At 38.3% G+C, this 72089-nt stretch overlaps 5 protein-coding genes across 5 annotated transcripts; 3 read left to right on the top strand and 2 right to left on the bottom strand.

Moving 5' to 3' along the window:
* Positions 1-5315: 5315 nt before the first annotated feature.
* LOC104432967 (KH domain-containing protein At2g38610) lies at positions 5316-10372 on the bottom strand. The gene is made up of 7 exons (XM_010045575.3): positions 10105-10372; positions 9829-9917; positions 8774-8919; positions 6548-6664; positions 6325-6441; positions 6038-6181; positions 5316-5878 (listed from the first exon to the last, which is right to left on the bottom strand). The coding sequence occupies exons 1-7, from the start codon at positions 10182-10184 to the stop codon at positions 5732-5734; spliced, it is 840 nt and encodes a 279-aa protein (XP_010043877.1). The 5' UTR covers positions 10185-10372; the 3' UTR covers positions 5316-5731.
* Positions 10373-20179: 9807 nt separating this feature from the next.
* On the bottom strand, positions 20180-22771 carry LOC104432978. The gene is made up of 2 exons (XM_010045585.3): positions 22103-22771; positions 20180-22015 (listed from the first exon to the last, which is right to left on the bottom strand). Exon 2 carries the CDS (start codon positions 21459-21461, stop codon positions 20508-20510), a length of 954 nt encoding a protein of 317 aa, XP_010043887.2. The 5' UTR covers positions 21462-22015; positions 22103-22771; the 3' UTR covers positions 20180-20507.
* A 5388-nt stretch (positions 22772-28159) lies between these two features.
* On the top strand, positions 28160-31458 carry LOC104433091 (pentatricopeptide repeat-containing protein At3g22470, mitochondrial). Its single transcript, XM_010045746.3, has 2 exons — positions 28160-30451; positions 30893-31458. The coding sequence occupies exon 1, from the start codon at positions 28350-28352 to the stop codon at positions 30375-30377; it is 2028 nt and encodes a 675-aa protein (XP_010044048.2). The 5' UTR covers positions 28160-28349; the 3' UTR covers positions 30378-30451; positions 30893-31458.
* LOC120295562 (pentatricopeptide repeat-containing protein At3g22470, mitochondrial-like) lies at positions 30906-35820 on the top strand. The gene is made up of 4 exons (XM_039316794.1): positions 30906-31094; positions 34371-34614; positions 34792-35024; positions 35374-35820. The coding sequence occupies exons 1-4, from the start codon at positions 30906-30908 to the stop codon at positions 35818-35820; spliced, it is 1113 nt and encodes a 370-aa protein (XP_039172728.1).
* A 17270-nt stretch (positions 35821-53090) lies between these two features.
* Positions 53091-62906, top strand: LOC104433083 (TMV resistance protein N). Its single transcript, XM_039314798.1, is given in 9 exon segments — positions 53091-53729; positions 54312-54870; positions 55007-55703; positions 55706-56110; positions 56197-56475; positions 59606-60436; positions 60614-61138; positions 61286-61444; positions 61789-62906. Coding segments are annotated over 8 exon segments (4047 nt in total). The 5' UTR covers positions 53091-53729; positions 54312-54397; the 3' UTR covers positions 62467-62906.
* The last annotated feature ends 9183 nt before the right edge of the window (positions 62907-72089 follow it).

The raw sequence follows: 72089 nt of genomic DNA, 5'->3' as shown, positions 1-72089 counted from the left end.
TACCATCCTGGTTCTATTTGGATGTCTCTAGGCTATGAACTAAAGGTCCGAGTAGTTTTCTATTAAAAGGTTGTCCCTGAATGTAGTTTTCTGCTAAAAGGCTATCCCTGAAGAGCTTGAACGTGAATTATTCGCCCGCTGTGGGAAGGCACACTTGCACGAAACTGACTCTGTCCTCTCTGGTTCTAAGTCTAGGTCCATTCAATGGTATCAAATTAACACGGAAGATCCCAAACTTGTACATATGTGACAAATTTATCCTCTATTAACTTCTATCAAATTTTACCATTAAATTTGTTGATGCGGATGACACCATGACATGGAAATCCATAGAGTTAATATCACTTTCCTAACTTTTTTTTTTATTGAACTTTTCACTTTCCTAACTCTTTTTTTTTCTGAACTTAGAGCGACATAAATGTTACATAGTTTTAGATATCATTCTTTTATAATACATGATTTTTTTGTCGCCGTAAGTTATGTGGATCCTATAATTTGAAAAATTCCACAAAAAAATAGTAATTTGCTTAAGTTAATAGTAAATTTCTTCTATCTTATTTTAGTTAATCACCTAATGGATCGTAACTAACCCTTCCAGCACAGAATCGTCCCCACAAATAGTAATTGCCAAGTAAAATACGTTTTCATAACTTTTCTTTGAATGACGATTTCTCTTTCGTGGTTGTAAGTGTAATAACCTCCTCTCTTGTCCCACGTCGCCTAGGGAGGAAAGTCTTGGTTAGCTTATAAGGTTTGGGTCCCTCTAACCTATGTAACGCGTTTTAAAGCCGTGAGGGAAAAGACCGTGGCTGGGATGGCGGTACGTCCGCACCAAGGCGGGTAACTCAAAGCGGACAATATTACACAGTAGGACCCGGGATGTTACAAGTGGTATCAGAGCCGACTCCCGATCGCGTGTGGGACCACAGCTCGAATGCTGTTCTGATGCCCGTGGGGATGGCGGTACGTCCGCACCAAGGCGGGTGACTCAAAGCGGACAATATTACACAGTGGGGACCCGGGATGTTACAAGTGGTATAAGAGCCGACTCCCGATCGCGTGTGGGACCACAGCTCGAATGCTGTTCTGATGCCCGTGGGGCCATAGCGAGGACGCTATTCTGTTAAGAGGTGGAGAATGTAATAACCTCCTCTCTTGTCCCACATCGCCTAGGGAGGAAGGTCTTGGTTAGCTTATAAGGTTTGGGTCCCTCTAACCTGTGTAACGCGTTTTAAAGCCGTGAGGGAAAAGACCGTGGCTGGGATGGCAGTACGTCCGCGCCAGGACGGGTGACCCAAAGCGGACAATATTATACAGTGGGGCCCGAGATGTTACAGTAAGTTTGTGATTTTATGGTTAATAATATCCTCCAAAGTCATAATCTGCCTGAGCTAATTGCAAATTTCTTATGTCCTATCGTTTATAAAATACCTAATTGATCCTAACTTTCCTTTACACTTCGTCATCTTTTGCAACCTATAATTTAATAATTTACCCTACTCATTCTTAACTTTTCTAAACCAAGTATGAATTTGACCACTTTGGCGTCCATAACTTTCCTTTAAAGTCAATAAGCTAGGACGGGAAATCGGTTATTGCAGGTAAATCAGGTTGCACTTTTTAAAAGCAGATCTAACGGATAATTTTCTCTGTGCTACTTTTTTATGCAATAACCCATTCTGGAGGAAAACCAGCCCCGTAAAAACCCTTAACTTGATCCCAGAATTTCCCCAAATCCTTATAAGTTATAACAGTGCCATCCAAATCATCCTAGAACTAACGAAATTAAAGAACAAATTAGTTGAATGATCCATCACCTTCCTGTATTATTAGTAACCAGAGAGTATCTAATTCTATCGATTTCTCAGTTCGATAGCACGCCCCGTTGAAAACGGCTTTGAAGATCACCAAACGTCTCGCATTCCCTCACCATAGCATTCCTGCCAAAATGGCTCCAAAACAAACAAAAAGAATCGTGCCGTAGTGACTAGGGATTGCTAGCGATATACCGGTTTGCCACACCACTTTTCGAATATGGATTTTTCATATGATGCATAGCATGCGTATTCAACTCGCCACACTCGCATGTCTTTAGATACACGGATGTTTATAGCATGAAAATTAGACTGACCATTAATATGATTTTCAAAAGAAAAAAGATAGGTCACTTCGGCTGTAGACACACACACAATTATTCCTTAAAAATATATATTTTCCCATGAAACATCTAAAAGATTTACATGCAAAGTATCATTTTTTTTATTAAAAAAAACTGTATTCATTACTCAAAAGAATATAGAAGTACATAGTCTTCATGACAAAACAAATTAAAACAAAGCATGAATACTAAAAAACAAAGCCAAATCTAGAACACAAGGAGGATTGATAGAACACTAGAAAATTTAGGCACAAACTCGTTCCACATGAACGGATTCGTCAAATAAAATCGACAGCCGATCACTAGATCTCGTATATTAATCAATGACAATCACACATTAGAAATTCGTTTTCAAATAATTACGACATTGTCAATTGGCCTTACACACCTAGATTCGGGTTCCTTTACACCGTCGTACAAACACAATCAGAACATGTTAAACAAATATAGATTTAACATGTGAAGGAGTAAACTTTCGTAATTCAACAAAACGTCAAAACCCCTACAATCATCTTCGTAAGTGTAATTTTCTTCATTGTCCAACAATCAATGAGGATTTGAAAGAGATGTCGACATTAAATTTGATAGAAGACAAGGTAAATTATATAAACATTCATTCAGATTAAATTCAAAAATGGATTAGACACTTCTTTGAATTCGAAGTAAACATCTTGTTAAAGATTTGACCGGAAAATTGAGAGAAAATTATCAAAAAGTCTTAAATATATTATACGGATACTAATTCAGTTTTAATTTTTTTTAATTTAATCAATTTAGTTTTAAACAGTGTAATGATTTGCCAACATAGTCATTAATTTTGGCCAAAAATCACAAAACATGAATATTAACCATCTTATGTGGTACAACCGACGCTAATATGAACAATTTATACATTTTTATTAAATTTTATTTTTTTAAAAATAAAATTAAAAAATCAGACTTCAAAAATAATCAAATTTTCCACATCAGAATCGGTTGACCTACTCTAGCCATGCATCATAAGATGGCCGACATTCACATCAGTGATTGTCAATCAAAATTCAATAGGATTACAGTGGCAAATCATCAAAATTGTTAAGAGTTGAATTAGCCATGTTGAAAATTTTAATACTAAACTGACATTTGTACAATAGATTTATGACTTTTTTTGATAAATACCTCTAATCAATTCTACACCAATTAATCGCAAGGGCAAATTAAGGGTTAATACCCTAAAAAACTATAAATTGCAAGTTCGGTACATACGTGACAAATTTACCAAAACTAATTTTTTAATAATGAAATACTCTAAATTAATACAATTTTGATAAATTTATTACAAACTAATTTTTTTCCCATGAAAAATCTCAAAATGATATATTTGCGATAAATTTATCATAAACTAATTTTTTGACCATAAAAAACTTAAAAATTATATATTTATAACAAATTTACCCTCTATTAGCTATAGTGAAATTTAATCATTAAATTTGTTGACCTAAATTACATATGGTGACATGTCAAGTTCACATGAAAATCCATAGGTTAATGCTATAAAGAATCTCAAATTTGTCACAGGCGTCTGTTAAATTTATCACATGAGTACTATTAAATTTATCATAGATATACCAATTTGAGAATTTTCGTGGTATTTATCATATAAATTTCCACGTGGATTTGCCACGTCACCATACCACGCCATTGTATGTCATCTAGGCCAGCAAATTTAATGATTAAATTTGACTAAAGCTAACGTACAGTAAATTTATCATAAATGTACTAATTTTAGATTTTTAGTGATCAAAAATTAATTTATGATAAATTTATCATAGACATACTAATTTGGAATTTGTCGTGATCAAAAAATTAATTTAAAATAAATTTATTACAAATGTATTAATTTAAGATTTTTCGTAGTCAAAAAATTAATAAGATTTTTAGGGTATTAATCTGCAAAATATAGATCACTCCTGACTTCACTATTTCCACCATAGGCAGGAATGCAATCGAAGTCCGCATTACCAAAAGTTAAGAGCGGGGTCTAAAGAAGCCAGGATTCGTGTATATAGAGAGACCGAAAATCGGCTCGGGTAACGGGCATCAGTAGCAAGATAGCAAAACTTACGGAAAATGCAAACGAGGGACACAATTCGAAAAATTCGAAAAGTTCAAGGCCTGAATCGAACAATTCACTCAAACATTCAATACTTTAAACTCTCTCTCTCTCGAACATTTTCAACCAAGCAGTGTCTTCTGCACGGGCTGCACGTGTGCATGATATTCTATCAAAAGTAATAGAGAATCACTGCAAAAGCTTTCCCACTCTCATGCAACTCACGAATCTTTATAATAAAACATGATGACCAAACTACATGCATAGTTTAATTAAGGAGCAGATCCCTTTTCTCTAGAAGACATGGAAATGCCAGCCTTTCCAACATTTTCTATCGTTCTCAAGATGCCTCAAAAGGAGCAATTACGAAATTTAGTGCAAGTTGGAGGCACACCAGATTAACAGAAGCTGACAAAAAGCCCATCAGATTCAGTGGCATATTAGCACCTGAATCAAAAGGGGCAGGCTGTTCCTGCCCAATTCCAGACAGAAATAGATCATAAGAAAACGCACTCTAATCAGCCGATTCACCGAATAATACTGTGCACCAAAAGTTTGCACATTATTACATGGTGACAGATATTGAATACTTTTGAATTTGTTTTCCTCAGGGAACAGCAGACAGTCAAAGCCAAGCATCCTACATAGGATTCCCCAGGACTTAAGATACTCTTGCATGTGCAGAACAATAAATGGAATATCTTTCTGTGGCCCTCGTGCATGCAGCAATGCAGGGCCCTTTTTCTTCTGCCTTTTTTTCTCCTTTTTATGTTGCGTCTTTTTTAGCGGCTTTATTGTTGTTTCTTGGGTAGTTGACAAAAGCTTCAGTGTTTTCAAGTGATTGAATAATGCCACCACCCAGAAACAGGTCAGAACCAAGAATCCCCTTGACAGTGAACTCTGGCCTCCCAAAGATCCAACATGCCAAAAGACCCGGATGCTTTTTTGTAGGGCCAAAAATATTTTAAATTTCTTTTAGACGGTCTTCACAAATCTTACAGCAACTCAGCCACTTTGTTCATCTCTACTCAAACACTATATCAGACCACATAGGAGTGCACAATGTTTAGAAGTGCACGACAAGCACTATCGTCGTTAGGACAACAATTTCAATACCATATATTAACCCACAATGTGCGATATCGGTGTCTAATACAAGAATAAATCCAATGAATGGGTTTACAAGGAAAAGAACTGACCTCAAGGAACCTACACTTAAGCCACAAACAATATAGACTATATACTTCTCCTTTTTATGTTTTTTTTTCTGTATTTATCGTTCACCTGTGGTTCAAATAATAAAAAACCCCCGGACCAAAACGAATAACTAAAATATTTTGGAGAACACCAGCAGCTCACCATAAAGAACCGTTAGCCTATGCTTTCGTAGTTGTGCTGAACTGTTATGTACCTTAGGAGTGTATTCAGCCACGAATCTTGTAAGCAGGTAGAAACCATCAGGAACGATCTTCTATGGATTCTCAGCGTCCTGTTTTTGCACGTTTCATGCCACTGGAATTGAAAGGAGAGATGCTACCACTCGGCCCAGGACTGTCTTCTCTGAAGTTTGAATTTAGCATCGCTAGCTCACGCAATTGTTGCCTCTTAATATAGTCCTGTGACTCATCCTGCAAGCGACAATTTCAAACTCACAAACAGCACCAAACAAATGTCCAGAGCTTGTCTACATGATGACATGTGATGCGAATGTGAAACTAGCTATAATAACACATTATTAAGAAACTAAAAGGCCACATGACACTAAATGGAAGAGATTGACACGCTACCACGGGTTTAAGCAGTTCCTCGATAATTTCCTGAGCCTGTCTCAATCTTAAGTCAACGATGTTGGCAGGTAGATCAGCTTCAATTAAAATGTGGAGTGGGTCATTAAGGTGCTCATAGCCTGGTCTTCCCCGTAGCTTCTCTTCCTTGAGGATATAAAAGCAACAAAGTAATCATAAAGAGAATTTTCTGATGTCAGAATCCACATCATATAATCTTTCTTCAGCTCTAGTGAAATCATACTGCGCTTTAGCACTTCATGAAGAGTCATGTCAATGAATAGCAGTACCTTGTCTGGATCCTTGATAGAACCCTTCCCTCTGATGTACACACGGCAGCCTGTTGTCGCTTCAACCCGCTTGAGCGAATTGCCTCTAGGGCCAAGAAGCCGCCCGACAAAATTAAACTGGAAGACCCAAGCAAACGAAAAGTCAGCAACTCGTTATCAATTTTAGAGTATTCGATCTTTAATACGTCAAAATATCTGTCCAGTTTTCATATATGAATCTTACATTTGGATAAAGATCCACTGGAATCTCCAGGCGCAAAATCCTCTTTACAGTGTACGAACTTGGGCTTGCAGGAGTGCCTTGCCAATCCATTGTCATTCCAGGGTGCCCACTCAATCTCTGTGACAAAGCAGGACATCTTGTGTCATGTCAAATCTAACTGGAAGTACAGAATTTGATGACCATTACAGGAACAATGGCAATCATGGGACGATCAGACCAGCAAACTCCCATGCCATAGGAAACTAAAGCTGAATCATAACCACTGTTGGGACTTAGAAGCATATGTCTAAAACACCTTCAACAACATGGTTCTATAAAGTGCCCAAAACGGAAAATTAAGGGCTCATATCAAATTTGGTGAGTGAAATGAAAGACCTTTCAGTATCTCAACTTTCGGTAATTATTTCTGAAAATTTTTCTCAAAAAGACTTAGTTCTCTTGTCCAAATCCTCCCAAAGTACCAAGAAAAACTATGCCTGAATCATTACTGGAGCACAAATATGCTCTAAGCTATACAAAACAAGAGAACTAAATATAGCTAGTTGTTTTCTTCTCAATTCCAAGGCAAGTTTTCACAATAACTTTTTGATAAAACCACATGTCATATTAGGAAATCAATTCATTTACAACCAAAGATTAATGGTATAATGTAATATCAGTATTGAGGCTCAACTTGAAACATATGAGCAACAAATTCATAGTAAGAAGAAAAGGAGACGGATAATACTTCATTTAGAACATTCACACTTGACAGGACTTTCTTGTACACATATCCTTCAATATCAGGAAAATCAAATTAGAAACCAAAAGCTGAATTAAGTGAACATTCTCATAAGCAATGCCTTTGAGTTGTTCAATCATGCAAGTGTCTCCTTTCACAAGTTCACTACACCAATACCACTATGGAGGTATGAGGATTAAAATTTCTGCAAACCAAGTACTCAAGTCACTGCAGTCAGAATAGATGATAGATTTTCTTCCCTTTCAAAATGGGCAACATCAAAATTTCACAACTCATACACTCGCTCAAGGAAAATCATGATGACAGTTGATATTAGACTATGCTATTAGCAGGCAAAAGAGCATCAGTTGATCCATGCAGCCACACCTCCCATTATGTAAAGACTTCTATACCTGCTTTTGTTGAATTGATATTAAATATAAATTACATGGAATATAAGCAGCCAAAAATCAATGCTCTGATAGGACGGGAGACACAGTAGAGTCACAGATTAAAGCATTTTCTGCAACTCACTAAAAAGATTCTGACAAATCTTCTTGGTAACGATTCACAGAGCACCATAGTATTTGCACGAATTCTTGGTCTGCATCAGCATCAGATTGATACATTGATGCTTGATAATAAGGTATAATACATTAATAATCGGCCCTTTCCTAACTATTCAGAAAAGGATGGATAGATTCTGTGTCCAATTTCAAGTTCCAATAACTATAGGTCTTCTTCAATCACAGGTAACAAGCTCTTCAAAATTTCAAGCAGCAAAGAACACTCTCCTAGTGGATTTCTTTAATTGGAGGGTGCAGACCAAACCCCAAAGGACTAAAGTACCATCCAACCACAAACATGAGACTCTCCGCAGGTATCAGAATCCTTCTTTAAGTCTTTATAACTTGTCAAAGTCTCAAAAATTATCTCTGGTACAAGTTAGTATGAGGCTTTGCATCTTAGAAATGGCAAGTCATAGGATATGCACAGATAAAAGGTGAAAACAAAATACATAGTCCAACAACTACATGATGGAAAGTAGGCTACTACCAGATTGATGTTTTGGTTTAAGTATGAAATCACAGAAAGTCGGACATTGATAGCGGCAAAAGAGTTTCAGTTCATTCTCTCATGGAACATAAGTAATTCACTGATGTAATTAGACATTCTCAGTGTTCAACGAAGTTTTGTCATCTGCCTCCACGGATTACAACTCTTACTTAGCCTTCTTTGGCCACATATAACATGTACACCTCGCCGATAGACATCAGAAAACATAGACCAAGTTTCCAACTCAAACAGAGAATTCACAGCGAAACTTTTAAACAATTAAGTGATGACGATTACTTATATTTCACGCTTCCAAGAAATCCACTTCCAAAAGAAGTGTGGACAGAAAAAGATAATCTTCACCACTTCAAAGTTGGCAAATCAGAAACGACAAGCGGGATAAATGCATCTTAATGACAATGTGAACCCAATCATTGTAGAATACATACCTCCTGGGTAATACTGTTCCAGCCACCTAATCCCGTCCCTCCAACACTCACGTTTGAAGATGCCATGGGACTGGGGCTTCTAAATCGTACTCTGTCAAAGTCATTGTAACCCTGGTTTGACATCATTCCAGATACCCGCAGTATCTCTGCATACAGAAGGCACTATGAGAAATGAAATGGCAATAAACAAATCCAAAGTGCAATGAACGAATTTGACTCCAAGGATAATAGAATGATTCATTTGTTTCAAGAGATCAGTGACTCATATGTAAGCCTTTTCTTGGCGAAATGAAGGGCAAAATATATCAGGTCAATTAGACAAAAGTGATCGCACAAAAATTCTAGGATGCAATGTCACTCAATAAGTTTTAAAAAGATAATTCAAAACGCCAGTCCAACCATGTCGATGCAAGAGGATTTCTTATAAACATTGGATAACATATCCCTCGAGGTGACATTCAATAACATATATTCTTAAGAGTTCAACGGTGCTAGTAGGACTTTTGCCATACACATCGGATAACATCACATGAGTCATTCGATCTAAAGAGTGCTAAGCTAATTTGAATTACCATGGTGGCGAATCAACCCGCTAAGATGTTGTCCCGCAGAAATTTAACCCAAACCCAGCTTCGTCATTGCCCCCTTCTCCTTCCAAATAGGCACACAAAGTCCAAATGCTGTACACTGCCAAGGCGGCTGTAAATGTATGACCTATCTATTCCTAGAATTATTATTATCATCATATGCCCATTACATCAGCAGTCAACCACAAGTGGTAGTACCACCACCACCACCGACAGAACTGCCAATAGCTCAAAACGATCCACAGAGAAAGATGGTCAAGAAAAGCGGACATAGATGCAAAAGTAATGTGAGAATCAATCTGTGGAGACGCAGAAACAACACCGACATATCAAAAACGCTAGAAGGAACAGATTCACACGCCCAGCGGCAAAAGGATTTGGCATCAAGAACAGAAAAAACAGACACCAAAACACATCGAGAACAGAAAACAAGATCCAACCCAGGGAGGGAGAGAGAGAGAAAGCAACCTTGATTCAGTAGCCGGCTACATATGGGGAGGACTTGTATGAAAGGTCCAAGCTTTTGGTGCTCTGCCAGCAGCTCCGCCAGGTACTGACTACACAGTTCATAAAAACCCGCCACAGATCAAGACCCAAGAAACCACCAAAGCCAAACAAAATTAACAACCGCAAGCAGCTGCGAGATGTTCAAGAACGTGGTCAAGATTGCATCTTTCCGCTGCCGGGCGGGCTAATCCCATCGATGAACCGATGGGTAAGTTCCACTTCCGGGAAAGGACTCACCTATCAACATCCGGGGTGCTTCTAATCTGCGGAGAAGCAGCTCTCGCGGGCGAGTAGCTGGGATTGTATAAGCCTGACATAGCCCTCTCTCTCTCTCTCTCTCTCTCTCTCTCAGGAAGAGGAAGAAGGAGGAGAAGATTCAGAGCCTCCAGAGAAGAAAAGGAAAAGGGTGGTGGTGGTGCTTGAAAAGGGTTTTAGTTGTTGCCGCAGCAGCAAAAGAGAAAAAGGAGACACAGCACCATCAATAAAGGAGGAGGACTGTCATCGTAAGGCAAAGGAAGCCCCGGAAATATAGAGGAAAATATAAATAAAACAAAATACCCAAAAAAAAAAAAAAAAAACCTAAACACAACAGTCGACAACAGGTCAGAGTATTTTCCCAGGATTAATTATATTTTCCAGGCCTGCCCGCCCCCCACCTTAAAAACTGTAAAAACTGGCCGACCAGAACCCATCAATCAACCTAACAAAACCGACGCTGTAAGATCCTCTCTTTTCCCTGCCTTTTTTCCTGTCCAAACCCATGTCGTAATTACAACCAAAAAAAAAAAAAACCCATGTCGTAATAACAACAAAAGGGCCAAAGGGTAAGGGTATGGATTTCTCAACGCAGCAAGACCCCTGAAAATGGTCTAGGAAAATTACACTGAAAAAATGAGAGGCAATAAATCATGTTTTTACAGAGGCGAACCGGGTCTGTGAAGTGCAGCAGTTTAATCTTTTTCCTGCCTTTTTTTTTCCTGCCCAAACCCATGTTGTAATAACAACTAAAGGGCCTGGATTTCTCAAGGCGGCAAGACCGTGAACTTCCCTGAAATTGGTCAAAGAAATTACTCTGAAAAATAAGAGAAAAAAGAATTATATTTTCTTTTTACAGAGGCTAACTTCGTCTGTGAAGTGCAGCAGTATAATTTTTTTTTTCTTGTCCTTTTCCCTTCTCCTTTGACTGTTGCAGAAGGGGTGACACGTGTTCGGCATGCATCGAATCAAGAGGTCCCCAAGAGAAGCAACGAGGCCCGTGGCCAATGATGTCCGCCAACCCTAACATAGCTGGAGCAAGAGCGGATCCTATACATTTCCTTTCCCCCCGCTCCCCGAAACCACGTCGTTTTGCTCACTCCCTCTTTGCTTCCTCTCCCAAATTCCATTATCTTTAGATACATATATATATATGTATACACACAGTAGCGGTAGTTTCTGATAGCAAAGTACTCGTATTTTCTACTTGTAATATACGTACGTATGCTTATTTCAATAAAATCCCTGTCTCCCGACACTTTGCAGAACTTACAATACCATTCTTGTAGTTTTTGTTAGTGAAATAATTTAGACCTTTTACTTGTAATATACGTACGTACATGGTATTTCGATAAAATCCCTATCTCCCAACACTTTGCAGGACTTACGAGACTGTTTTTCTAAAGCACATACAAGACATGCAACGTATTGTGCTTTGGAAGGAAAGTATTTCGATTTTTCAATCTAATACAACGTCTTTTCATTCGTCAATTAATGACTTGACATCTTGCTTATCATATACGTCGAAGTTATGATTACATTATGGCACATTAATGGGTACGAATCTAGTTTTCTTTTGATTTATTGTTAGATGGCAAGAAACGGGATACAATTTAATTATTAGACATGAGAATTTTGGCAATATCTTGAAATTTGAATGGCCCTTTTTCTATATGTAAGGTTTTCTCATTAACTATGCAATTAGTATGGGCTCACGGCAACATAAATTCTTGTATATCATGTTTCGAATTTCTGACTCGTATAATTCAAAAGGAAAAATTATAAAATATATCCATCCATTTCATTTTCGTTCCATATGTCATTAACAGAAGTGTTGTGCTAGCTACCATTATATTGTTCGGGCAAAAAGGATTTGCGCGTGAAATGTAAATCCTAGAGAAGCTATTCAATTATTTTGTTCTTGCACCTTGTAATTTTAATTTAAGGTGTATACCTAGTTCATGTGCTTGGTTTGCTGAAAATAACCGATTAACAGCAAACCTTTAATGGTAAAAAAAATTATGCATATTTAAAGTTAGGAAAATAAATTTCCTAGCTTAAAGAGGAAAAACATTTTCTCAAAAAAGTATTTTCATTTATCATGAATTTTTTGGGAAACAAACACATCATTCATTCCAATGATACCCTTTTTCCAAACTATGCATTTTACCTCTTGTTAGCTAAATTAGGAACCACGAATTACTACTCACTTTAGGCCAGACAATCAACGTTTGACTACAATGTAGAAGTTTTGTTGAAATTTACATTTCCTTTTATTTCGCCAGGATATAGTTTGGTCTTAAGGAAATTCAAATGACTCCAACTCTCATGTATATTATAAAGAATAACAAGAAAAAAGGAAAAAAAGAAAAAAGCACATTCACTTTCATTTAAAGGAAAAATAATTAACAGGTAACGATGAAGAGGGCTACGTTGCAATTTTTTAAAACGGAACTAGAACTGCATCACATTAATGAAAGAGTTTGAGATCTAATTGAATTTTGCATAAATATTTTTAGGGTTTTTGATTTTTAAGGTAATTTGATCCTGTTTTATCAACCGCACAATATTTCGATGTCATTGTAGAAAATTTTTAGAATTTATATGTTGAATTATGCTATTGCAATATGTGTACAAACAACATCATTGTGCCCCACCCTAATTAATAAAAAGCGAAGGAAACCAGGCAAATCAAATCACCGACATCAAAATCAAAAGGCCCAACAATAGTAGCGATTGCCATGGAAATCCAAATCATCATTATCACGATTAAAACGCATGAGATCGCAGCCACTGGATTTTGGTCTTCTCATGGGCAAAGACATGGTTACACTTCGAGATCATTTATGAGCAATTAGAAGCACATGCTAGGTCAGGAAAATTTTGGAGTTTTGGCAAGCGGCACTCGACCCTACTCATCATCTAGAAGCATATACAAGGTCAGGAAATTTCGGAGTTTTGGCGGGCAGCCCTCGATCCCGCTCGCCATCATACGGCGCCGCCCCTTTGTACAATGCATCATACATTAGGTCTAATCTCGTCCCATTGGAAGTGCATACGTCGTTGTCGTTGCAAGAATCTCGAATTGTCGATGAATCCTCCCTAACATCAGTGCGTATTACCAATCACTTTATGTTGATGAAAATCACTGGCGCGTTTCCATCTAAAAGCAACCCTATGCCTAAAGCAAGACCGACCCCTTTTAGCTAATGCTTGGCGGGCCAAATGACAAGAATCGAACACGAGCCCATGTTGGTAGGAGAGCTAGATGGACAAGACATTCGACAAACCTGAGCCCATGTCGGTAGGCTAGCTCTTGCCTTCTTTGTTCTTTCCCCCCTCCCTTCTCTGTGCCCGGACATAGAGATCAGATTACTTTGTAGATCCCCAGAATATTTTGCAAGTGCCAACGGACTGGCTAAGTTCAGGCTTTTGACCTGTATATGTCGTCTCGACCCAGAGCGATTCGCAAGCAATTGGAGCATCAACTGTTCAAAAAACTAGAGGCGGCATCATATGGATAGAAAAAGTTTTCGGTTTCGAATATTCCAGAGTGCTTAAGTGCTTTTAGTGATTCGGAAATAATTATTTCTATCTCGAAATGTTAACTACCTTTATTTAAAGCCACAACCTCATTAATCAATAATTTATTATGAACAATGTGATTGGTTAAATAATCATATTTTGATAATCCTAACCCTCGCTATTGATTTGAAATGATGCAAAATTGCGTGGAGTAACACAATACCAAGAATTCCAAATCGAATACTTTTCCAAAGGGTGACCCGCCTTGAGATCGACTTGATATGTTGTACACGTTCCATGTACTCAAAAAGATTTTATAAACCGCCTTATTTGAAAACATATTAATAGTCAATTGATGAGAAGATATTATTGGTACAGCATGAAGAAATTAAAGACATACATTTGGGAAGAGAAATTAAAAATTTCAAAATCGAAATCCTCTTGCAAGGTTTTATATAAGGCAGAAAAGATTCAAATTTTCAAAATTGAGGTACTTAAGAGGTTGACTGGAATTATTGGTTTTACGTGTTTTCCCACTCGTAGAATATTTACGGGATAACTAATTGAGAATATATTGGGAAAGAAAAACGGATTGTGGTCCCTTGAAAATAGGAGGTTTTTCTTATTTTATATAATAGCATAGACGTGACATTATATAGTCAATTAATAAGTAGATTTCCACGGAGCTCCTGGTTGACTTTAGGACATCATATAAATGAATAAAAGAATATTATCAACTTCGAAAAAAAATAAAAATAAAAATCGTCAAGGAATAAATGAAAACTCAACCTTACTAATAGTATAGTCCTTAATTCCTAGAAATCCTAGCATCTACGTCACAACATAAATAATAGAAAGTAAACGAAAAGGAGAGGTCTTTGGTTCCTGTGAAAAGTAAACAAACCATCTCTTGACTAGACCAAAGAAAAAGAAAAGGTTTTCCCTTTTTCCCCCTTTCTGTCATAAAGGAAAAAGGAAAAGTAAACCCCAGTCTACTCTGGCCAAAAAAATAGAAAATGACCGTCTTTTCTTATGGAATAAATGGAAGTGGAGAGGCGACTGACCCTAGGTCCTTAGCAGCCACTTCCGGACATCACGAGAATAATCTTACGTACGCGTACACTACGAAATGTTGGTGTTGAGAGCCATAGACCCGTTTTTATCTCATATGTAATGTGTTAAGTTGTTATATCTATTAATTGCATTAAATGTGCATTTAGAAATATTTCTGCTTCCAAAAATTATTTGGAGCGCTTGGTGAAACAATAATGGACGGGAGTTGGTATTAATAATTGCATTGTGCATTTGGAAATATTTCTAATTCCAAAAATTATTTCGCCGACTAAAATAATTTTTTTTCCTTGGGTCATAAAAAAAAAAGTAGATATTTTTTATTTCTTGTTTCTGTCTATAAATCTATTTCCGATTACAGATGTATTTTAAGGAATATAAAAATTAGTTGACATTACTAAACATATTTGTATTATTTTTCTATTTTGAAGAACAAGAGAATAGAAAATTAGATAAACAAGATAGTTACCAAATGGGCCATAAGTAAAAGAGTCATAAAAGAAAAGGAAAATTTGAAATAAGGACTCTAAAGTACCTTTATTTTCTAAAAAAATGATTTGAAATAGACCCTATTTCATACAAGGTTAAAGTGTCATCATTTTTTCATATAAGGGATAAGGTGGATTTTGTTTCAAATAAATATATGAAGTGACTATGTTTGTTTCAAATAAGAGCTTAACTTTCTAGTTGATCATGGGCATTTTAGTAATATACCACTTTTTGAATTTTTTTTTTCATTTCTTTCTTTCTTTTTTTCCTTTTTCTCGTTTTTTTGTCCTTCATCGGTGGTGGATGGCCAGCCATTAGCGATGCTGGAAAGGGCTGGGTGAGGGTCACCTCGCCAATGGTTGGCAAGAGATGGCCTTGCTTGGGCGAGGCGACCTTCGCCTTGGGTGAGGAGGCCGCCGTCACGGCCATGGGCGACGTTGACTCTCGCCAAATCTAGAATTTTGAAACAGCCATTATCATTTTAGGTCATTATTTGAAATAATGATGTCTACTTCAAACTCTTATTTAACATAACTTCCAGTCATTATTTGAGAAAATGAAGGTAGTACAAGTCCTTATTTAAATTTTTCCTAAAAGAAAGTAACCCCTCCTCTATTACGAGTCTTTTTTTTTAATGGAATATCGGTGTTGAGTTACCATTATTTTGCACAATCCATGGCTCAAACATCAGAGTTGGGATGATCTCATCGCCGCAACCTCACCAAAATGCGGGTTGTTGATGAGTCTCTTCACATGATCAGGCAATACGACACGAGCTGCTCATGAATCATTTTCATTTATCGAACCCGTAACCTCAAGGAAAATAAACGACCATTTATTACTAATCTTGTTGCTAAAGTAACATCCATCTAGGGCAAGCTAAATTACCATCAAAGGTTCAAACAGCTGAAAAATCCGGGCATTTATTAAGTACCAGTCAAAATATGAAAAATGTAAATCTTAATATTCATAACATGCTAAGAAATTTATGATTTTTTTCATAAGTTCTATAATTCAAGAGCACGGGCATGAAGAAAAGGAACAATATCTCAAGTGGGCAACAATCACCTTGCATTTCATCACTTGCCTCCGCATCAGATTTTTTTTTTTTCCTCCACATCAGATTTTACTTCCCAAGAATTACACATTTTAGGCTGCCGAAACTCATTAATTTGGCCCCCTGAATAAGAAAAGGGTCCAGAATCTAGTCTAGAATTAGAGCTAGGAGAGCATTTATTCTCTGTACATTTTTCACCAATCTTTTTAAGACAGTGATGCCTTGGGGCCACGAGTGGGAATACACATTCTGACGTCAGCAGGGGTCTATCACATATATATTCTGACATAAATTTAATGTGGCCACATCAGGTAATGCCTTTGATTCTTTTGTCACCACATGAAGCATTTAAGACATCTCACCAACCCCCTCTTGCTTGTAAGCTCTCTCCAGCTCAAGCTTGGCTGATGCAAGTATGATGCATTCTCTTGATTTTTTTTTTTTTTTTTGAGTGTGTGGGGAGTGTTTAGTAACAATATTAAATGAAAATCCTTCCCCTCAATGATTAGGAAAAAGACATTCTCAGACATAACAGGAGTCATTCACTAACTTGCCTAATGAGTTTGCTTGTTCAATAGCATGGACCCACGCACTTCAATAGTCCTGTGTAGATTGCTAGATTCATCTCTCTCTATTTATATATTTAGATTGAAAGCGTGTTGCTTTTAATTTTTTCAAATTTACCCTTTTATTAAAATTAAGATTACCCGCTACTCCCTCTTATCAAATCACCATTCAGAGACACCAGAGACACAAATGCACTCAATCGATTGACGACTTAATTCCTTTCAAAGCATGATTCCCACTGTCATTATCAAACCCTTAAAATCTTAGACCTCGAAGGAAAGCCGGGAGAAAATAACTTTCAATCCCTCATCTTTCATTTAGCCTTTTTCTAATATAAACGGTTAGGTAATATTCAAGTCAGTTTTCGTGCACATCTCACTGGTCTACCACACCCTATTTTCATTTAATTCTCTCCTGTTGTTTCTCTTATTAAATAAACAAGACCAAACAAAGCTAGGAGGAGATCATGGTTTGGGCGAAAAAGTTGAAACTTATTTCAAACACTAAAAAAAGAACAAAAAATGGTGGGGAAGGGATTGTTTGTCCAGCCTTGACTAGCATGTCTAGTTGGTGCCATTCGCACGAAATTGATGGTCACCAACATAAAAAAATTTCCATGTCTAGACAGCTAATAGTTGAGAAAAATAATAGAGCATGGTGGGTGTGATTAAATCGCTACTCAATAATTAATAAGTGATTATGGTTCTCACATCATATACAAGGCCTTGACCCATATTATTCTGATTCCTATTGAATTAAATTAGGTGGTGAGGCAGACAACAAAGCACTAGGAATCCCAGAGAGCAACAGGGCAAAGCCAGCTTTGGACTTTGTGTGTGTATGCGTGTGGCTGAAAAGCATATGTATCAATCAAAGCTGAAAGCTCCTCCTTCACGTTCACATGGAGCAAAAAAGCAAAAAGTAGCTTATGGACTTGTTCTATGAATGAGGTGATAAAAAGATTAACTTACATCGTAATTAGAAAAAAAAAAAAAAAAAAAAAAAGAGCGCAAATATGTCTCTCAAAAAGACCCAATTATTTTTCCGCGACAATTTAAACTGACGGGGACGACAGTTCGAACCATCCTTTGATTGAGAGCCCATAAGAATATGCCCAAAGGACAAATTAAGATACAGTACATTCACAACAAATTCCAAAGCAATCCGCATCTTCAAAGGATGGTTTGACGAATCATTGTGGTCTAAGTCATAGATTTACTAACTTAAAAGAAACGCTTCGATCATTTAGGTAAATTACTAAGAATAGGACAAAAGAAAGTAATAATAATTATAGGTTGCTTACTCGAACTTACGGGAAGTTAAAATAATTTACTATCTCCAAAAGTAGATTGCTAATCATCATGTACATAGATCTATACATAATTTATGGATTATTTAGGCCGATTAATGATTATAAGCTCAGTAATTTAAGGTGCATTACTATATCTTCGATTAATTACTAAGTGATATGAATTTCATATCTAAAATCTATAGCAAAATTACTATGTGAAAGGAGATGGTATCGACTATAGGTGCAATCGAGATTATGGCAACTCTAGTTAAATTGCAGTTTATAGGGGTTATAATTATTAAGAACAAGAACAATAATTTATAACCCATTGAAGAAAATCACAATATGGTAGGATAATTACTAAGCAATTCTATCGTCAAGTTGTGAAGTATAAAGGGAAATTACTATTACGGTGCGTAGAAAATGAGTGATTTTGAAAACATTTTTTGAAAAATAACTGCTTATATCGCTTACAAAAATAAATGAATAAAAATTGTAATCGCCTACGAAAATAATTAGGCATAAGTTGTTATCAATGATGAAAATATTTTCCGTTGACTAATTTTTCTAAATAACATAAACCATCATTTTTCGAAATTTTTTTTCCAAATCATTCATCTTCCGTAAAACGAATGCCCCCTTAATGATGGAAATATCACTATCACAATATCATTGGATAATTACTAGGGACAACAACCTCAAGATACAAAGCACAAAAGGATTGATTTGGCAAGATTTACAGATTTCAATCATTTAATTTGCTTATGTTTATATTATATTTGATTCTGAGGGAACTTCACAAATTGGTATCTTTCTTAGGCAGTAAATTACTTCCATCTATACCCCTCAAAATAAATCATTTACCTTCAAATAGGAACATCTATTTAGACAAGATAATTTATCTTATAGGAAGTTATTCAAAGCAACACATTTACCTTAATAGTTTGATTCGGTGAGTGTTAATTAATGATGATTGTAATTATACTTATTCTTATTAGATTAGTACCAAAATCTAATTGTAGTAACATATTTTATTGCATCGTAACTAATGACTACGGCTGAATATTTTCGAGATGTTACCCGGGCCTCTATCATTTTTTTTAGGTACTCCGTTTGTAAGTTATATTTTGTGTTTGTAATATAAGTTTCAATATCGTAATTTTTTTTTAAAAGTCTGTAAATCTAACGTGATGGGGTCCCCTTTTTCTCAAAAAAGCGCCCTCTTGATTTTCCAAATAAATAAAAAAGGAAAAAGATTATCCAACTCCCAAATTTGCCTATTTTTGCATGACCTAAACAAATGTTGATAACTTTCTATATATATTATTATGGAAAAAAAAACTACCAATAATCCAAAATTATGCCCATCGTAATACATTTACCTTAATTTTTTTTTTGTGATATAAAAAATTCTCAAATTATATCTATTGCGGCACATTTACCCTAAATATTTTTTTGTGATATCAAAAACCCCAAACTTATACCTAGGTGACACATTAACCTTCCGTCAAGGTTCAATCTAGTGATTTTAAACTAAAACAACATTTTTGTTTAGCATAAGCCACGTATGTGCTTGACGGTGCTCACTAACGGAATATTGACATAAAGTAAATGTGTCACACATATATAAATTTAAAATTTTTGGTGTTAAAAAAAAAAAAGAAGGTAAATGTGTTACAATGGTATGGTTTGGGGTTTTTGGAGGTTTTTTTTCCTATTATAAAATTTTAACTTTTGACTTCTTCTTTTTTCTGAAATAGACTTGGAGTGAATCATCCTTAATGAAAAGCCATCTGCTTCTTATTGTTTAACATTAGATGCAACAAAGAGCAGACGAAATCACCATTACTCAAGCTTGAACCTCACTAAAAGATGCAGAGTCTATTGCAGAGGAAGGTTACATTAGAAGGATGATCCTTGCCTATGGGTTCACATGAACTACATGGTCATAACTATCGATGAGCTGAACATCCGGAATAGATCCATTACGGTGTTATCAAAAGTCGATCAACTGACCACCAACTTATATTCAAGGAATGGAGAACAAGTCCAAGATGCAAATGACAAGAATGGGATAATTTTATTCGATCATCGACCGGATACGTGCATTGAATACACGATAGAACAAATTTGCATGACAAGCATAGCACAATGAATCACAGGACTATGGACAGTTTCTGCAAGAAGAAGGATTTACACCAAATATCCTAATATTAACCCCCACACTAAAACCAGGAACCTACCCAAGGACAAAACCAACCAAAGGCACCCAGAAGAAAAAATAGTTGCAATCAGAAAAAAGAAAGTATCTGGATACGGGGATTGAATTTGAATGAGAAGTTGTAACGGAGTTGGAGAGGCTATCCTGTGTGGAATATTTATAAGTCAGGGCACATACTCATGCTCGAGGGCAGGTTGAGTCCTGGTGACCATAGCTGCCGGCGCTGTCGTATCACCGACCCGTGTCACCCTTAGAGCTTCCCCTGCATCTGCAGCTCTTTCCATTCGCTGAATTCTCTTCCTTTTCTTGAACCTTTGCACCCAAAAGACCAGCAATGCCAACAAAACCAACAATGCCAGTCCACCGAGCACGGAACCAACTACCACCCAAGATCTGGAAGTTCCACTCGGCCCAGGACTCGGACCTGGGCCTTCCCCAGGTGGGGGAGGAAAGGTCGGAGATGGAGAAGGGGCAATTGACTCAATCACTATCGAGAAATGCCCCTGTTGCTTCGTTGAACACGTATTTCCTGATTCTACATCACTAAAATTGACCAAACCACGCAAATCAAACTGAACACATCTTGGCACAGACCCTGCTGGAGCTGGTCTGATGCTGCTGAAGTGGACCAATATAGGGTCGCCGGAAGCCCCGATATCCAACTCGGGCAAATTTGTGGCTGATAAATTGGATGCATTATAAGCAAGAAGACCCAAAACAGGAGCTAAATATTTATGACTAGGCAAAGGATAGTACCCTTCAGACAAAATGCCAAGGTTCTGGTACACCAGAACTAGCCTCTTCACATACGGGCGCACGATAACACCAGTTGGAATCTCAAACTCTCTGTACATCTTAACACCTCTGGTCCTCAAGCTCCCACTTCTGAGCCTCATCGCTGTTATATTGATACCGGTCAAATTCAACGGAACTCTCCCACCATAAGGAATCCCAGTTCTCGGACGGACGAACGCCTCGTAAGCATAGTCCTGAAGAATCATATCCAAAGCCCTAGCAGAACTGAAATTCCCAGTAGAAACATTCTGGGCTCCAAGTTTCATTGGTCGCAACAACCATAACTGAAGCATAAGCATCGTGAGACTTCGAAGAAGCCCCATCGATGCCTTCTGCGAGTGCGAAGATCAGCACCGCGCACTTTTTCGATCTTTATTCACCTCACGAACCCAGTAAAAGCAAAGACCCACAAAACTCAATCAACTTCCCCAATACTGCTGAATAGCTCAGAACTCAAGGGGTTCTTCAAGATCCCTAATTGGAAAAGCCGGAAAGCTTCAAGGGGTTCTTCAAGCACATTTACCATCACCGAAATTCCATGACATTACTGAACCACATACAGAATTCCAGAAATGCACGACTGACAACTCTCCGAACTGGGAAGAGAAAAAAAATAGATGCTGAGTAAGGAAAAGATATTCCATATGGGCGGTACTCAATGTAAAGCGGCTTTGAAGGTTTCAACCGTTGCTCATATCACTTTCCTCTCTTTTTTGGATCCTTGTAAAAGAAGCCAAAAATCCCACAAACACTCAACGCCTTAATAATATTTCCTGAGAAAAGGGATTATAGCCCCTCGATTCCTCCAGCATTACCATATAATCCCAACATCAAGAGCATTAATGACTCCTCCTTCTAGCTCTTCATCAGCAACAGCCTTCCCAATCAAACCCATGTCCAAAATCAATAAAATACAACATATAATCAACTCACCCCGGAAAAAGACCCCGAATCTGGAACTTACACGGATATGGGTCTCGATAAAGACCCAATAATGGCGAAAAAGAACCAGCCCCGCCAGACTCCCGAACCCGAAGGAGGGAAGAAATACCACGCGCGCAATGCAACAGAAGCGCACCCTCCGATCGAACCACACGGGCGGGCGGCCGAATGGATTTCGGGATCCACTTCTCGAAGGAGACAGACGAGGGAAAATTCGTGCGACCCGGACAGCGAAGAGGAGAGGGGGAACGACTCGTGGGGTTATGGCAAGCGCGCGGGAGGAGGGTCAGAGGGGAGGCAGGGCAATCGGGTAGGGGGAAGAATCTCTAGCGGAGCGAAGGAGATAAGCTTCCCACGGCCTGGATGGACGACGATGGCCAGTGGAGCAAAGACCGGGGTGTGAAGTAGTGGGAACAAGAGAGAGAGAAGAGAGAGAAGAAGACAAAATCTTTTGTTTAATATATTAGATTGTAGGTGCTGTGGTGTGTACCAGAAAGAGAGAGAGAGAGAGGGAGAGGGGAGGGGATTTACAGGGACGCAAAAAGCAATGCGAGGAACCCTACTACGCCTACTTTTAGATTTCGCTGTTGGTGCTCTTTGGTCTTTCGCGTTTTTCTCGCTTTTCCCATTTGGTCTGCTGGCGTCGGTGAGGATGCTGGAATGGGAGAGAGAGAAGGAGGGGGGAGCTCTCTGTCCTTGTTTTGACTAGCGGACGGACCGAGAGTCTTAATCAACAGCGTTTTTAGCCGGTGCTGCTGCTGCCGTCCTCCCTCCCCTGCCTGCCTTGGAGGGATGATGAATGATGATGATATGATGACCATCATCATCGTCATCATCATCATCATCATCATCGTCGTTCGCAAAGCAGCCGGCATCCGTGATGGAGAAATCTCTTTGCTTCGATGGTCGGCGTTTTGTGGTTTGTGGGATAAGGATTGGAGTGGTGGAGTGATGATTCCAGCAAGGAAAATTGTCCAGAGAGTGTTGAATACACCCTACTTTTTGCCAAATCAAGTCTGGATATTTCGATTTTAGCAGTAGAGTTGTGAATCTTCTCACGTTTTACTAATTGAGTCAATTCAATTAATTTTGATCGAAAATTATTAAAATGAACGCCGGTTATATTATATAACATGCCCGACGCAGACGTGGACAATTATTTTATAATATTTAAATATATTTCAATTTTTATTTTATCTTTTTATTTTATTCTCATTTCCTCCTTTTTATTTTATTCTCTTTTCCTCCTCCTCCTCCTCCTCCTCCTCCTCGGTCACTCTTGCTTGGCTGAGCATGGACCACCCCTGCCTGATTCGACAAGGGTGGCCTGAGCATCCCTTGCTCGAGAATGGCGAGGGCAACCCTTGCCTCAGACTGACAACCTCCATTGGCCATCAACAAGGCCTCACAGAGGGGAAAAGGAAAAAGAAAAGAAGGAAAAAAGAAAAAGGAAAAAAATTATTATTATTAAAAATTGTCAATGTTAGATGATCAACATTCACCTCGGTGATTTCCAATCAAAATTGACTGAATGGAGTCATTTGACAAAATGTAGAAATATTTGTGACTCAATTGGTAAAATTAAAAAATTTAGAATTGAATTGATAAAAACGCAATGTATTTAAGATTTTTTTGGTCAGTGTCCCTTATTTCACGTTTGGCGTGATCACATCATCAGCGAATACGAGCGTCCCAATGAGAGCAACCATTCTTGGAACAAAAAGAAAATAAATAATGAGAGCAACCATTCCATTATTTAAAGGATTGGCAATCCTTGCCGTGGGGGATGGAGTGGACTGGACATTACTTTCCTTCCAAAAGACCCCATATTTGATTTCTTTTATTTTTGGTCGGAAATTTCCTTTCAAGTGCACTTTTTTTTTTTGGGTGTCTCTCATACTTCTTTCCGGGGGCACATTTGACAGTTGACTTCAATCCGTTTTGAATTCCCACATTGTTTTTTTTTCTTATTAGGATAAAACATAGATTAAAAATATCAATTCCATAACTATAATGGATTGCTCAAATGATTTAGGTATTTGTCCTTCTCGCACAAGATCAGGATTCAAATCATCACTTGCGCATTTTTTTGGATTTACTTCTGTGTCGTCATAATTACATGATGCGTGTAGAATAGGGGATTGCCATATCCCATAGAGATTAATCAGGTGCTCAAATAATATCAAACATTCTATTGACATCCATTTCGTTTTCATTTCCTTTGTGTACTTTCGCAAATGTCATACTAAGGATGAAAAGGGGGGTGCACTCCCAATCGATCAGTCCGAGCTTATCGATAAAATCCATTTCAATCCTCTTTAAGGATCATTAGATCTATGCAAGTCCTTAAAATGCTTCATCCCGATTTAATTTGGACCTGGAGACTTCAAAAATGTAAAACACCTAGAAGGTAATCCTTTCTTCTAGAGAAGACAAATATACATAGGGGAACTTAGCGAGAGTTGAGCAAGTAGGCACCAGCACATTAAAATAAGAAATACAGTCTTATCAATCTATCTGGATTACCAGGCAAGCGGGGTGGCCCCAACTGGGAGCTTTTGGCTCCTACTGCTTGATGAGATTATCCTATAACCTAACACAACGGACACAAGTAATATCCTCAGTTTTCAAACATTTGGTTGACATCCAAGAAAGAGAAATACCAATTATTATTCATTCTATTTTCATTTCCTTTGTGTTCCTTCCCAAATATGTTGTACTAAGGATGGGGGAGGGGTGCGAACATCCAACCAACAGGGCACATCCCCAATAGATCGGTCCAAGGGTATCGATGAAATCTGTTTAGATTCCCTTTAAGGGTCACTATAATTGTCAATAAGAAGAAAAAGAATCCGAAAAAGGGGCCTAAATTAACATAGGCTATGAAGGTCCAGCCTCGTGTAGAAACCCATAACCAGCAAGGCCCGTTTTGGATGTCTTTCTTTGTGGTGCAGAAGACAAAGCCAAGGATACCGAGACCCGCTTCTATTGGACGGCTCACGGAAAAGGCTGATAGTCATAGGTTGTGGTTGAGAGCCGTGGACTGGATCGGCAGCGACAGAGAACCGTGATAAATGGCAAGACCATTCGGGGAGGCGGCGAAGCAGAGAGCATGGGACGGCGAGGCTGCTCTCAAGGTAATGGCACAAGGAGCCGACGGCGGGCGATTGCAAAGGGACGAGATGGCGAATATGGCATAGGAGAGAAGACACCCACTAGGAACAGAGGTGGAGATTCGATGGTACACGCCTCATGTGCTGCAGAAGAGACGATGAAGGAAAATATTTGCTTGGCCCTTTTCAATATTGACCTGAATTCACGAAGTTTGTCGGGAGCTAAATAAGGAATTTCAGTTCATATCTGATGCTAATTAAAAGTTAGTGCATCTCTTTCATAGATTTCGGATCAATCAAGTGAGAATTATCAACCGAGATTTTGTAGGATGATTTATAAAGGACACGAAAATTGCTTAGTCACTCTAGGGGGAGAATAAAAACTGTAGCATGTGATTCATACCGCATGTGCCCTTTTGACTTAAAGGCTAGTGTGAATTATATATGTTAAATTCAAAGATAATGTGATCCTTTGTAGAAGATCTTTGGGAGATATTAATGCCTCATATAATATCATTAGGACTTTCTACTACATTTCAAAATCTCGATTTAGTGACCTATATACATTTTATATGATAAATTTAAGACTTTCGACTACATTTCAAAATTTCGATCCAATGACCAATACATTTGAAAATCTCATATGATATATGCATAGGCTTATTCAATATATCAGACCTATTTGAATTTTCCAATTTAATGGGTTAATCATGAATCGGAAGTTAAATATGCTATTTGATCAATCTCAAGGTCCGTCTGTTTTGCGGCAAAATCACGATTTGGAAAAATACTTTCTTGAATATGATCATTTGTATCGCATAAAAAAATATATGAATGAAAAATCTTTTAATCGTTCACAATAAAGTTTAAGCATAAATTATTATAGATAATCAAAACATTATTTGTTGTCTAATTATTTCAAGTGATATAATCAATTATTTTTAAGGAAAATGTTTTCAAAAATGTTTATTTTCACTAAATAAATCCTTGGTTTAAAAGAAATTGACTTTATGTCTTTCTCAAAAAAAGTACATTCAAGATAATAGTGATGTTTTGATGATCAAGATTGTTATGTGTTAAAAAGTCAATGAAGAAGGCGAGAAGCGATTTCTCTCTTTCCTTTCTCATAGGTGCCAGCTACTTTATTTGATTACTTTACCGTAAATGTTAATAAAAGGCAAATAGAAAGCATACGTATTTGCTAATGGGATTATTCTTGGATTGTGACTGACACGATTAGCCCCTAATTTTTTGTTCAATATCATCCATACTTTCTATTAATGGTTTTCATTAGTCTTCTTGTCTTTTGCGAGACAACTTAAATCACTATCGAAAAGATTTGAGTGTATGAGAATGTCTTTTTTAAAGTGATTGTGCAAAGAAAAAGTTGCCTCTTCTTAATAAAATGTGTAAAGGAAGGCAAATTGATATTTTCAATTTCAAATGTGAATTTTAAGTATGCAATGCCAACGTGTTTATACTTTTGTCCTGACATTTGAAAGGTCTAGAATAACTACTGTGAATTTCTCATGTATTTTTCATTTTGAAGCTCCATTTTTTTCTCCAAGGGAAAGTAGATTTCAATTGTCAAAAAACATTTCTTCTCTTTGCAATTGTAATTTAGGTGTGGAAAGTTTTAGCTCTTTTGCTAGCGATTTTTTGGGGGTTCACCGATTGAAAGGTCTTACGGCTACCAATTGTGATTTTTGTTACTGTTCCAGCTTATACTTTGTGTATGGCACCATTGATTGTGGCTCATACTTTATGATTCCTAGTTTCGAAGAATAGATGGAGAAAAGGTGGATCTGTCCAACATGGCTTTGGGTACCCATTAATCAGCTGCAACTGGCAAATTGCTCTTTCATCCTTCCTCTCCGAGGTGATCCTAAGAGTGCTCGGAAACTCGCACTGGTTCGGTATAGTTCTTTTTTTTTGCTGCGAATACTAAAGCCTTCCTCGCAAGCAAACCGACTTTCTGCGGTTGGGGTCACTCTTTAGAGATGCTTTGATAATCTATTTGGCTAGGCTGCAATTTGAGAAACACAATAGTCTTGATGGATAATTGTATGAGCATGCTCATACGTACTTATAGAGCAGGTAGAGAATTCTGCAATATCTCAAAATCTAGAGGGATGTCACCATTTTTCCACCTTCCATCACTCACCCAATGCCAAGCGTCCCTTCTCTCTCTCGCTCCCCAATTCTACAAGCAGGTGGATACATATGTATCTATCTTCACGGCAGTTGTTTAGACCTTTAAAATGTCATAACACAAGTATAATCCAATAGTGATTTAGATTGATGTCCGTGTTAGCAAATCTGATTAATGCTTATTAATGCAAGATTACTATTGAATATTTTTAATATAGTTCAAGCACTTAACTAATCCAATGAAAAGTGCAAACATGACATTACATATAATGTAAAGGGTTAATATTTGGGGTGAGCAAAATTCCAGGGTAGAATATGTAATCGAAAAATCAGACCTTGAGGAACGTCATGTTATAGTTTCAAGGAGAGTAGGTTTTAAAATTCGAAAATTAAGGAACTTATTTCAATGGATAAATTTCAAAAGTCCAGATAGTTGGTACACATAACTTGGAAATAAGTTTTTGTGTTTTTCTTGATCTCTGCCTTCGTACAATTCTGTGATATTTCATCGTGTCTAATAATTGAGGGTTGTTAGCATGACCTATTTTGGTAACATCCCTTGGCTAGATCTAAGAGAGGACCGGTGACTCTCTCCTGATTTAGGAGAGTTGTTACCCTTGTCTGCGGTCGACGAAGGTCATCAACAATGCCAAGTCCTTATTTAAAACTGTTATGATTACTTCAAGTCTTTATTTAAAATTATTATGATTATTTTTTATCTTTATTTAAAAGAAAATTCAATTCAAATTCTTATATTAAAAAATAAATGCACTTTGTTCCCCTACTTCAAATTTTTCACTGGGCAGAGTGCCAGAGAGTAGCGTGCCGAGAGTGAGCCCTAAGCAAAAAGCTCTCCAGTTTTGAGATTCATGATCAGCTGATGAGGGGAACGGGTCTCTGTGGTGCTTTCATTTTCCTTCTTCTTCGTGCTCCACCTGGGATCTCCAGCCAGTCGTCTTCCCATTCCATTCTCCATCACCCTCATCCTTAACCCTCGTTTAGACGATGAAGCTGACGAGTCTCCTTCGCCCTGCTTCTTCCATCTTCCTCCTTCTTCATGCGCCGACGACTGCGATCTCCAGCCAGCCATCATCCCATTCCATCCTCCCTCTCTCGTCTCGTCCTCGTCGTCGTCGGTTTTCCTCGACCCCTAATCTTGATTTAGATGACCCCAGCGAGGTCTTGAGTCACGTGAGGAAAATTTGCAGGAATGGTGGCGTGTTTTCGAGCGTCGGCGATGCCCAGCGTTGCTTCGGTGCAATGATGAAGACGGACCCTTTGCCTTCCCCCAGGGATTTCAGTCTTCTTTTGGGTGCTGTAGTGAGGATGAAGCACTACTCCACTGCCATCCGCTTGATTGAGCAGCTGCGTTCGTCAGGGATTGAAGATGATCATGTCTTGCTGACGATTTCCCTGAATTGCTTCTGTCGGTTAAAGCGGGTTGATTTGGGTTTGTCTATCCTGGGCAGAATCTTGAAGCTTGGGTTTCCCATCACTGTGGTGGCTTCGAGTACCTTAATTGATGGTCTCTTTATTCAGGGCAAAACTGAGCAAGCGTTGAGGTTCCTCAATGATATGGAACGAAATGGCCCTGAGCCTAATGAGATGACGTATGCGATAGTCGCCAAGGGGTTATGCAGGGCGGGTAACACCAGATTGGCGATCGAATTGCTGAGGGACTGGGAAGAGAGAAGCTGCAGGCTCAATTCCTTCGCATACGGCATAATAATAGATAGTCTTTGCAAGAAGGGATTCATCACAGAGGCGTTGAGACTCCACGGCATTATGAGCAAGAAAGGCGTCGAACCAGATGTCGTTACTTATAACACCTTGATCCATGGTCTGTGCGATGTAGGCCAGATGGAAGATGTTCTCGTATTGTTGAAACAGATGACCAGTGGAGGTATCCAACCCAGCATATTCACTTATAGCTCCTTGGTTCATTGCTTATGCAACCGAGGCCAATGGAAAGATGCTATGGTCTTGTTGGAGAAGATGATGAAGGCAGGAATCGAACCGGACATCGTTACTTATACCTCCGTCATTCAAGGAGTTTGCAATTTCGGCCATTTGGAAGAGGCTCGAAGACTGCTGAGTCATATGGTGCAAAGCAGAGTCATGCCTGAGATTCTAACCTTCAGTATCCTGGTGGATGCACATTGTAAAGAGGGATTGCTTGTAGAGGCAGAGGCTGTAGTCAACCAGATGATTCAATTAGGTAAAATGCCTAATATTTTCATTTATAATACATTGATGAATGGTTATTGTTTGCAAAATAGAATGAAAGATGCAATAGAAGTGCTTAATTTGATGGTTGAAAGAGGCTGCTCACCTGATGTTGTTACTTATAGCACGTTGATTAATGGATACTGCAAAGCGAAAAGAATGGACAAGTCACAGATGCTTTTCCAAGAAATGCTTCAAAGGGGCCTGATTCCTGATGTCATCACATACAGCACTCTCGTGGACGGATTTTGCAAGGTTGGGAACCTTGAAGCTGCGGCGGAGCTAATTAACGAGATGCAGTCTCGCGATCTATCTCCAAATCATTATACCTTGAGTGCTTTACTCGATGGCTTGTGTAAAATGCAGCAGATTGACAAGGCCATGATATTAGTTCGAAAGATGGAAGATTCCAAATTCGTCCCTAACATCGTGACTTACAGTATCCTAATAAATGGCATGTGTAATGCCGGAAAGCTCGACGATGCAATAGGGCTGTTTGATTGTTTGCATGCTCGAGGGTTGCAACCTGACGTGTGGACGTATAGTATTGTCATGCGTGGATTGTGCAAAGGAGGACGCACGGAGGAAGCATATCAGCTGCTAAAGGAGATGCAAGGAAATGGATGCCTTCCAGATGGTGTCGCTTATAACACAATCATCCAAGGACTACTAAGAGATAACGAAAATAGGAGAGCAGCGCAACTTGTTGGTGAAATGGTTGAAAGGGGTTTTTCTGCAGACTTAGCAACGATGGAGTTGTGGGTTAAATATCTCTTGACAAATGGAGCTCCTTCATTTTCTAGTTGAACTCTCCATTGTGTGTGAGATCTGTCCACTTTTTCATCTGAAATTTGATGGAGAGTAAACCAGATTAACAGCAGGTTTTCTTCCAGTCATCACCTCCTTGAGTCCCATGTCCCGTTAATGAAGTTGTTTTAAGTCTGGGAGATTTTTCCTCTTGCTTGATTATCGGGCTGTTGGAGGGGTGGAAGGTTGATTTTGCTTTTCGTATGCCTAGGTTTTGCAAGAAATCTCTGTATTTAACTGGTACATGTGCTTGTCGGTTAATGCTTCTGGTGCCTACAAACAGGTCAAATTCATATGAATGATCAAGTGGTGTGAGGATGTTCTCAAATTAAATCAATGTTAATAGCAATAGCTTTACTGTGTACTATATGCAATTAGACATTATAGACAAGTATCATGGACCTCTTCCTCAATGGGACACTTTGAATCAATAGCTTTGAGAGAGAGAGATACTGGTTTTCTTTTATTTTATTTTCCTAGCACCTCTGATCCCTTCAATGTCTTATTTACCATAGTTCTTCGAAGAAGATGCCCGGGTGGAAGTGGATGGTATATGATCATGGTGATGGGCACTTTGAATCAATAGCAGTGAATACTTGTGGCGGGTTGGGTACTCAGATTGTCATGCAGGTCGATTACATATTTGGGTTATTTGCTCTGCTTCTCACAGCAAAGTTTGGTGGACAGCTTGCTGACTTATGGAACATGGCTGCAACTGTATGGAAACTACTTTCAGTATCTTTTCCTTTGCACTGCGAGGGATTTCCCAAAAAGCATCTGTTGATGCGTGAACATGAATGCCGCTGACAGACATTGCGAATGCCAAACCACATTGATGTCTCAAGTGGCACCAATCAACTTCATTACAAATAGGCCCATAGGATGTAACTTTCTTTCGTTCTCTATAGAGGTAAATTCATTGCGAGTTTTCTGTTTTATTAACAGACGAACAAATGTTTTGATTTGTTTTTGCATGTTTCACTCACAACTGCAGGATTTGCCTGGACAGTCCCGTTACCCCCTCTACTCTGTGTCTTGACACAAATATAATAATAGTAGCGTGCAAACAAATAATTGTTTAGTGCGGCGTCAGGATGCTCGAGTTAAGTTGATGTTAATGGCGATACATTTACTTTGTACCAAAGATCTGCAATGCAGACATTATGCACCAATATCAGGGATCTATATAAATTAAATATATATATATATATATATTTTCTTAAATAAGAGTTTGAAGTTGATACTATTTTAAATAAGGGGGAAGTGCCTTCATTTTCTCAAATAAGGGCATGGAATACCCATATCAATCTTAAAAGAGGGTATGAACTCACCGGCTGTAAATGGCAATTTTGTTTTTAAAATTTTTAATTGTTTTCCTTTTTTTCTTCTAAAAAATGCTTTTAAAAAAGGAAAACACAAGTGAGAGGAGAGGGTGCTTCTTCTCCTTGTGGCCACCGCCCCCATCGTTGTTGGGGGTGGTAACGAAGGCCGACGAGGTCATTGGAGCTTGGGCAAGGGCCTACAAGAGGCAAGGGTCACCTGCCCTTGCCTTGGGTAGGGCAAGGGTCACCCGCCCTTGTGTAGGCCTAGCGGCCCTCACCTAGCGTCCCCAAACCTAGGGCAAGGTCCGGAGGCATCGCGCGAGGGCCACCAAGCCCATGTGAGGGCTAGTGACCTTTGTCCTGATTTGGGCTGATTTGGGAGAGGGTCGCCATCCTCTCCCGCTTCTGGCGAGGGCCTATTGGCTGTCGCCTTTGGTTGGCGAGGGTCATCAGCCCTCACCCAAGCGCTAGCCTTCATTGTTGCCCCCACGACGATAGGGTAGTGGTGTGTGTTTTTCCTTTTTAAAATTTTTAATCTAATTTAATTTAAATTTACCTTGTGTTTGGACAAAAATATCCCCGATCAGTCAAAATGCTAGCTGGTGAGGCTAGGCCCTTATTTGAAATAGTCATAACCACTCGAGGCCTACATTTGGAATTGATATGGTCGCTTCATGTCATTATTTGAGAAAATGATAATACTTCAGGCCTTTATTTGATTTTTTTTTATTTTTAATAATAGTAAAAAGGAATAATTTTTGAAAAGTTTAACATATTAGTAAGACTATGAAAAAGAAAATTGCGAAATGCCATGTTTGGAAAATTATAATTTTTTCCCAAACATAGAGAAGGTGGATAGGCAGTTCACGAAATGCATTATAGTGTTGATCATGCTATTGAGAAGAGATTTAATGAGATTATTGTGATTAGTAGGAGCATTGCGTTAGTTGGTGAAATAATGATACAAGCTTGGCCCACCGTGTGAGACCTTTCGAGATATTAATCCCTCATATGCTACTCTTAGGATTTTCAAGTATACTTCAAAATTTTGAATCTAGTGGCCGTCACATTAGCATGTTTCTTCCGGCCAAGAATCATGCGACCTTCGGGGCATGTTAGGAAAGCAACTAACTTGCGATGGAGAGATCAGAGCGGGAAATAAAGACCAATACGTATAAATAACAAGAATATGTATTCCCAACTGGACATTCATGTCTACCTGAAGTGTCATGAATTGATTGTGAATGTGACGCACTTTGTAAGGGAATAAAGATGGTTGAATTGATGTGATTAATCAAACACATAGGGTACGACAAGATTGTTCATTATTGCTTCTTTGTGTCCATAACCGATTCAATGCAGGGGCACTCATTGGTCACATGGCCAAGATCGCAACATGAATTGATCCATAACGACATTGCTTATAAAATAGTTTGCTTCGCTTTATGGGGCTTTATTTTGGGAAAATTCCAAATAAGGACATCTCATATGAGGACTTGAAGTGTCTATAATAGCTTCAAATAAGGGCTTGATCTCGCGGGTCGCCCGGTGACTAAATATTCTAGATGGTTAAAGGCATTTCCTACAAAAGACAATTTTAATTTTAAATTATCGATTTAGTTTTTTATTTTCTAGTAATCGCCAACGAATCTTGCCAGGCATGGGTGAAAGTGGCCTTGCCAACCGCTAGCGGGGGCCGACCTCACCCATGGCTAGTGAGGTCAGCCTCACCCAAGCAAGGCTATCCCTCACCCAGCTCTCTGCGGGCATCATCAGCGGCCAGCCATCGCTGGAGACCGGCCATCGGCGAAGAAGAAAGGGAAAATCAGAAAAAGGAAAGAAAAACGAAAACAAAATAAAGAAAAAAATTGAAAAAATGGTAAAGAATGAAAATGTCTCTGTAGCTACTTTATGTCTTTGTTTGAGAAAATGATAGCATTTTAGCCTTTTATTTGGCATAAAATCCTTTTCATAATATTACTTGAGAAAATGAAAGCATTTTAATTGCTCATTCGGAATTTTCCCCTTTTTGATTTTTTACTTATCAGTATGACTTGCAAATCTTGTCGAGGAAACCTTTTGGAGATACAACGGTCGCCTTGTTTCCTCCGAGAGAGACACAGAGAGAGAGAGAGAGAGACACACACACACACACAGAAGCAAAAAGCTTTTTTCAGTTTTTAGATTCATCATCGTCAAGCCGATGAAGCGTACAAGTCTCCGCCCCGCTTCTTCCATCTTCCTTCTTCTTCTTCCTGCTCCGGCTGCCATCTCCAGCGAGTCCTCATCCCATTCCATTCTCTATCTCCCTCATCCTTTCTTGTTTCGCGCTCGTCGGAGGTTTTGTTCGATCCCTAACACTCATTATCTAGACGACCCGAGCAAGCTCTCGAGTTACGTGAGGAGAAACTGCAGCGCTGGTGGTGTGTTGACGAGTGCCGATGATGCCCTGTGTTGCTTCCACAAAATGTTGACGACGAACCCTTTGCCTTCCCCCAGGGATTTTAGTCTGCTGTCGGGTGCTGTAGTGAGGATGAAAAACACTACTCGACTGCCATCCGCTTGATGAAGCAGCTGCCTTCGGTGGGGATTGAAGACGATCATGTCTTGCTGACAATTTCCCATCAATGTGGTGGCATCGAATATCCTGATTGATGGTCTCTTTATTCAGGGAAACACTGATCAAGCACTGAGTTTCCTTGATGATATGGGACGAAAAGGCCCTGAACCTAATGAGACCACGTATGCGATAACCACGAAGGGATTATGCAGGGCGGGCAACACCAGATCGGTGATTGAATTGCCAAGGGACTGGGAAGAGAGAAGGTGCCGGATCAAATTCTTCACATACAATATAGTAATTGATAGCCTTTGCAAGGAGGGATTCATCACAGAGGCGTTGAGACTCCATGAAAGTATGAGTAGGGAAGTGATCAAACTAGATATTTTTACTTATAATTCCTTGATCCATGGTTTGTGCAATGTAGGCCAGATTGAAGATGCACTGGCATTGTTGAAAGAGATGACGATCAGAGGCATTTAATCCAACATATTCACTTATAGCTCATTGGTTCACTGCTTATGCAACCCAGGCCAATGGAAAGATGCTAGTGTCTTGTTAGAGAAGATGATGAAGGCAGCAATCAAACCCAACGCTGTTACTTATACCTCTGTCATTCAAGGAGTGTGCGATTCCGGCCAATTGAAAGAGGCCCAAAGGCTGCTGAGTCATATGGTGCAAAGCAGAACAATGCCAAATGTTCGAACCTTCACTATCCTGGTGGATGCACATTGTAAAGAGGGAATTTTTGAAGAGGCAGAGGCCGTAGTAGACCAGATGATTCAATTAGGTATAGTGCCTTCTAATTTCGTTTATAGTACATTGATGAATGGTTATTGTTTGCAAAATACAATGAACGATGTTATGGAAGTGCTTAATTTGATGGTTGCTAGAGGTTGCTCACCTGATGTTGTTTGTTATAGCATGTTGATTAACGGACGGTGCAAAGTGAAAAGAGTTGACAACTCAAAGAGGCTTAAGATTAATGATCGTAAACAGATTTTGCCACGTTGGGGACCTTGAAGCAGCAGAGGAGCAAATTAATGAGATGCAATCTTGCGATCTATCTCTTAATCATTGTACCTTGAATTCTTTCCTGGATGGCTTGTGTAAGATGCAGCAGATTGACAAGGCCATGATATTACTTCGAAAGATGGAAGATTCCAAATTTGTCCCAGACATTGTGACTTACAATATCCTAATACATGGCATGTGTAATGCTGGAAAGCTCGACGATGCAAAGGGGCTGTTTAATTGTTTGCATGCTCGAGGGTCTCAACCTGACGTGTGGACCTATAATATTGTTATGCGTGGATGGTTCAAAGGAGGACACATGGGGGAAGCACATCAGCTGCTAAAAGAGATGGAAGGAAATGGATGCTTTCCAAATGGTGTCACTTATAACACAATCATCCAGGGGCTTCTAAGAAATAATGAAAATACGAGAGCAGCGCAACTTGTCAGGGAAATGGTCGAAAGGGGTTTTGCTGCAAATATAAAGACGATGGAGTTGTGGGAAAAATATATCGTGACAAATGGAACTTCTTCCTTTTCTATTTGAACTCTCCATTGTCTCTGAGACGTGTCCACATTTTCAGCTGAAATTTGATGAAGAGTAAACCAGATCGACGGCAGGTTTTCTTGCAGACATCACCTCCTTGAGTCCCATGTCCAATTAATGAAGTCTTTCTTATTCCAGGAGATTTTTTCGCTAGCTTCATTGTAAGGCTTTTGGAGGGGTGGCAGATGGGTTTTGTTTCTCGTATACTTTGGTACAGGTACTTGTCGATTAGTGCCTGCGGGTGCCTAATGTTTATCAAACGGGTTAAAATTCATAAAAATGATCAAGTGGTGCATGGATGCTCTTGATTCATATAGAGGTTAATAGCAATAACTCTTCTATGTACTAAAGTGATGCAATTCAGACGTTATGGACTATTATTATCGAACTCTTCCTCAATATGGAACCAAAGAAAACAATTGTATTTTCGGTTGGTCAACAAATTGTGTCACAAATCCTGATCTGCCATGTATGCGCTTTTAGAGAGATATTAGTTTCCTTGTGTACTCTTTTCCTACCACAATCTGTTCCCCTTCGATATCCTAGTTGCCATGGTTGCTATTTCAGAGAAGATGCATGTGTGGAAGCGGATGGTATTCGATCATGGTGATGGGCACTTTGAATCAATTGCAGAAGACATTTGTGGCGAGCTGGGTACCCAGATTATCATCGCAGGTCTATCACATAATGGCCAAGTTTGAGGGACGGCTTGCTGACTACATGGCTGCAAGTGTATCAAAACTACTTGCAGTATCTTTTACTTTGCACCGCGGGGGATTTTCGGAATGGCATCTGCTAACGGGGGAACAAGAGCGCCATTGACAGGCCATTCCAAATGCCGAACCGCATAGACATCTTGAGCGACACCATTCAACTTCATCAAAGTCAGGCCTGGATGATTTGACTTTCCACTGTCTTTTCCGCAGCATCAATTGAATTCCTTGCCATTGGCATTTGTCTCAGTTACGGACTTGGGAACACAAATTTTTGTTTGTCTATGCGTTTCACTTTCGACGGCAGGAGTTGCCTTGCTAGTCTGCCTCTCGTCACACCTTCTACACTTTGTGTTCTGTCGCAATCATAGTAGCGTTCAAGCGTTTCGGAGACCGTTCTTTGAGCTTAGTATAGGTGCAGCTTAGTCTAGGTGCGGATATTGTAGCCGACATGATCAATTGAACTCAGAAAACAGTAACTTGTCAAGCAAAGTGTTCAAAAGTCGAAGTTCTGCAAATATAACAGGGGTAGGGAGCTTTGGACAACGATTCTTGCAATTAATGACCGAAGAAGGGAGGAGGCAATTGAAGCTTCCCCTGCTGAAGTGTGCGGAGAGTGGGAGGGATGGTGGTGGTGTTGTCTAAGATGGGAAGGATGATGGAGTCGCCTATGTGCAGGTGGGAAGGAAGAGACTTGAGGGACATGGACATGGACGAACCCACCTCCCTATGTGAACATTGGTTTGCTAGATATACCGCTCCATCCCATCCCATTCGCTCCTCTCGACCCTCTCTTTCTCTAGTTCTCTCGGACAGAGCCCTTCTCGACGAAGGAGACAACCCTGACTCTTTTGGCTTTGGCCAATCCTTTTCTAACTCGATCGAGCTCTGTCAACGAGATCATAGCTAGATCTAAACTTGAACACGGCTGACTCCACAAAGGAGCCAAATCTGAAGTGAATGATTTTGACCATAATAAATTATAATTTGAATTCATATGATTACAATAGACAGAGCAAAATCATGAATTAGTAGTACCTCGAGCCACAATGTAGCATAAGGGACAAAGAAGCTAGATATACCTGAAGAATGGAACGAAGGCCCTCTAAGGAGAGAGTGACAAATAATTCATTAAGAGAAGCCTCTATGGTAGTAGGCATGGCAAATGGATGTGCACGTGAATTATGACTCCGGGGTTGATTTTTTAGCTTGATGGGTCTAAAGTAATTGAATGCTACGTTGGTGACAATGCTTACAAATTTTTTCCATCATATGTGCTATATTGGCCAAAACAGAGCAATTTGTATAAACTATGTGAAGAAATCGATACTTGGAAAGCATATATGCAGATAATAAGGTAAAAATGGACTCAGCATGCCAAAATACCTTCGTAATTGATCTAGCCATGAACTTGGCTAAAATTAGTCGAACTGGTGAAAGACAATCCTAGAAGTAGTCGGTTGATTTGATTGAACTGATCAATGATTGGTCAACATAGGTCGACGATCAACTATCGATCAATGGTCAGGCTGGCGTGGACTAATGATGTGGCCAAAAAAACTAACATGATGGAGATAACGTGTCAATGACATCATCACTAGCGGTCCACCACTAGTCACTGCTTGGCACGTGAGGTGATGACAGCAGTTTTCTAATACAGATCGTCTAGATTTCACGTGTAAAAGCTTCTGATGCTACGTAACATGACAAAAGGTGAGGTGGTTGCTAGGATCTATCTTGTTAGAGGACGGCAGTTGATAACGGCATAGGAGAAGGCAGCCGATTCCATTTGAATGCGTCAAGTTCGGTGATGGTATTCGTTTTCCAAACGATTAGTTGAAGCGTGTCAGACAACTAGGGGATGTTGCAAACTAGCTAAGAAATGTAGCTGGGATGGTTGGCATTATTACGAACACCTTGGGAAAAGCAACCCATGCAGCTAGTGTTATTACGAAACATACTTGATGGTTCTAATGCCAAGTTGAGAATTGTGAAGAACCGGAAAATTTACTGCTAAAACTTCACAGATGCTCATCGTGTCTACAAATTATCCATCACTCAAGAGCTTTGGATACTATAATTCGTCTAAATGATGTTACGAGGGAAAATTACTAAAAAAGTCATAAATTTATTATAATTTTGCAAGTTTAGTCCTAATTTTTTTTTTTGGTTAATTCAGTCATAGATCTTTTTCATTTGTGTCAGTTCAGTCAATCCTACAATTTTAGCCAGTCGGCACTAACATTACATTTTTTAGATAATTTTTGAATTCTTTAATTTTTATCTTTTATCTTTTATTTTTAAAAAAAAAAATCCCCCCTTCCCCTTCTCTTAGGGTCGATGAGGATCGCCAGCCAACCCTCACTGGCTAGGGTGCGAGTATGTTGCCCCTCGCTTAGATCTAGCAAGGGCCATGACACCCTCACCCGATTTAGCCTAGCAAGGACACTGCGGCCCTTGCCCAAACAAGGCGAGGGCTGCAACTGCCTTGCTTAATTTGGGCGAGCGAGGCAGCAAGGCCCTAAGTAAAGGAGAAGAGGACAACATTAAAGAAAAGAAAATTACAAAAATTTTCAAAAAATTATTAAAATATTATTTAAAAAGTACCAAGTTGACGCTAGTTGGGCAAAATTGACCAAATTGATTGAACAAGTGTAAATGCAAAAGTTTTAAGTCTGAATTGGGAAAAAGTTTAAGACGGAATTAATACAATTGCAATATATTTAAGATTTTTTTTTTATATTTCTCCCAATGTTATGATGATATAACAATCAATGACAACCGACAAAAGATCTCTATGACATGTTTTTTTGCCAAAATAACCAAAGATAATTGTTAGTCAAAGTTGTTTAATCTTTGAAATCTGCAATCAATTAGAATGGAAGAGCTAGCATAAGTAATTTCTGGGTCATCTCCAACAGCAAATGGATTGCATTCTGATCCTTGTAGATGGAGCTTAGGTGCATTTTGGACCTTACACGTCTTTCATCAATTGCAAGAAGTTGTGTGCGTAAATGCTTAGTGCATTGCTTGTCAAGAAGATAAAAGGAAAAAGATTAACCTCTTCGCAGGAGCCCCAAACTACAGTTACAACAAAACCAATACTTAGGGAGGAAATTTATAAATTAAACCACCACTAGTCAAAATCATGTGGAATCTCGTCTGTATGTATTTTTTTTCCTTTTCTTTTTTTCTTTTCTTAAATTTCCTCCTTCGTTTTCTTCTTGGGTTTGGCAAGATGATGATAGTGGCAATGATGACGGAAATGGCAGCGGTAAAGATGGAAGAGGAGGGATAAAAGGAAAAATAATTTTAAAGGATGACAAATGTACGTTGTTTTTAGGAGATTTTTGATATCATAAAAAAAAAATTGGAATAAACGTGTCGATTTTTTTTATTTTGTGGTTATTATCCAAAATTAAAAGCTGAATAAAGTTAAAAGAAACGGACTGTTCGATTATGTCTTCCCATGTCGTCTTCTCCTTCTCCTTCTCCTTCTCCTTCTTCCAAAGCAAAATGGCCGTTGGACATCTTCCTCAACTTCAGAGGCGGGGACGTCTGCCACGGCTTCCTCGCTGACCTCCACTGGACTCTGCTTCACAGCGGCATCAACGCCTACATCAACAGCGAGGTCTTGAGCATCATCACAAAGATCTCCATTACAGTAGGACAAGTACCCTTGAGTGTTGCCAAGCATCCCGCTCGGTGTAGGCTGCCGGGTAGAGAAAGTTATATCATTGTTAAGTACATGCTTGGATGAGGTTCGGATGATAGGAATAAGGGAAGCAGGAGGTATAGGGAAGACCACCATCGCTAAAGCTGTCCATGACAGTATCACTAGTCAGTTTGATGAGTGCAGCTTTCTTGCAAATGTTAGAGAAACTTCCAGTAGACCTGACGCGTGGTTCATTTGCAAAAACACTCTTATCTGAGATATTGTTGAAAGAAAATTTAGTGGTCTTAAGTGTGGATGGAGGCGTTAACCTGATATGAGATAGACTTTGTTACGGGAAGATTCTGCTTGTGCTTGATGATGTGGATCATGGGGACCAGTTAAATGCATTAGCTAGAGAATGTAAATGGTTTGGAAAAGGTAGCGGGATCATTATTACGATTAGAGATAAACATGTACTAACTTCTCACGGGATGGATCAGGTATATGAAGTTAAAGCGTTAGATCAAGGTGGAGCTTTTGAACTTCTAAGTTCATATGCTTTTCCAAAAAACCAAATACAAGACATAAGCAGGGATCTCATAGATGTATTTTGGGCTATGCTAATGGTCTTCCCTTAGCGATTGTGGTCTTTGGTCCCTTTTTATTTAGCAGAATTAGAGGGGAATGGGAGAGTACATTGGGTAAACTTGCTAAAAGTCCTAATAAAGATATAAACAGTGTTATGAAGATAAGTTTTGATTAGCTGGTGGACGATGAGGAGGACATTTTCCTCGACATTGCTTGTTTCTTTAAGGGGAGGGATAGTGATTATATAACCAGAGTTCTTGATAGTTGTGGTTTAAAGACATTAGTTGAGATTCAGATGCTAATTGAGAGATCTTTAATAACCATTGAGAATCAGAGAACAGTACAAATGTGTTGAATTATGTCTCAAGTTTGAATCCATTATACGATACCCGATACGCGCAAAACATTTTCACGTTGAAACGAGGAAGAACGTCAGCGAAGCATTTAATTAAAATTAAGGAGCGTGCGATAGGAGCCGAAAAAGATCCAACCCTTGGCGTTGGAAATAAAGTCTTCAATCCATGGGATTCTTCTCATTTGTCAGCATAAAATCTGAAGGGTGATCGTCCAAATTCTTCTACGTTATTAAATGCATGCACATGGCCATGTGCATGCATGCTTGTAGAAGAATTGGTTGGTCAACACTTGCTGCTTCTGAAGCTATCTCGTAGGCGCCCAATTTTCTTCTCTTCTTGGTCATCTTTGTGGACTTCTTTCGTCTTGTTGCGGATAAAGGAGAGAAGGCAGAAGCTCTTCTACGTGTGTCAGTACACGCTGCTCAGTTCACACGCTAACATTAAATGCATGGAGGCACATACTTTGAAGATCGGTGCCTTCTGACAATTCTGGAGTACAATATTATTTTGTTTCCTTCTCTTCCACCGATAAAAAGGAGAAGACGTCTGGAGCTTGATAAGCTGCAAAAGAAAAGAGCTTCGTAGTGAGCGAGAGAAAAGAGCTCGAGAGAGAGAGAGAGAGTGCGAGGCTTGAGCTCAGAGAGGTTTTGTGCGGAAGTTGAGTCCATTGATTTGTTTTGTTAAACACCGTGGGTATCGGGTATAAAGTAGGGCTGAGAAACACTTGAGTGCATATGTGATTGTAATCCTGTAATTCTCCGATTTATAGTGGATTGATTTGCTGGCTCTCCCCGTGGACGTAGGTTCCGACATTCAAACCGAACCACGTAAATTTCCGGTGTCCTTTTGTTCCTCGTTTTATTTCGATCGATTTCTATAGCTCCCGACATAGTGCAAAATATACAATCCGCTTCCACTGCGACGCTGATTCATTACAACAAAATGCATGACTTGATTCAGCTGATGGGTCGGGATATCATTAAACAAGAGTGTCCAAACGATCCTGGGAAACGGACTAGATTATGGTGCTACGATGATGTTTTTGAAGTTTTGTTGGACGACACAGTGAGAACTTCTTATGAAACCATTGATAATCTTATCTGCCTTAATTTACATGCTATAACCTAAATGGGTTGGGTAATAATGATCATTATTTTTACCTCAATAGGGAACCAATGCTGTTAAGGGCATAGTGCTGGACTAGCCAACACAAGAAGAGCTAGACATCAGTCCCAGTGCTTTCACCCATATGAGGAGACCGAGATTGCTCATAGTTCTGGATGCACAAAGTAGCAGAGGTCCCATATGTTTTCCTGACGATTTAAGGTGGCTTGAATGGACTGAATATCCTTTTAGAACTCTCAAGTTTAGTGCTGGGGTATAGAAACTTGTTTATTGTGATGTGCATAACATCTAGATTAAAGAATTGGGCGGGAACTTAAACGTACCTGATACAAGCTTTCCTTGATGGTTTTCATTTTAGGTGCCTCTAACAAAGTGAAATTGATCAGAATCTCATTCAGCTGCTCTTTTCAATTTGCAGCATTTCAGAAATCTGAAGTTCCTGAATTTCAGCCGCTGTAAGTCATTGATTAGTGTTCCAGACTTCTCAGAGGGGATTTGGAGACAATGAACTTAAGCAGGTGCTCAAATCTCAAGGAGCTTCCAAGAAAACTGAAGCTAAAATACCTTCAAACACTTGACGTAATTAGCTGCTCTAAACCTGATAAGTGTCCTGATATTGATGAGATGGAGAGCTTGACAAAACCTAATTTATCTCAGACTTCTACAAAAGAACTTCCTATGTCATCTGAAAAACTAGTCTATGTTAAGGTTTTCTTCTGAATTCGTGCAATTGTTTTATTAGTCTTCCTAGTAGCATTTGCAAGATGCAAAGTCTAGAGCACCTTTCTCTAAAAAATTCTTCGAAGTTTGGCTTGTTTATAGAGAACAGTGAGAGCTCCAATCTACCTAAAGGTAGACGTGGATTTCCGAATCTAGTCTCCTTGAAGCTTAGTGGCTGCAATCTGTCACAGGGTGAATTCCTTCTGAGTCTTGCTTGCTTCTCTTCTTTAAATATTTTGCATCTCTCAAGAAATAATTTTGTTAGTCTTCCTACATGCATTAGCAAGTTTGAGGAGTTGATGGTCCTCAAATTAGATGATTGTAAACAACTATTGGAGATCCTAGAGCTTCCACCAAACATTTGTACCTTTGAAGCAAATGGTTGCAATGCATTATCCAGATTTCCAAAGTTGCCTATTCAGTGCATTTTGTCCTCCATGGCAGTGTGCGTTCGCTTAGATTCATTGTTAGACGCATATTGCGCAACCCCAAGATCTCCATAACCAGAACAAGAACATGCATAATTGAGTAGAAAGATTAACGCACCTGTTTTGGGATCCATCAAACATAAAGCGGAAGCAGAAAAGGATTACCCACATGTTATCAAGGGGATCCACGCAACAAGTCCTTCTCCTCTATTGCCCTCCGTATCACTGGCTCAATGAGGCGGCCCCCTCACGTTTAGCGTTAGGTAAACGCCCCTTAGGTGAGGATACATGTGAGAATTAGGGTTAGAGGAGAGACTTGAGCACTATTTATAGAGTTTCCAGCCAGTCCCTCTCATTACGGGCCAGGCTCAACTCGGCCCACACTAGCCAGCCCATATTAGACTAATTAAGAAACCTTCTATCTCACCTTAGACCAACCCTGTTTTACGGTAACCGTAAAAACAGTAAATTACAATATCAATTAATTTAGTCCACATTAGAAAAACTCTTACATTCTCCCACTTGGACTATATTAATTGAAATAAACTTGTATGTGCGCACATTTGGTCAAGAGATAATTCTTAATAGTCAATCCTATCCCATAAAGTCTTAAACACCGAATCATGGCGGTAACTGCGTGTATACACACAGAGCCTTCCATGGTCACGAATGTTCTCAACTTTATTGATATGGATTCAATATGGTAGTGTGTCAAATGGATAACGTCTCTCATAGAGAGATCCCATTTGTCAGTCACCATTCTCTTACCTTAGGTGTCACAAAAAATTTGCGCCACAAGAGAATGCTTTATGGTTCCAATGAACCCACATATGTCTTGTCCTTATGGTTAACCTTTCTTTATTTATCACAAGACATATGCACAAGGCTAATAACCGGATGCCCGGATGCCCCTAGCCTTCACTCAAGGTATAAAGACTTTATCAATATGTATTCAACATAATAACAATACATTCAAAAATATTTTATTGAATGCAAAAGTTGATACATATCAAACCGTTACTAAGTGTAACGAACCACAGATGTGAACTTTATCAAAGTAAAGTCAAAATAACTCCCACTAAACAACAGTATCCGAAGATACTCCTAAGCCCATGTTAACGATATGTTACTAAAATACACATGGGCGTAGGCCTTTAGTTAGTAGATCTGCAACCACATCATCTGTGAAAATATGTTATATTATAAGTCACCTTTCTGTACCGTTTCTTTATGGTCAAAAAATATCTTACCACCATATATTTAGACCCCTTGAGACATCTGTAGTAAATAAATAATACTACAAATTTGTTCTCAATACAACTGTATGGGTCTATCCATCAAGTTAAAACGATCAATTCCGTCATGAGGTTTTGATCTAAAAGAATGTGCTTACATAGCAGAAGATGACATAAGACTTTATTTTGACCTAAATATGTATTCTGCCTATTGAAGTCCGTCAAAATTGAACATGATATTTAAGTCTTTAGTGCAAATTCGATTTGCATACATTATATTTTTAAGTGCACCGACACAAGGAACACCATTTAATTAGATTTTCTCAATATCTAAATAAGGACAATGTGATAGATTAAGTCCATCACCCTTAACAACAGGAGCAATTCCTGGCTTGCAATGATATATATTGAATATTTCCAATATATAATCAGCAAATGTCCTCCGAGAAAATCTAATATAATATGGCAAAGACAATCCTTACAGACCTCAGTACAAAGGATATAAGATGTCTCAAGATCACAACTCGTAAGCAAAACATCATGTACATGAGAAAAAATAAATTTCCTCCCACTGACCTTGCAGTATATTGAATTACTTTATTCTCAATTGAACAAAATAATAACACTAAAAAACTTTAATAATATTGTCTGGAAACTTGCTTAAGACCATGAATTATAACTTTTCAGTCTACACACAAGTTTACTTGAATCTGCTGCAAAATCATCCAGTTGCACAATATAGATTTTGTATCTATTTGGCGTAACTTTATATCAAAATAAATTATTAATGCCACGTTCACTCTGAAAGAACATTTAAAGAAATAATTATTTCTTCACTATAAACAATCCACCCCTCTTTCAGAGTTAAAACGTTAGTTACAAATTTGGCTTTAAATTCCACAATCTTTATTTGAAATTCTTTTAGTTTTGTACGCCAATTTGCAACTAATAAACTTGTGATCTTTAGACAAGTCAGTAAGTTTCCAAACATGTTTCATAGATTGTATATCGCCTTTTATGGTATCTAATCACATACTTAATTGAGAATAAGAAACGACATTTATAAATATGTCATTACATCAACTATATAGTGGATATTGTAATCATGCTCTCACAAATAGACTATATAGTCTGGTGGTATAACTGATCATCTTTCCTTAATAAATCTCTTTAATAAAGCTACAACCACTTCATTCTGCACTTGAGAGATTTAAGAAATTTCATTATAAACTATATCAAGAATAGTACCTTAAACCTCAACAAGTTTAGTCTATGGTACAGGAGATTCCACAATTGTCTGTACCACAATTGTTTATATAGGCAAAGATAAAGATACAGTAACATCCATCATACTATTATCTTTAATAGTCTGAGAGCAGCTATCCTCGTCAAACTGTAGAAACTTTACAGTATATGATACCATAATTCTTGTACCTTCTTTAGGGTCATAAAATTAATACCCCTTTTGTATATGAAAAAATTGCTTTCATAATATCAGCCCACAAAAGACCAGATAAATTAGTCTTACTAATCATACTCATCACCATGTTCAATATGGTGCATTTATGCCTTTCACCCAAATCTTTTTGTCAGAATTTTCAGGTATAGTAATTAAACTACCACCCCAGAATCTATCAAGTATTTGACAAATGACCCTTTAAGCTATTTCGCATTGTCATACTTGCCAAAATACTCATTACCATTGTTAAACCTAACAACCTTTTTAATCATATACGAGATGTATATGTCATTAAGATTTAAACACAATTTTTGCAGATGTGTCCTAATTTCAATATCAGACAAGACAAAATTTCAAGCAACTAAGGCTTCATTCATCTTATAGCAGTGCAGTCCGCAGGAAAACCTCTTTTCAAGTGTTCTAGAATGGAACGCTTCATGGACAATAAGCAAATTCAATTGCTCTTTTCTCAAGCAACAAATCATATGTCCACAACTTAAAATTTGAAGCAGTAAAAAACCTCAATGATGACGGAATTACCATTTACAGAAAAGATGACTGAAAAACAAGCAGTATATAATTAGCATCATGTGAGCATTGTGTAACTTGACGTACAAGTACACATCCAGAGAGTTACATGCAAAATCACATAATCACCTTTGGGCAGAATACATGACATGCAATTGTACACTCCCCACATGATAAGAGTTATGAGAATATGTTCCAATTCTTCGTAAATTCATCACCTTTGGGCATATGAATCACTAGAATCAGTCACTCCTCCACCACACTATCATGTATCCCTCCATGAACTAATACACAATCACCTCCTTTGGGAGTATGATTACGCATTAGACCAGGAGACATCCCAATCATCATACGAGACCGAAATTTCTCAAACCCAATCAAGTGTGCCACTTTGGCGGTCACTACTCAATTGAATCATTGAAATTCTCTCATACCAGGATATAAGCTTTACTCCTCACATACATCATATATATGTGATTTTAACTTTAGTGATAGGGGCATCATATCACCAAAATCACATATCATGCTAATTACATTACTTTATTCATTAATAAAAAAAAATAATATATATATATATATATATATATATATTGATCACAGTAACACAAGAAACTTCTCATAACAGAGAATAAAACATCTCTTATGCACCCCAATTACATATTACTAGAACAACATAAAAAGAATGCTGATCTATTATATCTCTCACAAATTAACATCAATAGTAATACAGGGTACACCAAATCAACAAGCACTATTGCTCATGAGTTTCATACGGCAAAACATGACTCCAAGGCCAACATCTGATTTATTAGCCAATTTTAAGCAACAAATTATCATTGTAATCAACCAGTGGCCTATTAATTGAGTCAAACCAGAGAACCAAATATCTAAAATTTAACAGTAGATACTATTGCTCTGCGTAAATATTGTCATACTTCTTTACCATAAAAATATTCAACTTGATAGACATTAACAAGTGACCAGATGAGTTCATGTACAATATGCAGTAATTTAATTGACATGCATTACCCACATACAGCAGATATGTTAATCAGTACAATCAGTTTGGTCACGAGTTGTTTTTTTTTTTTTTTTGGTAAAAGGTAAGAATTGTTTGGTCACGAGTTCTTAAGACGTTTATCATTCAAAGATTACCCGCGTGTAAAAGAGTATGCATGAGCAATAAAAATTTCATGACTTTACTGTTTCTCATTATCTCAAGATATATTCAATTACTATCTCATAATGATTGAATCTCATTAAACCAGCTTCAGTTCACAATAAAGTTTGATTTTTATTGATGAATCACACCTTTTTATTATGTGATAACATACTAGTAACCCATTACCTGTATTTCCAAAATCACAGAAAATACAAGAAAAATACGCAAAAATACACGTATTTAGGGTTCCGTATATATTTTCACATCCATAAAATCATCAAACATATAAAATAAATATACCATGAGATAGGAAATCACCATACGAGTCCAACGCCACCAGCCACGCGCCGAAATAGTCCCCCACGCGCCCGCACGCGCCGCCTGAGTGCGCGGCGCGTGGGGATCACGCGCGGCGCGCGTTCGACGCCCAGGCGGCGCGTGGCCGCGCGTGGGGGCGCGTGCGGTATCTCCCGGCGACGTGCCGCCAACCCTCTTGCTCGTTTCGTCTCCCCCAATCCAAATTTGTGATTTAATTTAATTTTCATTGAACAAAAAGTCTCGAAAATCACAAATTAGGGAAAAATCAGTACCAATTAGGGCTAATACATACAAATTAGGGTAGATCCGTACAAATTAGGGCAAAACCAATTGCGTTCGAGTTCTAAGGTTATGGTTGCTCTGATACCACATGTTAGACGCATATTGCGCAACCCCAAGATCTCCATAACTTAACAAGAACATGCATAATTGAGTAGAAAGATTAACGCTTTTTGTTTTGGGATCCATCAAACATAAAGCGGAAGCAGAAAAGGATTACCCACATGTTATCAAGGGGATCCACGCAACAAGTCCTTCTCCTCTATTGCCCTCCGTATCACTGGCTCAATGAGACGACCCCCCTCACGTTTAGCGTTAGGTAAACGCCCCTTAGGTGATGATACGTGAGAATTAGGGTTAGAGGAGAGACTTGAAGACTATTTATAGAGTTTCCAGCCAGTCCTCTCATTACGGGCCGGGCTCAACTCGGCCCACACTAGCCAAGCCCATATTAGACTAATTAAGAAACCTTCTATCTCACCTTAGACCAACCCCTGTTTTACGGAACCGTAAAAACAGTAAATTACAATATCAATTAATTTAGTCCACATTAGAAAAACTCTTACATTCATGTCATGGATTGGTTTGTGAAGGTATTGACCTTGCTAATATTTCATCACTGGTGAAGAAGCGATCGGACAACCAGGTGATGTTGAAGGCATCGGTGGACTTGGTGGTGAAGCTGCGGTCAATGTGGAAGGAGACATTGCTTGTGCGAAGAACGATGAGGAGGAGTAGAGCTGCGATTACCGTGGGAATAGGAGGAGTAGGCAACATGGAGAGAGAGAGAGGATGGTGGTGCTCCAGGATACCGAAGCCAGACAACGGTGACGTTCCATTCAATGCTCAAACACGTCGATCACTGATGAGGTTGAGTTTGTTTATTTAGTAGAGCAGAGCTTTTCGAGATATGCATAAGGAAGATGATAGGGAAGAAGATGATAGGAAAAAAAGAAGAAGAATTAAAAACAAGAGAAATAATTGTGGATTTAGCATGAGAGGAATTGAGACAAGTTTGAATTTTTGATCGAAGCCTCTTAAGGCAATAAACCTGATCACCTGTGCCCATAGATCTTATATGTGAGACTGGTGTTCAGCCCGTGTCTAAGCCCAAAAAAAAAAAAAAGAAAAAAAAAAAGAAAAGGAGCAAAAAAGATATCATGAGGACTGAGTTAATGCAAATATGAATCGAGGTCCAAGTATGATGTCAGAAAGTCAATGCACATATTACACAATTCGATTTCATCAAATATGAATCAAGGTCCAAGTATGATGTCAGAAAGTCCATGCACGTATTATACAATTCGATTTCATAACAAATCGAGGTCCAAGTATGTGCCTATACAAGTAAAAATAGGTTAATAAGTAAACGTTACTCTAAAGTAAAATCATTCAAAGTAATGTTTGGGGACACATTTTGGTTCCCATTTTTGCGACATCTCATTTTAAATGGCGCTTAATGTCAACATGAGTAATATTTAACTTGTTTATCACTTATGCTCATGATTTTCCACTAAAGAAAATATTTTAATGATTTGGAAAAAGCAATTTTGCAATTTGGAAATGTCAATACCAAATTGAAGGAAATTGGGCTGACAGGTGATTGCTAGTGTGGCTTGTGAAATTAGTTCTTGCAACTAATGACTTTTAAGCACGTGCGAGCGAACAAATTGTGATCATGCAGTTCGAACTGGTGAAGTAGATGAAGACCTGAAAATGAAATAGGCCAAGTTGATTATATTGGGGCCGAAGAAGCGACACTAGCATGGGGGCATATTTTCCGAAAGTTAGTCAAAGAATTTGGAAAAAAAAATTCAATCAAAATCATGGCTTATTGTAGGCTTGCAACTTTATAAGTCATCTTAGTTCGAAACACAAGGCATCTTTCAAAACATATAAATGAAAATTCCAAATAACAGCTTGAATGAGGTTGTTTTTTTAAAGAGAGAGCCTAGAGTAGGTATTACTTTAATAATTGCTTGAAGTGACTACATTAATATGAAATAAATCTTTGAACTCCTCGGTCATTCGAATGTTCATTGGCTCGTGAGCATGTGATATTTTCATGGGTTGGAATATGAGCATTTTTTTAACAGAAATGCAATGAAAATCTGTCACTGGACTCGCTCTATCCTTACTCTAGATATAAGCATCAAAATCAACTTTGATCATTTTTCTTTCCAGAATAAAGTCGCAAGAAGTGAAGCTATCAAGAAAGTGATGAGTAAATGTTCCCCTGCACTTTTGACTAAGCAAAAAAGACAATAAGAGATATCGTCAAATCACATTAATTTCATAATGATTGGCGTAATTAGTGCGCTTGATTAACACGGAAATCCTCTTTTGGACCAAATAATTTGAATGGAACACTTAGACAAAATCTTTCTTAGGATCTCTCGTCCAAAGTATCTAATGTTTTTGAAAAGGACTTGCACTTTGATTTGTCTGGGATTATTGTCGCTAAGCGTCCAATGAAATGGGCCTTACTCGAGTCGAAGATCCTTCTCCGAAGTATCAAAAACTAAGCTATTGGCGTACCAAGAAATCATTTACAGGTGTTCTTGTAGAAATTTTCTATTTTTTTTGAATTTATACATTGAACCAATCACGTCACTTTCAATTAAATAAAAGCCTTGGTTTATTTTCATGCCCCAACAATGAAAGGAAAAAGGTAATACTTATCCAATTTGTAACTAGAATGTCTAGTGCATAAAGAAAAATACTACGTACCAATTATTGGTGAAGACCTACTCAAATCAAAACGCATTTCTCAAATTAGCACTAGTATCTTCATACTTGCATAAACAATACATCTTGTGAAAAATATTTAAAATAATTTACATGTCAAAGCTATCCTCTCAAGTTAAATAAGAGGCTTGCACTCTGAATTTGGATATCTTCATTCCCATTGTATACTAATATATCTCTAGTAAGCGAATCATGAAAGGCATACCAAATAATCATGCGAATTTTAGCCACCAAAATCACGCTCGCGACATTTGCCTGTTGTTCCCGGTGCCACGGTGCCTTGGTACACATCATCCACGTTTAGACAAAAGTACTCTTTATTGTTAATATGTTCTTCTTGGAAATGAAGAGAAAAAGAAGGACGAATAAATCAAAGCAAACGAAAGTGAGGTGGAAACCATCAAATGAGCCACATGTCAACTCTGCATAAAGCCCTCCACAGAGTACCAAAATACCGTGATAGTTCTAGATGAATTTAGTAATTCAAGACAAGAGAGAGCGCACAAACTATATATAAAAGGATTTAGTATTTCTTATTTGATATGAAAGGAGGAAAAAAACACTCAAAATCACTCCTAGATTGCAAGTTCTCTCAAAATCATCCATCAGTCATACTGTAACCCATGCAAAATAAAAATCTCAACCTTTCGCAATCCTTTTATTGGCAAGAAGTGTCCAAAAGCTCCTGCATGATAACGTCGCCGAAAGGCAGTTGTACATGCACTAAATAATATAATTGAGACATCAAAGCAAAAGCTCCCATTCCACGAACCCTCTATACATCATTGCTGTTCAAAGTCTTAAGGCTCTAGCTTTTACGGAAGATAAAGCTGTTATCGTAATATAGTTGGTTCACAATATCTTATAACTAATGACAAACACCTTCAGATGAATAAGTGATTATCTTTACTAAGAAGTTAGGAAAAAAGAGTGTTAACATGGAATAAGAGGTCTGACAAAAATGAAATAAAAAGGAAAAAAGTATTGCTTAAATAGTTATTCGATCGTGGATAATCCATTAGCTGAGAAATTCTAAATATGATATTAAAAATATAAAATAAATATAAAATGTCGAAAAAAAATTAATCAAGGAGTGAGATCAAAGTGACTTGGCTAAGGGGGTGATGATTCAATAATCTTTAGGCAAGATATGATATGGAGAAGTTTAGTTTGAAAAGTAGGGAAAAGTTGGGGAAACTTATTTTAGGGTTTACTTGTCTAGAATCCATTATGAGAGAAAAAAAATGTCAAATTGTTCATTATAAATAATAATATTGCGATTGACCCTTGTATATTGATGCTAGGGGCATAGGAGTATTGCTAGTTTTCTTATCTATTTCTTTAATTAATGGAAAAGGCAAGTCCGGTCAAGAAGCAGGTTCCATGCACCTTCTACAAAATGCTGTGAAAATTACGCGTGCATTGATTATCTTTCGTTTTCTTTTCTATAGCTATCTGCTTTTTATTAAATTAGTTCGGTGGAGAATATGCTTGCCGATTTAGAGCATCAGAATTATCGGTTGATTTTCATTTTTATTTTTTTATTAGTAGAGAAAACAAGTCAAGACAAGAAAGGAAAAAATAATAATAATAAGGATACCACATAAATTTTATGCACCTCCCACGGATATTACGCGTGCATTGATTGTCCTTTTATTTTATTTTCTATTGCTATCTCCTTTTTATTAAATTAGTTGGTGGACAGTATGCTTACCGACTCGGATCATCAGAAATGATTCGTTGGTTTTTATTTCTATTTCTTTATCAGTAGAGAAAGCAAGTCAAGTCAACAGAGGAAAAGAAAGAAAGGACACGCGTAAATTTTATGCACCTTCCGTTGAAATTACGCGTGCAATAATTCACCAACACTTTCTTTTCTATGGCTTTCTATGATTATCATTGCCGCGTGATTCGAGAAAGTCCTGGTCGGAAAGAATAAAGTGTATACACATGAGAGATAAAGCTGCAACCCAACCAGACAGTAAGCATTCTGCGTAAGCAGTAAGCACATGAACTTTGATCTCCTCTAATAGCCGCTTCTTCGAATCTGAAAGGGAAGTTCTTTCTAGGAATCTCTCACGCTCTCTCTCAAAAAGACAATTTCCCATAAAAAAGAAGGAAAAAAAAGGGAGGGCGTTCACGAAAAGGGTGGAAGGGGAGAGTCGGAGACCACCATCTTCAGGCAGCATTTTTCTGGAAAAGAAAAAGAAAAGCATTCCCCACCCTTTCTCCTGAACTCAACCGACCAGCCACCTCCTCCATCTCCGTCCGACTACCTCCTGCCGGCGACTGCTCGCATCCCATTCCCGGAACCCTACCTTACTCCTTCACCGTCACCTACTTCTTTACTCTCACGAAAAAAAAAAAAAGAATCTTCGTCTTTCTCTACTCCGGGAACGGTCGCCATTGAAGCCCCACACAAAACCTCGGAGCCACTGCCGATCGACGTCGTCCGCCACCTCCAGAACATCCTCCGCCCACTGCCATTCGTCGTCGCGGTCCCTGACCTCGGTGGAGTCGACTGAAGCCGAACACGAGTTTGGAGTCGCTATTCTCAACCTTCGCCGCTGACGATGGCCACGTAAACCAAGCCAGGTAGGGGCCCCATGATTGAATGCTCGTTCCTTTTTTTTTTTGCCTCGTCCTGCTTGATTTTAAAAGACCAAAGCAAGCTCGATTTCTTTAGTCCTCACTCGCGTCGGACCTGAATGAGTCGGTTTTTCTTAAGTTTGAACGTTGCTCGCTGATTTCTCTTGAGTTTAGGTTTCAGCTCGAGCTCCGAATAGGTCCATATTCGAATTTGTTCCGTTCAATGCAACATATGGTATGGAAAAATTTAGTTTGAAAAGTGAGGGAAATTTATTTTAGGATTTGCTTTTGTAGAAGCCTTTTTGAAAGAAAAAAAAAGTCAGATTGTTCATTATAAATAATATTCCCACAAGCGGTGTTTTGCGAGTGACTCATGTATAGCACCCGGAGCATGGGAGTACTGCTAGTTTTCCTTTTTATTTATTTTATTAATGGAAAATGCAAGTCAAGTCCAGAAGCTCCTATATAGGATGGTTCTGTGCAACTTATGCAAAATGCTGCTTTCTGTTAAATTAGTTGCTGGAGAATATGCATATCGACTCGGAGCATCAGAAATGATCTTGGTTTTCATTTCTATTTCTTTATTAGTACAAAGTATATCCACCTAAGAGAAAGCTGCAACCCTACCGGACACTAAGCATTCTGAGGAAGCACATCAAACTTCATCTCCTCTAATGGCTGCTTCTTCAGATTTGAAAGCAAATTATGATGTCTTCCTGAGTTTTAGAGGTACAGACGTTCGAAAAAGCTTCCTTAGTCATTTCTACACGGCGCTTGCCCAAAAAGGAATCTACAGTTATGTTGATAGCGAGGAGCTTCGGAAAGGCGACTGTATAAAGCCGGCGCTTATGAAGGCGATTGAGGAGTCGTGTATTGCGATCATCATTTTCTCTGAGGACTATGCTTCCTCACCGTGGTGTTTGGAAGAGGTGGAGAAAATCATGGAGTGCAAGGAGCAAAGAGGACTCACGGTATTTCCGGTGTTTTACAAAGTGGATCCTAGAGAAGTGAGAACACCAAGAAAGAGCTACCGAAAAGCTATGGTTAAGCATGAGAGAAAGTTTGGGAGAGATTCAGAGAAGGTGAAGAGATGGAAAAAGGCTCTCCTTGATGCGGGTAGCTTGTCTGGGTGGGATTTGAAGGATAAGTAAGTACTAAGTAGTGATTCATGTGACACAGCTTTGTTTTTTCCTTTTTTATATGCTGAATCTCTTCTTCTTTTTCCATGAAAGTTAATTATCTTTGGAAATTGATGTATCTAGTACCTTTCCGGATTTTGTCAGAGATGAAGTAGATCTTATCAATAGAATTGTGCGGGAGATCTCTATGCAACTGGACCGAAAACCATTACACGTTGCCAAGCATCCGGTTGGAATACATCGACAAGTGGTAAAGCTGGAATCTATGTTAAATCTTGAGTCTCATGATGATGTTGTCATGATAGGATTATGGGGACAAGGAGGCATAGGAAAAACAACATTAGCCAAAGCCCTTTATAATGATATATTCAGAGGATTTGATGCTTCATGTTTTTTGGCAAACGTTCGTGAAACTTCAAAAGATTCCAAAGATTTAGTTCATTTGCAGGAAAAATTGTTGTCTGAGATATTAGTGGGAAAAGAATTAACAATGTTTAGTGTTGATGGAGGTATTAATTTGATGCAACATAGACTTTGCCGCAAAAGAGTCCTCCTTGTTCTCGACGATGTCAATGACGTAAAACAATTAAATGCTTTAGCTGGAGGGCGTGAATGGTTTGGTAAAGGAAGCAGAATCATCATTACTACAAGAGATAACCATCTATTAACTGTCCATGGGATAGATGAAGATCATATCTATGAAGTTAAAATTCTAGATGATTTGGAAGCTCTTGAACTTTTCGATAAACATGCTTTTCTTGGAAGTAAGGAAATAGTGATAAGCAGGGATCTTGTGGATAGTGCTTTGCATTATGCTGATGGCCTTCCTTTAGCATTGTGGTATTGGGCTCTTACTTATGTGGTAGAAGAGAACATGAGTGGGAAAGCGCATTGAATAAACTTGCTAAAAGTCCTGACAAAACCATCAATGATGTTCTCAAGTTAAGTTACAATGGATTAGAGGACTGTGAAAAGGAGATATTCCTTGATATTGCATGTTTCTTCAAGGGGCAATCTATAGAGTACATCATGGAAGTCCTTAACAGTTGCGACTTTGACACAACTATTGGAGTAGAAGTTCTTGTTGAGAAGTCCTTAATAACTAAAGAATGGGATTCAATACAAATGCATGACTTGATTCAATTGATGGGCATGGACATTGTTAAACAAGAATGTCGCGATGATCCTAGAAGACGCAGCAGGTTATGGCTTTGTGAAGACGTCCATGATGTTCTGTCAGGGGATATGGTAAGTTTTGGTGGTTTAAACACTGATTTTACTCACTTCTTCTCTAACTTCGTAAACTAATTGCAATGCAAGTTCTATAAATGCAGGGCACAAATGCAGTAAAAGCCATAGTTTTGGTTTTACCCCAGGCAGAAACAATATACATAGGTCCAAATGCTTTCACAAACATGAGAATGTTGAGGTTGCTTGTCATGATTAATGTGCATAACTCTTTCCAAGGTCCTATCTGTCTTCCTAATGCACTGAGATGGTTTCAATGGCCTGAATGTTCTTCTTCGGTTCTTGAATTTCTCCCTGGCCCAAAGAAGTTAGTCAAACTTGATCTACGGAAAAGCAACATTCAAGTCGTGATGGACCAATTTAAGGTGCGCATTCAAATGATTTCCCTATTTACTTATCTCTTACATATCTATATCCGTATGCATATGATTGTGATTATATATATGTCTTATTGAAAACTTTGGATGCAACAATTACTAACTCTGATGATGCTCGTTAATTGTGCTTAAGAAACATCTGCATCTATTACATTGTTTATATTTGATTAAAGCATTAAAAACAAGATGTTGATCTACTGCATGAACTAACATAAGCGGATTCTTCTAGTTTTAGGGGAGTATTAAACACTTTCCTATGTAAATTTTAATGTCAATTCGAACAAAAGATACTCACTAAAAAAGTTCAATCTCATTTCTAAATGTTAGAGGTACTGAAATTATAAGAAGAATGGACTTATACGGTCAGTAACTTTGATACCGAAAATTGGAACAAGAACTTATTGGTGACATAATTTAACAATTGAATGGTGAAAGTACTTAGTGTTCTAATAAACATGAATGAGGATTCAATTTGCGTGCCTCTGAAATGATAGCTACTGAAAATGCTATCAAAGATTCTATATAAGAGACGAGCTTACTAGATTCTTTTCAAAATTGCATATGAAAATAGACTGAGATTTTTCTTGCTTATTTGCTTTACCATTGAAGTGAATGCATGCTAAGTACTTTTGATTGAACCTCCCATTGTTGTTTCTATGATAGAATGCAATCAATAATGAAAAGAGAGATGTAGAAATCATGTAGTAAAGGATCTTTAAAGGAGTTGAGTCTTTACTGTAAGTCAGCCCCAAAAGTCATGTCTCTTTTTATTGTACCGACCTAACCAGAGATTTCTGGCAAGTATTTCTTTATTTTTAGGAGGAGGAATAAGCAGAACTCCAAGAAAGTTATATTCATCTTTACGGATAAAATATTCATTTTCAAATATAACTGGGAGTTTATCCTTCTCCTTCCAAGTACGTAACACGTTCCCCTCCTTTCCATTCAATCGGCCCATTCGGTTGCACTCTTACTCCATTTATTCCTAAGTAAGAAATCACAAGACGAAAAGCAACTCTCGAGGGAGATAGATTGACCAGCCAGTCCTTCTCCCGCTTTTTTAAATAAAGGCTTGTGGAGTACAATTCCATGAAGAGTCTTACTTTATCGAGGCGGTAGTGCACCACATCTAGGACGCTGGTAGCGGGCAATGGCTTTCACGCATGACTAATAAGGCTTTCTAAAGAGAAGTGAAAAAGGGGCTCGTTTTGCTAATTTAAATATATTTAAACCTAAATCTAATCTAAAGTTATGTATGTATGTATTATATTTATATTAATATTTATACTACTGCACAAAGTAAAGGTGACCTTCCACAAGATCTCAATTTAATTTCTTCCCCAAAATGTCTTGATTACTTATTTTACAAATATCGTATTCATAGAGTGGTGCGTAAACTAGAAATTTATTTGATCTCTCACATGTTTCACAATCTAAATATTAATCTTTTCTATGCTACAACAAATTTCTTACTGCAAATTCTAATCTTGAAATATTTGACATATATCCTATGTTTGTGTATTGTGTATTTACCAACAATTTATTTTCATTAAATATTTCTAATTTGGTGGTATTGCTCAATTTTTCAAATCTTGTGCATACTCTTATATTTTTCTCTTCCTATGCCTCCTATGAGACAAACTTTGTGGGCTTTCAATTATTGCTGTCATGATCGTCGGCCACACTGATGTCGGAACGTATTGAACGAACTAATAAATAAAAGGGTTTTTCAATCTTAATGAATTGGAAAAACCCCGCTACAAAGGATAGGAAGAGACTACCTTAGGAGGATAGTCCAAGGATGCAGCACCCTCATGATCACTCATGAGTCAACTAAAAGGACGGAGAGAAAGAAAAGATAGAATAGATAGTATGAAACTTCATTTAATAAATTTGTCGTGTTTACTATATGAGAGACCAAGAGGGCACTTATAAGTTGGAGCCTAAGATAGCTTTGAGTAACCTCCAAGTAAAGAAAAATGAACCCAAAATACGAAATTCAAATAGGCTACAATATAATCACATTGTAATCGAGACTAAAGCAATCCTAAAAAGTATGAAACATGCTCACCGATCAAGAAAATATATTTTAGACCCATTATTCTATTCCCGAGAGAGAATCTTGAAATCTTAAAAAGACCCCTCCTAGAGGCCAACTTCATAGTGATAGATTAGCAACATTGAAACTAGTGGAAACACCATTCTCTCTGCAAAGCTCACTTTTGTAGGCATTATTATCGATGCGTTCCAAAACTAGAAAAGAACCGTCCGTAGCACAAAGACTAGGTAGAAAGCGCTCTTCTCAAATGAATGAAGAAAAAATCACCTTCTTTAAAAACAGCAGGCTTTTTCTATGTTTTTTTGCTTGACTGTATATTTGACAATTTGCTTCGAACTTATCTTCCTCACGTAACTTATTGATTGTCTTAGCTCTTTCTCCATATTGGTGGTGGATAGTGGTGTAAGATCCAAAGGACTTAAAAAGATGCTTTCGCTACACAACATAAGGGGTTGTCTTTGGAATATCATGTAGGTGCACAATTTCTCTTATATAAAGTTCAGCAACATATAACGGATCAAGGGTCTACTACATTCAACAAAATGTGTGATTCTCAAAAATCAATCGACCAAGCGCCATGACCTAATAAGAGATGACACGAGAGATTCCCGAGCCTCCACTGCCATTATGGCAGGTTTGCATATCTCTGCATAAGATTGTAGATCCATCAAGTGCCACCTATGTTAGCTTAAATTCATGTCATGAATTAGCTAGCAAAGGATTTGACCGTGGCTCATGTCCTCACACTTGAGGTTACCCTCTCTCTGAATTATATGTATTGTTTTTGAACATACACATAGGAGAAGTGGCCACCCACTTAGCATTGGAATGATTTCTCTTGTATGTCGCTTGATAGAGCTCTAGTGTGTGGTGGAATTATGAGTATTATTCTTTTTTTTATCTTCTCTTTCGGCCAAAGATCGCGCAATAAACTCATATTTAAAAGGGAGAGGGAGTGCTCTATGTACACCATATGATCAACTAATTCTTATCACATGGGGCTTGAATGATGATCATGTGTTTATCATTAAATATTTTTCTCTTTTTTTTTTTCCACAGGACTTTAAAAATTTGAAGTTCCTTAACTTCAGTAAATGTCCGTCAGTGGTTTGTATGCCAAACCTTGATTTGACTCCAAATCTTGAAGAACTGGATCTTCATGGGTGCAAAAATTTGGAGCGTGCTCACGAATCAGTTGCATATCATGCCAAGTTACGGTTGTTGAATTTAAAAGGGTGTTCTAACCTTTATCATTTCCTTGATGTGCTCCAATCCAAGAATCTTCAAGTTCTCAATCTTATTGGTTGCTCAAAGTTGCAAAGATTCCCTGATATTCCGGATAAAATCAAAGGCTTAGAAGAACTTTATTTAAGAGGGACTTCAATTGAAGAACTTCCTACATCCATAGAAAATCTTGTCTATTTGGAGAAATTGAATTTAATTGATTGCAAGAAACTGGCAAACCTCCCACCTAGCATTTACAAGTTGTCAAATCTTGAGCGCTTGATACTTAGTGGTTGTTCAAAACTAAAAAAGTTTCCCATAAAGGAGGATTTGTGTGACCCGCATAGCAAGATGGGGTTTCCTAAACTAGTGACCTTAAGGCTTGAGGGATGCAATCTATTGGAAGGAGAGTTCCTGAAGAATCATTCATGTTTTCCACGGTTAAGAAATTTGTATTTGTCCATACACAATTTTGCTAAGCTTCCAACGTGCGGGCATCTACATAAATTGCACAACTTGCGTGTTTCGGAATGCGGACAGCAACAAGAGATTGGCAAGATTCCAGGGCAATTGCAGCCTTTATCGGCAATGAATTGTGAATCTCTAAGTAAAATTCCCTCCGACATGTGGGCTGTTAACCATATTGATGAACTGCTGCTTAATAAGGTTAGACTCTCTCTCTCTTTCTCTCTCTCTCTCGCACCCCCCCGGTCCGTGATTAATACAGAGCGTACATGTATTGCTAACTCTAGCTAAACTTGCCGACCCGCTTAACTCATTGAAACTCCTATTTTTCAAGTGCCAAATTCGAAGTACTGTCTTAACAATTTTCATCTACAACAGCTGTTTCATCCCAGAGAGTATTGCTACATTCTTCTACCTGGAGGAGAGATGCCGCATTGGTTGCTCTCGAATAAAGAGGGTTATATATCTTTCCCGGCTTCAAAGGACTTGTATAAGAAATTCCTAACATTAACAATCTGCTTTATATATCGAGTGAAGGAAGGGAAACGAAATGCCTCATATCGCTGTCATCAATACGTTAATGGCAAATTCGATCATATCGAGGGAAACAGACTTCCTTTAGTGTATTCGGATCATGTATGGCTTAAATGTCGTAGGATACACAAAGTTTGGCAAGGAGACCCTTTTGGTCCAAATGACTGGAGTTCTTTCCAGCTTGGCATTAGAGTATCAAGTGGCGTAATTGTAAAAAAGTGCGGATTTCGAATAATATGCAAGTCATTAGAGGATGATTTGGAGGCTTTGTATCAAGAGGAAAAGTTGCAGGATCCAGGTTTGATCTATGAGATTTGGCATAGCGATGAAGAAACAACCACAGAGGAAGAAAGGCACCCGGCAAATAAGGTCTCTCTCTCTCCCCCTTCCCCCTCCGTGATTGTGGAGGGTGTGTGCGTTTGATATGGGTGCATTGTGTTTGTATAATGCAAAAGCTGCAAATGCTAGTAGACAAAACAAGCTAATATATTGTGATTTTGCACCTGTATGTGATAGCTGGGGCGATTCCATGAAGAGGATGCAATCTTACAACAAGACCCTATATCTTCTGACGACGAATACGACGAGATGCTGCCTAGCAAGGGCGACGAGGCTTATATTGATCTCATGCCTAGCTTCCCACGCAACGATATCATGGCTGACTTTTCAGTTGAGGTCTCTCTCTCTCTCTCTCTCCCCCAAAAAAAAAAAAAAAATTCGTAAGTGCATGTGTTGGTTTGTTGGAGTGTATGTCGGGCACACTATGTTTGTATAATGCAAAAACCGAAAATTCCAAACAAACAAGCAAATCTAACATAAAGCGATTCTGCAGTTACATGTAATACACTCGCAAGTGAATGATTTCTTGAGTATTACATATAAGGCAAGGAAGGATCAATATGTTTAATTATTAGAAAACTCCAGCTTTGGTTAAATTACGAGAAAAATTCTCAAATCAAACTCTTCTATTTGAACTAATTATCAACTTGAGTACATCTAACAATTTATTGGTATAACAGAGGTATCGCTATCCCACAATTTCTACTTACTCCAGAGATATTCTCCTTGGAGGAGATATGCCAGAGGAGTTCGTCCTTGTTGAAGGCAGTACCATATCTTTCATGGTTTCACGAGACTTTTATGATAAGTTCATGGGATTAGCTCTCTGTGTTGTTTTCAGTGTAGACAATGGAGAAAAGGAAATACTTTTCGACATCGTGCCCCATGTTAACGGCCAAAGACGAAATAGGCTATCAGGATCTCTTGGTTCATTTGATTCGGATCACATGTGGATTCAATATCTCAAACCAAATGTGCTGTGGGGAATGTTGGAGGGAGCAGTTGATTTTCTTGAATTTGATGAGGATCGCTTACGATTTAGCCTCACACTCAGCATATTGGGTGGAACTATGAAAAAGTTTGGATATGTGCTAAGATGCAAGCAAATAGATGATGATTTGAAGGTTGTGCTTGAAGACAATCAATTAGTGGATCCAGCTTCAATCTATGAAATGAAGTTCGAAGAATTCTTTTACAAATTTCTCCCACGCCAAAAGGAGGGATTGGAATGCCAAAGGGAGGAATCGAAACGCCTAATGGAGGAATCGGAATGCCAAGAGGAATGCGCAAGGGAGAAATTGAAACAGCAAATGGAGGAAATGAACGCCAGTGACAGCAGTGACAACGAAACAGATTAAATGGGAAGAGGCGAGTGTAGTAGTGTTGGCATGCAGCTCTAAAGTACGCAATTATTAAGCTAGCGGAACAAATTGAGGGTTGGCATATGTTTCCCGATATGTCGGAACATCTGTGTTTGTCGTTGAAGTAAGAGATGGCGTTCAATTCAATATCTAATGTTAGATTCGAAAAATGGAGAGAGGGTGACTTGGTAAGGCACTTCAATCCAATAGAACGTGGCATCATGTTTGGTTCAAATATCTCCAGCACGTGTAGTCAAATCATATCAATAAATGATATATCAGTGTTTTTCATTACTTAGATTGGGTGGAGTTAACAAAAATACTAAATTGTATTGATTGGACAGATTTTAAGACTAGATTTCACTTTTTGAAAGTTTTGGAACTTATTTTACAACTTATGGAGTACTTATTTATAAACAAATTGTATTCATATTTCATTTCCCCCATGCATTGTTTCCCTTTACTTGGGTAATTTCAATTTTTTCTTACGCAGTTTATAGACGAAGCAAAAAGATTTGCGGTACTAATGTGTTTCTATACATATTCCTGTTATAGCCATATGTTAATATTTGCTCATTGCCAAAAAAATAATCTTTGTTATGCCCTTAGTTAATGTTAGTCGTTAGTGAACTTAAATTAATATAGTAAATTTCATCAAATAGTCGTAATAAATAACAAAATTTCTCAGTAAATATTCCAGAACAAGTGTAAATCACCCGAAATCCTCAAAATATAGTTATTAACTTTGCAGTATAACTTTCCATCACAAACATCCCCTTCGTTATTTTAATTTGTGGACATCATCATTATTCAGTTCTCCATTGATACAGCAATTCTCGTCTTTATTTGTAAATGATAGTATTTGTACATCATAAGTATTTTTCTGACAGTCATAAGTCCCGTGAAGTCCTCATGATCATTGCTATGCATGTAGTTAGTAACTTTCTTTTAAGGTTAGCAACTTGATTGTGGAGTTTATATCTTGATGATCCTATCCCTTAGGAATTATCCAATAGTATGGTAAATTCCTTGATTGAACTTGTAACTGACAGTATGGATATTTAGTAACTACAAAGTGCATATCAACAGCGATACCTGCTAGAGAGTCCTTGCAACTTTGAGTGATGATGAGTAGCATTTCTTCAAAGGGAGTAGGTTTCCCCAAAGTTTTTACAGCTTGGGAGTTCTAGCATTCAAAAACTTTTGAGGACCATCCCCTTGTTTGAGAAAATTATTTTATTCCGCAGTCAGATCACTAATGACTAACATGATATGACTAGCCAATCAAATTGATTGTATAAAATGCCAGTTCTCTTACATGACACTTAAATTTTGAAATTTATTTGCTTCCCGCACCACACGTCTCTATCGCATCGTATAACATTATGAACGTGTCCCTTGTATTGACACGCCTCTTTTTTTGTGGTGATTCTACTTCTTTTTTTTTCCAAAAGGTGATTCTAAACTTGACTAGCACTCTTCAATGATCATCCTCTTACACCACATGCACACAAACACAAATAGATCATATCTTGTAAATTCTCTCTCCTTTCTTTTGTCAATTGACCTTTCTTTTTCTTTCCCCTTTTTATCTTTTCTTTTGCTTTTCTTAATGATCAAAGGCAAATGATTGATTGGATCTCTTATAAGGATAACTTTTCTGCTTGTTTTGGTACTCATTTTTTATCATTATATTAGGTTTTGAATTTATGATTGGTAGATCTCAATATTCTTAATAAATCTCTCTCCATTTTTCCTTGATGATAATTGTGGGTAGCCAGCCTTTCTTGTGACATCCCGATTTTTCACAAGTTTATTTTCGAAAATTGAGTCTTTTTTGATCCGTGCATGGAGTTCGAGTTCTTAGAGTTGGCCACTCACGAGGGAACTAGTTTATTGAGTGAAGTAATTAAGGAATTTTACCGCGTCAGACTTGGGACTGATCACCCTCGGGTTGGATGCAAGAAAATTTCCCCAAAAGCTACTTAATGGATTAGGCGAGCTGAAATCGCACCGGATTGAATTCAACCGTAAAATTGGGATTGAACTTAGAAGTTGGAAGCCGGTCATGTCACATACCCTATTAGGAACCTTGGATTAATTTATGGACTTTAATTTGGACTTGATTAGAAGAGAATTGATGGAAATTGAAATAATTAAATGTGCAAGAGCTTGGACCCCGGCGGAAAATGAATTGGACCTATTGGAAGATGTTGTGAGGATTTGAGTTAGTGGAAAGTGACATCAGCAGGTGATGTCATGGTGGAGGCCAAAATTAAGGAGAGCTTGACAAGTGTCACAAGCCAATTGGCTCACCAAAAGTGGGGGTGTCCCATCCACTTCATCTTCAACCTCTAGCACCTTGGGAAGGGGAATTCGAAATGGGAGGAGAGAGAGAGAAGGGTGCGTGAGAAAAACCAGCGGAACCGCCGAGCTCCGTCCGCCCTTCGTCGCGTCTTCGCCGCCGCCGTCGCACGCCGTCGCCGTTCACCGCTCGTCCGCGTGTGAGGCCCCGGTGCGAGTTCGTCGCGTCTCCGTCGCCGTCGTCTCCTCGCCCGAGCTGCTGGTCGCCGTACGTCGCCCGCCCGTCGCCGCCGACCGTCCGCTCAAGCCTCCGCCGGTTGCTGCTTAAGCTGTCGCCGGTTCTCCTCCGCCGTTCTCCGCTCGTTCAGCCACCGTTCCGTCCCCTTCCAAGCTTGGTTAGTTGCTGGAAAAACCAGCAAGAACCAGCTCCTTTTAAGCTCGGTTTGGTCCCCTTCTAGTGCTCATTTGGTCTTGATCCATGTAGGTTTGTCGTCGGCGTCGTCGTGCTCTTCGCCGGAAACCCGTCGGAAAGCGATTTCGGTGAGTTTACCTCACTAATCCGCGATTGAGATAATGATGCCCTAAGTACGTTTAGCTTAAGTTGATTGAGATTAGGTGGATAGATTGGCTTAATTAATTGTGGATTATATTAAGGTGATTGTTTAAGGTAAATGATGTTTAGTTTAATGGTTAAGTATGTTTATTTTTAAAATAAACCTTGATGTGACTTAAAGGAGTTTATTTATGATTTAAATAAATGCCTCGAAATTGTTGGATTATTTAATAATATACCATATTCCGAAATTTAATAAATAAATAAATAAATAAATAAAAAAAAACTCGAAAATTCATTTTTGATCCTATTTGCTCAGAACTTCGTGCCGATTGCTGATATATGTTTAGAATTTGAATTTGATGAGTAAATATTGTAAATTGAATGTTGATTGTGAAAAATAGGAATTTTATTCAAAAATTCCCACGTGTCGGGTTTGACACCGAAATCGAATTTGGAAGGGTTAATATTGAAATTGGAGTATGTGAGTGACATGTAAAGTATCCAAGGATCGGTATTGAATTGTCGTGTGCTAGTTAAAAGGCTCGGGTCGCAGTAGTGGCTAGGCCGACTGGATCCTTATTCTTCTAGAAATGCCGTCAAGAGAATGACGTGGCATGGTCGCAGTAGTGGCGAGACCGACTGGACCTTTATTTTTCTAGAAATGCCGTCAAGAGAATGACGTGGCATGGTCAAGAGAATGACCTTTATTTTTCTAGAAATGGCGGCATGGTCGTGTAGTGGCGAGACCGACCGGACCTTTATTTTTCTAGAAATGTTGTCGATAGAACGACGTGGCATGGTCGTAGTAGTGGCGAGACCGACTGGACCTTTATTTTTCTAGAAATGCTGTCGATAGAACGACGTGGCATGGTCGCATAGTGGCGAGACCGACTGGACCTTTATTCTTCTAGAAATGCTGTCGATAGAACGACGTGGCATGGTCGCAGTAGTGGCGAGACCGACTGGACCTTTATTCTTCTAGAAATGCTGTCGATAGAACGACGTGGCATGGTCGCAGTAGTGGCGAGACCGACTGGACCTTTATTCTTCTAGAAATGCTGTCGATAGAACGACGTGGCATGGTCGCAGTAGTGGCGAGACCGACCGGACCTTTATTCTTCTAGAAATGCTGTCGATAGAACGACGTGGCATGGTCGCAGTAGTGGCGAGACCGACCGGACCTTTATTCTTCTAGAAATGCTGTCGATAGAACGACGTGGCATGGTCGCAGTAGTGGCGAGACCGACTGGACCTTTATTCTTCTAGAAATGCTGTAAGGTTAGTAGATAGCCTACTTGCGAGTAGGTTGTGCCCTTGTGTGGCAATGGATAATGATGACATGGAATGCTTGCCGTGGTTGTGAAATTAAGTGAAATCGATTGTGTTCCGATGGCTTACATTCTTATCATTACTGGTGCTTGAGCGATATGAATTATACTAACCTGCAGGAAGCCAAGAAGGCGAGGTAAGTCTTCTTGATGTTGTGGCTAAGCTGCTTCGGGCGTATTTACTTTCTAATAGGGGTTTAGGAGGGGTGAACTTGCTGAGACAAAGTCTCATCCCGGTTTGGGGAAAAATATTACAGGACCGTAGATGGCGAGACCCTCGGAGATGAGTGGCTTGCCGACGGAGATTGACCAGACGACTGAGAGTACTCCTGACCCCGGGAGCCCCTGGGTCTATCAGTTGGTGAGGACCACCATTTGGGTCGAGGTGAACGTGGATAATAGAGTACCTTACTTTTTTAGGGCTTGGTTTCGTACCGGAGCAGATGGGGTTAGGATTGGCCCCCTTGACAGCATGGACATTCCACCGGCGGTGATGACTGCCATTTTGGGAGAAGGGGTAGCGAGATCATCCCGATGGTCGAGTGGTCAACGCTTCGCCCCGGCCTCTGGGTGACCCGATCCGAGGATGTAGGGTCGACGAATGGGGATGACCAATAGTCCTAGGATTGTGCCTTTTTCCTTTTTGGGCGGACTAATTCGTGTTGTGTAGGCTAACCCTCTTTTGATGTGCATAACTCTGACCCATTTTTGGTGTATAGGCCCTGGATCCAGTTGATGTATGTAAGCCCTGGATTGTTGATATTGTATGAAAGTATGTTATTTGATTTTGAGTTGATATTCCTGCTGTCCTATCCCGTATGCTTTTGTAAGGGGTTTCTTAGTACGTTCCGCTTGCGCATTAAAAAGTAAAAATTGGGGTCGGCGACACTACCTGGGAATGTCGCATTTCCATGACCATGGCGGGTTGTTCACGTGTCTTGGGGTTCGGGGCGTGACATTTCTTTTTTTCGAAAGATTTTCTTTTTTGATGGAAAGGACAAAGGGAGTTCTTTTGGCTTAAAATCTGACTAATATTCATTACTTGCTTGACTTGATTCTTTCAAGCATTCATTGAAAAGGGCTTCAATTTGATCAATTCAATTGAGGTATCTGGAAACAATATTTTTTTCTTATTTCTTCATTTGAAATAGGCTCTTTTTCTATTTTTGTATTATTTCTAAATTCAAGGACTAACTACTTAATCACAAATAAAAAAATGGGAAATGGATTCATAGGTCCAATGCCTTGTAATAGAACTTAGGGTTAATAAAAATAGTAGATCACATAAATTCAACAAATGAGGTGGGTTCATTAACAATTCAAAGATGAAAAAATGGTTAAAAAGAAAGCATTTCTTCCTCTTCTATATCTTACATCCATAGTAATTTGCCCCGGTGGATCTCTCTCTCATTTAATAAAAGTCTTGAATTTTGGATTACTAATAGGTGGAATACCAAACAATCCAAAACTTTTTTTTACTGATATTCAAGAAAAGAGTATTCTAGAAAAATTCATAGAATTAGAAGAACTCTTACTCTTAGATGAAATGATAAAAGAATACCCAAAAACACGTCTACAAACACTTCATATAGGAATCCACAAAGAAACGATCCAATTGATCAAGATACACCTTAAGGATCATATCCATATGATTTTGCACTTATCGACAAATATGACCTCTTTCATTATTTTAAGTGGTTATTCTATTCTGGGTAATGAAAAACTTGCTATTCTTAAATCTTTGGTTCAAGAATTCCTATATAACTTAAGTGACACAATAAAAGATTTTTATATTCTTTTATTAACTGATTTATGTATCGGATTCGATTCGCCCCATGGTTGGGAACTAATGATTGGCTATGTCTACAAAGATTTTGGATTTGCTCACAACAATCAAATTATATTGAGTCTTGTTTCTACTTTTCTAGTCATTTTGGATACAATTTTTAAATATACATTTAATATATATATATATATATATATATTCCAACTAGACTATTTTTAATCTAATACTGGCCCTCCTACGCTCTAATTGGAATGACCCCGGCAGAGCCAATCTACAAAATCAATGGACCAAAGATTTTAAAACAACGCATCATGTATTTTCCTGTTAAAATTCTTCTTGATTCATAATACAAAATGGTTGAACATAACCATAAGATAGACCTTAAACACATAGATAACAATTATATCGATTATTTTAAATCAGAACTTTATCTAAGTATTTAATAAGAAAGTCTATTATAGCTAGGTACACTTTGTTGAAGAAATCTTCCTGGAGTATTTTGAAGCTGACAAAACGTTTCCATTAGTCTAGTCTGAAGATTTGCAGACTCTTCTATTCAAAGTCTGAAGACCTCCGGATTGCCAGACTCAAGACTCAAAGTCTATTCTCATTGACAGTTTCTAATCCATCGAATAAGGGTCATCCATAACTGGGTGTTTCATTAAGGATTTGACCTTATCGACTGGAGAAGATCTCTTGGCTGGATATGTCATAACGAAATCCTTTATTTGATCATGATTGATTCAGAGATTAAGGATCCGATGATTGGCGATGTATACTTGGAAGGTTCTACTTATGGAAACCAAGATCCTGATTGTATGGGCGAGCATGATTGATGGGCTATCGACATGTTCCTTTAATAGCTCGAATGATCTTCCTAATTGATTCCGTCCAACGAGTAGATTGGAGGAATTCATTTGGTAAGTGCCAACGGGTATGATGGCATAAAGGAGTATAAAAGGAAGACGTTCCGGTTGTTCGAGTGTGTGTACGATAGAAGAATTCCAAAATTTGAAGCTCTTTGTTCTTAGTCAATTAATTTGTTGAGCGAAATCTTGTACGCAAAAGAGAGTTTATATTATGAGACACCTTGAGGAAGTGTGGTAGACTATCTACACTGTGGAATCAAGGGAAAGACTTGTTGTAACATCTCTTTTGTTCATAGTGGAATCCAGCCGGTGGGCTGTCAGTGCAGAAGAGTGGACGTAGGCTTGGAATAAGCCGAACCACTATAAACCTTGTGTTCAATTTTCTCTTCCCTATTCTCTGCTTTACTTTGATCATAATTCGTCTTGTTAACCAAAGAAGAACTTCTTTTCTATTATCTGCTTAGTATTGTTCTTATATCACGAAGAATTATTTTTACACCTATTCACCCCCTCTAGGTGTTTATACTAGCTATCTCAATTGGTATCAGAGCTTGTGTACTCACTTTGCTTGAAGTATTTTACTTCAGAGTTAAAGATCCATGGCTAGTATGTTAACTCCAGGGCTGGTAGAAGGGCAAAACAATACCAGACCGCCTTACTTTGATGGAAATGATTACAACATATGGAAAAACAAGATGAAGGCATTTCTAAGATCAAAGGATCATTTGGAATGGGACGCTGTAGACAAATGAATCATTCCTAAAGCTGCATCTATTTCAGAAAGAGGAAAAGATACTGTTGAGTCTAGTGAAATGACTTAGGAAGAGATAATCAAGAGACAAGCTCTTGATGCAAAAACAATTTATTCTTTATATTGTGCATTGTCACCTACTGAATATAACAGAATATCTTCTTGTTCTACAGCTAAAGAAGTCTTGGATAGATTACACATCACTTATGAAGGAACTGATCGAGTGAAAGAAACTAGAATCAACATTCTGCTCGGTCAATATGAAGCATTCAAAATGAAATCTGGAGAATCTATCATTGACATGTTTAGTCGTTTTACAGAGATCGTGAATGACCTTAAAAATCAACGGCAACCAATTTCTGATTCCATGAAAGTAAACAAGCTTCTACGTGGACTCTCTAAGGATTGGAATCGCATAAAGAATTATGCCACTTTCGGTCGATGAATTGATTGGGACTCTTCAAGTCTTATGAAGTAGAGCGAATCAACGAAGATGAAGATCCTAAAGGTAAGAAATCTATTGCATTAAAATCTAATGATGATTCTGATGTCATAGATTCTGAAGACGATATGGATGACGAAGAGCTTGCTCTCATGATAAGAAGATTTAGAAAACTGAACATAAAAGGAAGAAGATTCAATCCAAAGAAACAAATTTTTCAAAAGCAACAAACTAAGTCTGTTGAGGATGATGAATCAAACAAAGATGTAGTCTGCTTTGAATGCAAGAAAAAGGGACACATTAGATCCAACTGTCCTCTTTTGAGGAAGAAGAAAGGAAAAGCTGAAAAGTATCGAAAGGCTCTTAAAGCAGAAACCTAGAGTGATACAGAGTGTGAAGAAAGTGATGATGATTATGCCAATATATGTTTGATAGCACAATCAAATTCAGATTCAAACTCCGAGACAGAATCAGATTCAGACAGTGAATTTGAGATGAGTAACTTTAAAATCCCTATTAAAGTTTCTAAATACATTGATGAGTTGTGTTTCAGTCTTAAGATTTCTCTTAAAAGGATTTCCGAACTTAAAAAGGAAAATTCTGTACTAAAACAACAAGAAAATGTTTTGAAAGAAAATGTCAAAGTTTTAGACAAAAATATTTCTACCTTGAAAGAAAATGAAGGCAATCTTTCAAAAGAAAATGCATTCTTGAAAAATGATATCTCAAATATTTCCAAAAGATTTTCTATAGGATCTAAGAAACTAGAAAAAATTCTTTCTGTTCAAAGACCTTATTTCAATAAATTTGGTTTGGGAATGTCTGCGGAAACCATTCCTTTAATTGATTTTCATAAAGTAAAGGAAAGAATTAAGCAAAGACCCACAAGAGATGCTTATAAAAATCATTTTAAAAAGATCTTTGTAAAACCAGTAGGTTGCAATGCTCTCAAATGTTCAAAGTGCAATAGTGCAGATCATTTTGAAAAATAATGTCCTATGGTTTGGAAACCTGTTAAGAAAGTATGGACAAAAACCGCATGTCATACTAACACCAATGGACCTAAGAAAATATAGGTACCAAAGAAAGTTTGAGTTTCTTTTTTAAATGCAGGTTACTATCAAGAAAAAGGTAAAATGGTATCTGGATAGTGGATGCTCAAGACATATGACAGGAGATTCAAATTGCTTCATAAAGCTCGTTCAAGTAAATGGTGGAAAAGTCTCATTTGGAGGAAACAGCAAAGGAAGAATTGTGGGATTTGGAATCAGAAAGATTGGAAACCTCACAATAAACAATGTTTCCTTAGTGGAAGGACTCAACTACAATCTGCTAAGTATCAGTCAGCTATGTGATACCGGTTTCAAAATCAACTTTCAAGATGGAATATGTTCAAGAACCAGTAAGATTCTACTCAGTCATTCATGGGTCGAAGACATGGAAATATCTATCTCCTGGATGTGAAACTAGATGAATCGCAATGTCTAATCTCAATTCAAGACGAAGCGAACTTATGGCACAGAAAACTTGGGCACATCAATATGAAGCAGATAGCCAAAATTTCAGCAAAAAGGCTTGTTCGTG

Source organism: Eucalyptus grandis, chromosome 1, assembly GCF_016545825.1.
Source record: "Eucalyptus grandis isolate ANBG69807.140 chromosome 1, ASM1654582v1, whole genome shotgun sequence".
Classification (NCBI taxonomy): domain Eukaryota; kingdom Viridiplantae; phylum Streptophyta; class Magnoliopsida; order Myrtales; family Myrtaceae; genus Eucalyptus; species Eucalyptus grandis.
Note: the sequence above shows the minus strand (reverse complement) of the source record. Positions and strands in the feature narration are given on the sequence as shown.

What these genes read in the sequence shown, in the direction of transcription:
- LOC120295562 (XM_039316794.1), top strand. Translation starts at nt 30,906, where the DNA reads ATGCCCGGGTGGAAGTGGATGGTATATGATCATGGTGATGGGCACTTT. An exon ending in TATGGAACATGGCTGCAACT is followed by an intron (nt 31,095 to 34,370) that starts GTATGGAAACTA and finishes CTCTTTATTCAG; the next exon opens with GGAAACACTGATCAAGCACT. An exon ending in TTTTTGAAGAGGCAGAGGCC is followed by an intron (nt 35,025 to 35,373) that starts GTAGTAGACCAG and finishes GGCTTGTGTAAG; the next exon opens with ATGCAGCAGATTGACAAGGC.
- LOC104433091 (XM_010045746.3), top strand. Translation starts at nt 28,350, where the DNA reads ATGAAGCTGACGAGTCTCCTTCGCCCTGCTTCTTCCATCTTCCTCCTT.
- LOC104432978 (XM_010045585.3), bottom strand. Translation starts at nt 21,461, where the DNA reads ATGGGGCTTCTTCGAAGTCTCACGATGCTTATGCTTCAGTTATGGTTG.
- LOC104432967 (XM_010045575.3), bottom strand. Translation starts at nt 10,184, where the DNA reads ATGTCAGGCTTATACAATCCCAGCTACTCGCCCGCGAGAGCTGCTTCT. An exon ending in TAGCCGGCTACTGAATCAAG is followed by an intron (nt 8,920 to 9,828) that starts GTTGCTTTCTCT and finishes TTCTGTATGCAG; the next exon opens with AGATACTGCGGGTATCTGGA. An exon ending in AGGAACTGCTTAAACCCGTG is followed by an intron (nt 5,879 to 6,037) that starts GTAGCGTGTCAA and finishes TGTCGCTTGCAG; the next exon opens with GATGAGTCACAGGACTATAT.